At 37.9% G+C, this 72,089-nt stretch overlaps 1 protein-coding gene across 2 annotated transcripts; it reads right to left on the bottom strand.

Annotated features, from left to right (window-relative positions):
* Positions 1-36,843: 36,843 nt before the first annotated feature.
* On the bottom strand, positions 36,844-65,473 carry LOC107819522 (nuclear pore complex protein NUP214). 2 transcript variants are annotated; one of them, XM_075243629.1, is made up of 19 exons: positions 65,003-65,473; positions 64,277-64,485; positions 63,624-63,792; positions 61,032-61,178; positions 59,155-59,279; positions 57,447-57,559; positions 52,573-52,712; positions 51,434-51,596; positions 51,073-51,316; positions 50,820-50,964; positions 50,410-50,738; positions 49,674-49,826; positions 45,171-45,228; positions 43,647-43,780; positions 43,435-43,559; positions 42,867-43,206; positions 39,633-39,834; positions 37,626-39,542; positions 36,844-37,207 (listed from the first exon to the last, which is right to left on the bottom strand). In XM_075243629.1, exons 1-19 carry the CDS (start codon positions 65,202-65,204, stop codon positions 37,089-37,091), a joined length of 5,034 nt encoding a protein of 1,677 aa, XP_075099730.1. In that variant the 5' UTR covers positions 65,205-65,473; the 3' UTR covers positions 36,844-37,088. The 2 variants fall into 2 exon arrangements, with proteins under 2 accessions (XP_075099730.1, XP_075099729.1); XM_075243628.1 differs by having other exon boundaries at positions 50,410-50,964.
* Between the last annotated feature and the right edge of the window lie 6,616 nt (positions 65,474-72,089).

The following is a 72,089-nucleotide window of genomic DNA, read 5'->3' as shown; positions in this document are numbered from 1 at the left end:
CTAGAGTTAATTTAAATTCCCTTTTAAAATGGAGTCGAGGTGTGCTAGGCCAAATAAAATTCCAAACGTGTAGTTGCTTTAGGCGTGTATTTTAATAATATTATATTCCTAAACTTGGGTGCGCATTTCATGTGACCTGAATCCAAATCCTAAAACGTTGAATAAGATGTGTTCCGGATTGCGGGTGCATTTCATGTGGCGCAATCCAAAGGCACGTTTTAAACGACGTTCAATCTTCTTTAAAAATCAATTAAAAGCGGTTAAAGGTTAAAATTTGCACATAGGTTCATAATTGTTTAAAATCAGATAATTAAGCCGATTATAACAGTTAAGCAACCGTGCTAGAACCACGAAACTCGGGAATGCCTAACACCTTCTCCCGGGTTAACAGAACTCCTTACTCGGATTTCTGGTTCACGGACTGTTAAACAGAGTCAGTATTTTTCTCGATTCGGGATTCAACCGGTGACTTGGGACACCATAAACCTCCCAAGTGGCGAATCTGAATCTTTATAATAAATCTCATTTCGATTGTCCTTTAATTGGAAAAACTCCCTTTATTTGTACACCCTCCCGGGGGTATAAGTGAAAAAAAGGAGGTGTGACAGCTCTGACGACTCTGCTGGAGATCGAACCTAGAATCTCTGGTTCAGGGTTCAAGAATTCGAGCTTAGAATAATTGTTATAGTTGGCTTTATCCATTATCTGAATTTGTTACATGATTTGGGCCTAATGTGCTAATCGATTGCTTTTACCGCTTTGATATTCCGTGAACTGTATATAAACAGTTGCGAAATCCTTCCTCTCTCTGAGTCTTCTAATCATGAAGAAGTGTGCACTTCGTGTGACTTCTTTTCTGTTAGAGTCATATTCCAAATTTAGAACAAGGTTCGGACAAGTTGCAAAGCCGGTGAATCTTCTATATTCCCGGTACGCTGCCCCCCCCTCGGCTCGAGCTGTCCGCTCGGGTAAGCCAGGTCTAGAACAATAAACCCCAGGATTTAAACCTAGCAAAACACAGCTTCATGTCGGATCCCTAGTAGGAACGTTTGTTTGCATCATGTGCATTTTGACTTTGGAGACTCAACGCAGGGGTTGGGTCTGTTTAGGACAGGTGCACCCGAAACAAAAAGACCATCCTGATGCATCTTACTTGCTACTTGTGCATTTATTTGCTTCGGACTTGCATGCTGACCGGCTTATGAATATTGGGAAAGGTTGAGGAAAGAGAAATGGCAGTATGAGGGTTAAAGAGAGTTAATCGCCTGTTCTGAAAAAACCCTATGTCCAAATAGTGTCGAAACTCTGCCGAATTTTTGAGAGGGAGGAAAGGGAAAAATGTTTTTTTTTGTTTTCAAAATAGATTGTTTTATTTACCAATGAAATGAAAAAGAAAAAAAGAGAGAAAAAGTTTTGTTTTCAAAAAATAGTTTTATTTGCCAATGAAATAAAAAAAGAGACTCTTGTTTTCAAAAATAGTTTGTTTTATTTGCCCGAACTACGCCAATTTGATTCTCACAGGGTGTGAGATACGTAGGCAACCCCCATCGGGTCCAACTTCCTTTTTGCAAAAATAGCCCAAAAGCCCAAAATTTTTACTTTGATTTGAAAATAATTAGGGTGATGTCATTCTTGTCAGAATAGCCGAATGTCCCTAAAAGGGTGCCGGAAGGCTGTTTTTGCAAGAACAACCACTTTTGTCATTTTCAAAGGTTTTGGCCGGTTAGCTGACACAGCCTTAAAATCTTCGTTTTTGAAGTGCTGAAAGGCCGTGTTGGCAAGGCCGAATGTTTTATGGAAATTTTGGAATTTGTCATTTCTCTTAAGTCAAAACGAGTCATGGTTTTCTTTTAAATTAAAATCACCTTAATAAATGTGCAGGATGAGCACAAATCAAAATGAACTTTTCTCAGTCCGTGAAGAGATCCCTTTGGAGCTACATATATGGTGGCATGATTTGGGGGACGACAGCAGAAAAATTGTGACAAAAGCAATGGGCGGTCTTATTGGGCTTTTGAAGGTCAAGCCCAGAAAAGACGTGATTGAGGCCTTAATATCGTTTTGGGACCCAACACATAATGTGTTCCACTTTGCGGATTTCGAGTTAACTCCTATGCTAGAAGAGATAGTAGGCTATGCCGGTTTCGAAGGGAATCTCAGAAGTCAATACCCGGTGTCACCAAGAACAGTGACCCCCCACAAATTTTTGGACTTGTTAAGCATCAGTCGGGATGTCCGAGACGGAAATTTGGCCAAAGGATTTTGTACCTTCTACTTTCTGTACCGACCATACGGGAATCCACGTGGCTTCGAAACACCAGATACTGGTCTTACTCATGCTGGGAATCAAGACAAGTGGGAAGCTCGGAGAGGATTGGCTTTCATAGTGGCGTTCCTGGGTATTTTGGTTTGCCCGAGAAAAGATGGTAACATAGAGATGGGATTAGTAGGGATAGCTGACTTTATGGTGAAGAAGGCAAATGGGACTATAGTGCCGTTGATCTTGGCAGAAATTTACCGAGCTCTTACTCGTTGTCGAGAAAGAGCAAAGTTCTTTGAAGGGTGCAATATGTTGTTACAAATATGGATGGAGGAACACCTTTGCCACCGTCCCAGATACTTGAATTGCGGTATGATTGGCCTCGAGTGCATCGAAAAACATGAAAAACGAGTAGAAGGTTATGAGTTTCCAGATGGTACGGAAGCATGGCATGCTCATTTGATATCTTTGACCGCAAATAAGATTGAATGGACATTCGGATGGCTCTCGGTCAACGAAGTAATCTATATGTTGGCTGAGGTGTGTTTTTTGCTGTTGATGGGTCTGCGGAGTATCCAACCTTATGATCCACACAGAGTATTGCGCCAGTTGGGCCGGTACCAGACCATCCCACACAATGAATATTTGAGTCAGCGAGTCATTGAGTTAGATCCAAAAGCTGCTTTCCCAGAAGAAAAAGTGCGTCGGGTTTGGCATTAGTGCAGATTCTTAGGGCCTAACACGCAAGTACGAGACCTATCCAGAGGAGAGGTGGAGCCCAGATATATTGCTTGGTATGGTAAAAGATCCCGAGTTCAACATGAGCCTGATAGGCCCGCAAAGAGACCCCATGTCCAGCAATTCACCGACGGAGCTCAGGTACAATAGGATTGGCTGACCAAAGAAAACGAGTACAGGGCTACCATAAGCAAGTTGGAAAAGCAAGTCAGAGAACTTTGATTCGAGAATAGCTTGCAAGTGGCGGCGGATGAAGGGGAAAAGAAAAGGCTACCCAAAGAAAATGAAGCCCTTCGAGCTCAAATTCAGAAATTGAAAGTAGCAGCAGAAGATCCAGTCCGAAGTGACAGAGATGAAAAGCTCATAGCTAACCTGAGGCAGAAAGTGAGTGACTACAGTTTCGATTTGAACAAAGCAGAAAGTGAACTAGCCAAGGCTCAAAAACAATTGGCTAAGAATGCAGACGAACGGGTACGCCTGGTTAAGCAATTGAGAGAAAGGTACGACGATGAGGTCGTAGGGTTGAAGAAAAGGGTCATCGCCACGGAAAACAAAATGATCAAACAGGCCAAAGACTTCAAAGTTGAAAGGAAACATTGTTATACTGCATTGGCGCAATTAGAAATAGATTTGCAACAACTTCAGGAGCAAAATCATGCGGCTGAGCAAACTTTAGAAGCCATGGCCCAGCAGATTGGGAGTTTGTTACAAGAAAAGGGCGCCATAAGAGAGAGAATTAGAAACATCGCTAACTACATCATTATGAAGTGCCACATCTGTCAGGATATGACTCGCACTACATTCTTTGCAGCGGTGATGACCTTTGTTAAACAAATAATGAACGACTTGGACCGGCTTCAAAGGGATCTTGTACATAGGCCCGTGGCGAGACCAAATGATGTCCCGCGGGCACCAGGATCTTTGTTGTACTCGTGAGTTTTCGTTTGAGTCTGTATTTTTGTTTCTGTCAGAGTCTATAAGTCATGTTGAGTTTGTATTTTCTTTCTGTTTTGAGTCTGTATTTCTTCAGAGTATAACAGTCTATTTTTGGAGTCTGTGTTTCATCTTTGCATCGAAATCTGTTAGTCTTTTGGAATTTGTTAGTTTTGAGTTTGTAATGGAGGCATTTGTTGTTTTATTTTATGAAAACTGAAAATCCCAACAAAAAATGTTTTATTTCGCACTTATCTACAAGAACTATGCTTGGTCTGATTCATGCGGGGTCATGATACATAGGCAATCTCCATAGGATTCGACCGTAACCAAATAAAAGAGAGTAAAGAGAAGAAAGAGCGGAAAAACAAAACAGAGAGAAAATAAGAAATAAGAGAGAGTAAAGACAAAGAGAAAACAGAGGCAGGAATGAAAGGAAAGGAAAAGAAAAGAAAAGAAAAGGGGATGTTTGCAATTAAAAGAAGGAGAAGGTCGGGATGACGCATGCAACCAATCAAATACACAATAGAGACGGTTAACTGTTTAGGTGCATTCATGCCCAATGTACGGTTACCAATCTGTTAAATCCTAATCGCTAAAAAGGTTGTTTGTTTGATATATCCAGTCCAGGCAGGTGGTTAGTTGACTGGCATTCTGGCAACTCACTCCTACAACACCCGATCAAAAGACAGGCTGAATATGGTCGACCAGGAATCGGAAACAAGTATTGTCGACCCATCGAAAGAGGTGGAAGAAATGGACGTTAATGCAATGAGGGAATAAATGTATAAGCTGAAACAACAGATGGCTGAAATGTACCAGGCTTGGGCGAAAGGGCATCCACCACCGGTTTATCCCTCCAATCCTGCTTATATCCCACCATCAGCCCAACCTCCGGAGCCTTCCACTGTGAACTCATCTCCAGCCTTCCCCTCTACCAACAATGCCATGGCACCACTTCCCATACTTCTCAAGCTCCACCACTCAAACAAGTCTCGTACCCTCCCCCACCAATTACACCTATTTTTGTGGCACCTCCACCTGTTACAGATCTTCTAGTGAACCCTTGTTTCAAACTCATGACAACCAGTACTATCCCCCTGAACCCACCTTCAAAGTTCTAGAACCATATCCTTACACTCCCCATCTTGATATCTCGGCAGAGATCGAGAAACCCCCCAAAAATCCCGAGCATGAAGAGATGATCAGAAAGGTCAAAAGCTTAGAGCAATCGTTCCGAGATATGAAGGGGCTGGGAGGCCAAGTGAGTGTGGCCTATAAAGATTTGTTTCTGTTCCCAGATGTTCAGTTGCCAGCAGGGTTCAAAATGCCCAAGTTTGATCTGTACGATGGGCATGGTGACCCGGTAGCACACTTAAGAGGATTCTGTAGCAAGATGAGAGGAGCAGGTGGAAGAGACGAATTGCTGATGGTATATTTCAGCCAAAGTTTGAGTGGGTCAGCGCTAGAATGGTACACCAGACAAGATCATAGCAGGTGGTACTCATGGGACGATTTGGCTCAAGCCTTCGCCTGTCATTTTCGGTATAATCTCGAAATCATCCCAGATCGTCTGTCATTGACGAAGATTGAGAAGAAGCCCGATGAGAGTTTCTGAGAATATGGGTTCCGTTGGAGAGAGCAAGCAGCGAGGGTTGACCCCCCGATAAAAGAAAGCGAGATGGTTGATTATTTTTTGCAGGCTTTGGAGCCCACTTATTTTGGTCATTTGGTGTCAACAGTGGGCAAGTCCTTTAATGAAGTTGTGAAAATGGGAGGCATGGTTGAGGAGGGACTCAAGTCCAATAAGATCATGAGTTACTCAGCAATCAAAGCAACCACCCAGGCCATTCAAAATGGTACTGGGGGTGTACTCAGAAAGAAGAAGAAAGAGGATGTTGCAACGATCGAGTCGGCAGCTTGGGGTGGATCTAGGAACCTTCCACAGTTCTACAACTAGCCTCGACTCTATCCCCAAACCTACCCCCACACTTCATATAGCCCACCACAACACTACTACCCACCGCCAGATCCCCATTTTTCTGTCTATCACGCACAAAACTATACCCAACCTCCCGCTCTCGCGCAATGGCGTGCGCCAGCTCCACAGAGTCCCTACCAAGCTCCACAAAATACCCGTCCACCCCCAAAAGCCTACAAAACCCCTCCTGGAACAGGTTTTCAACCCAATCAAGCCTTTAAGAATGAAATGTTGCAGAAGCAGAAGACTTTCACTCTATTGGGAGAATCATATACCAGCCTATTCCACAAATTGAGACAGTTGGGCATGTTGAATCCGATCGAGGCTAAAATACTGAATCCCCTTCCCAGAAATCTTGATCGCTCGGTGAATTGTGAGTATTATTTAGGAGCCCTAGGCTATGACACAGAGAAATGCTGGAAACTAAAAACAGTTGTACAAGAGCTCATTGATACTCATCGGATCGAGGTTCAAGCCCCAGAAACACCAAACATCAACCAGAATCTGCTACCAGCTCACCATGAGACCCATATGATTGAATTGATACACAAGGGAGGGGAGGCTAAGAAACCCTCGTAGATGGTGATGATGATCCGCTCCAGTGAAACCAGTTCAAAGGAAAGGGTAACCAATGGGAAATCAGTGGTCCAGTGGAAAGAGGTAGACAACAAGCCAGCTGTGGTAGCCGAGAAATGGTCGTCAAGTATTGTTGCAGTGAAACTAGAGAAAGCTAAAGTGGTGGTACCAGGGGTTACAGGTAAACCTGTCGTGGTCGTGAAGGGTGCTCGCATAGAGCCTGTTATTATAAAACCAGTAACTCAGCTTCCAGTGATCAGCGGCAAAGGGGTCCTGTGAAATTATGAACGAGTGACAGTAACTTACCAGGGGAAAGAGGTTAGAGAAGAAGTGTGTGAGACTCATGGTTTGACTCGATCGGGGAGATGCTTTTCCCCCGAAGAGTTGAGAAAAGCTAAGACCTCAAAAGATAATCCAGTGTTGGCGAAGAAAGTAGTAACTGAGGAAGAAGCAGAAGAATTCCTGAGAAAGATGAAAGCGCAAGACTATTTCATTGTGGAACAGTTAAGGAAGACACCAGCTCAGATCTCGCTCTTGTCATTATTGATCTATTCAGACGAACACCGTCGTGCTTTGATGAAGATCTTGAACGAGGCTCACGTTCCTGACAAAATCTCAGTAAACCACTTGGAAAAGATAGCTAACAAGATATTTGAGGTAAACCGAGTCACCTTTTCCGATGATGAGTTGCCCGTGGAGGGTACCGAGCATAATAGAGCCCTCTATCTGACGGTGAAATGCGAAGACTCCGTGGTTACTCGGGTACTGGTTGACAATGGGTCTAGCACGAACATCTGTCCTCTCACCACATTGAACAATATGTAAGTGGAGGATGAAAGAATTCATAAGAACAGTATTTGCGTTCGGGTATTCGACGGTGGAGGGAAGTATTCAGTCGGGTACATAGTGCTTGAGCTCACAATAGGGCCAGTTGAATTTACTATGGAATTCCAGTTGCTCTATGTGGCTGTTTTGTACAATCTGTTGTTGGGACGACCCTGGATCCATGCTGCCAAAGAGTCTCGTCTACTCTACATCAAATGGTCAAGTTTAAATGGGATCGACAGGAAATTGTTGTACATGGCGAGGATAATTTGTGTGTGCCCAATGGTGCCATTGTTCCGTTCATAGAGGTTGACGATGGGAAGGGACCCTGGGTTTATCAGGTCTTCGACACAGTATCAGTAGAGAAAGTTCCGGAAGGAAAGAGCATTCCAACTCCAAAGATGGTTGCAGCATCAGTCATGGTAGCCGTTGAAATGTTGAAAAATGGTTTTGTACCGGGCAAGGGTTTGGGTGCATCCTTGCAAGGTATTGTGCAACCGGTTTCTCTTCCAAGAAATCTGGATACTTTTGGTCTGGGGTTCAAACCTACAGTTGTAGATGTGAGACGAGCCCGCAAAATGAAACAGAAAGTATGGACACTGCCAAAGCCAATCCCGCGTCTGTCTAGGTCATTCGTCAGGCTGGGTACCAGAAAGCAACTGTTGTCAAAGGTCCCTAGACCACTGATTGGTACCGATGAAGACTTGGAGAAGGGGTTTGAAAGGCTATTCGCCGAGGTTAACATGGTTCAGCATGGGGAAGGGTCCAGCAGGGCAGATGTGCAATTCGTGGGACCACGTGCAAAAGTCAACAACTAGGAAGCTACTCCTCTTCCTATCCGGAGGAAGTCTTGGTAGTGGGTTTTGATTTTCTTTTGTTGTCTGGATTATTCCAGGGTCTGTAATTCAGATATTATGTTCCGTCCAGTTGGATATGTTAAAACCCTGTTATCTTTAATTCAATAAAATGCAATTGTTCCTTTTCCTTCATTTCTTCTAATTTTATTTTTGTTTTCTTCTTTTGTACAGTTCTTTTTATGCTGATATCAATGACATGACATGCATGAGGAATCTTTGGCCCAGTTTTAAAAGTCAATCTAACTCTGAAATAATAATACAAGAAATTGAGTGTGATGACGAGTTGGAATTTGATGATGATGAGGCCTATGAAGAAATTAGTAAGGAACTAAGTCATTTTGAGGAAAAGTCCAAACCAAATTTGAACGATACAGAAGCAGTTAATCTAGGGGACCAAGAAAATGTCCGTGAAACTAAGATAAGTGTACATCTGGAACCTCAACTTAGGAAGGAGATAATTAAAGCACTGTTCGAATACAAAGATGTTTTTGCATGGGCCTATGACGATATGCCAGGTCTAAACACTAATTTAGTGGTTCACAAGTTGCCCACTGACCCAGCATTCCCTCCTGTCAAATAGAAGTTGAGAAAGTTCAAAACGGATATGAGTGTAAAGATCAAGGAAGAGGACACCAAGCAGTTCGATGCCAAAGTCATTCGGGTCACCCGGTATCCCACTTGGTTAGCCAATGTTGTGCCTGTACCGAAGAAGGATGGCAAGACCAGGGTGTGTGTCGACTATCGGGATCTCAACAAGGCAAGTCCAAAAGACAATTTCCCAATGCCAAACATCCATATCTTGATCGATAATTGTGCCAAACATGAGATTGGTTCTTTTGTGGATTGTTACGCGGGTTATCATCAGATCTTAATGGATGAGGAAGATGCTGAAAAGACGGCATTCATCACGCCGTAGGGAACGTACTGCTATCGGGTCATGCCATTTGGCTTGAAGAATGCTGGGGCAACCTACTTGAGGGAAATGACAACAATATTCCATGATATGATACACCAAGAAAATTGAGATGTACGTGGATGATGTGATCGTGAAGTCTAAAAAGCAGTCTGACCACGTCAGGGATCTGAAAAAGTTCTTCCGAAGGATTCGCAGTACAATCTCAAGCTTAATCCTGCAAAGTGTGCTTTTGGGTTGCCTTCTGGAAAGTTGTTGGGGTTCGTAGTCAGCTGCCGGGGTATTGAATTGGACTCATCAAAAATCAAGGCCATCCAGGAATTGCCACCTCCGAAGAACAAGACCGAGGTGATGAGTTTGTTGGGGAGATTGAATTATATCAGCAGGTTCATCGCTCAGCTCACGACAACTTATGAGCCTATCTTCAAGCTGTTAAAGAAAGACGTTGCGGTCAAGTGGATAGATGAATGTCAGGAGGCGTTTGATAAGATAAAGGGATATTTGTCAAATCCACCTGTGTTGGTCCCGTCAGAACCAGGGCGACCTTTGATTCTATATTTGACGGTATTGGACAGTTCATTTGGCTGTGTATTGGGTCAACATGATATCACTGGCAGGAAGGAGCAGGTCATATATTATCTCAGCAAGAAATTCACACCGTACGAGGTCAAGTACACTCAGCTTGAGAGGACATGTTGCGCCCTAACCTGGGTGGCGCAGAAGTTGAAACATTATTTGTCATCTTACACTACCTATCTCATATCTCGCTTGGATCCATTGAAGTATATCTTTCAGAAGCCTATGCCCACTGGGAGGCTTGCAAAGTGGCAGATCCTGCTTACAGAGTTTGACATTGTCTACGTGACTCGAACTACAATGAAAGCACAGGCCTTGACAGACCATTTGGCCGAAAACCCAGTTGATGAAGATTATGAACCCTTGAAAACTTATTTCCATGATGAAGAGGTGATGCACATTGATGAGTTGGAACAAGTCGAGAAGCCTGGATGGAAACTTTTCTTTGATGGAGCCGCAAATATGAAGGGCGTGGGGATAGGAGCAGTACTTATTTCCGAAACAGGGCAGCACTACCCTGTTACGGCTCAGCTTCGTTTTTACTATACCAATAACATGGCTGAGTACGATGCATGTATTCTAGGTTTGAGGTTAGTTGTGGATATGGGTGTCCAGGAAGTCTTGGTCTTGGGTGACTTGGACCTCCTGGTGCACCAAATTCAGGGAGAATGGGAAACACGGGATTTGAAACTCATACCGTACAGACAATGTTTGCATGATCTTTGCCAACGGTTTCAGTTGATAAAATTCAAGCATATACCAAGGATCTATAATGAAGTTGCTGATGCTTTAGCTACTCTGGCGTCAATGCTACATCATCCAGATAAGGCTTATGTGGACCCTTTGCAGATTCAAGTCCGTGATCAGCACGCTTATTGTAATATGGTGGAAGAAGAACTGGATGGTGAGCCATGGTTCCATGATATCAAAGAATACATTAGGATGGGGGTATATCCGGTACAGGCCACTGATGATCAGAAAAGAATAATTCGACGATTGGTAAGTGGATTTTTCTTTAGTGGAGGGGAATAATACAAAAGAACTCCAGATCTTGGATTGCTAAGATGTATAGATGCCAGACAAGCCACAATCATCATGACTGAGGTACACTCTGGAGTTTGTGGACCACATATGAGTGGGTACGTTCTGGCAAAGAAGATTCTCCGAGCAGGTTATTACTGGCTCACTATGGAGTGGGATTGCATCAGTTTTGTGCGTAAATGTCATCAGTGCCAAGTGCATGGAGATTTGATTCATTCTCCACCATCTGAATTACATACAATGTATGCATCATGGCCTTTTGTTGCTTGGGGCATGGATGTCATTGGGACAATCGAACCAGTAGCATCAAACGGACACAGGTTTATTCTGGTAGCCATCGATTATTTCACCAAGTGGGTTGAAGCGAAAACTTTCAAATCTGTGACCAAGAAAACAGTGGTCGATTTTGTGCATTCAAATATCATCTGTCGGTTTGGGATTCCGAAGGTAATCATCACGGACAATGGCGCTAACCTCAACAGTCATCTAATGACAGAGAGATGTCAGCAGTTTAAGATTATACATCGCAATTCCACCCCATATCGCCCTAAGGCGAATGGAGCAGTCGAGGCAGCCAACAAGAATATAAAGAAGATACTTCGAAAAATAGTGGAAGGTTCTAGGCAGTGGCATGAAAAGCTGCCGTTTGCGTTGCTGGGTTATTGCACTACTGTCCGCACTTCAGTAGGGGTTACTCCTTATTTGTTGGTGTATGGCACGGAGGCAGTAATATCCGCAGAAATTGAAATCCCATCCCTTCGGATTGTTGCTGAGGCAGAAATTGATGACGTTGAATGGGTCAAAACCCGCTTGGAGCAGTTAAGTCTGATTGATGAAAAGAGATTGGCGGCAGTATGTCATGGCCAATTGTACCAACAGAGAATGGCAAGAGCATATAACAAGAAGGTACATCCACGAAAGTTCGAAGTAGGTCAACTAGTATTGAGACGTATCTTGCCTCATCAAGCTGAAGCAAAAGGAAAGTTCGCCCCAAACTGGCAGGGGCCATTTGTTGTAACTAGAGTGTTGTCCAATGGCGCGTTATATTTGACACATGTAGAAGGGAAATGTGTAGAAATGGCTATCAATGTACTTGTTTGTATTTGGCACATTTTGAAGATTGAAATGACGAAGGCATTTTGTTCTGCTATCTAAACACTTTATCCCTTGTCACCCCTTTTGAGCCTTATTTATTTTCTTTCATACCCCTCGTTCGGGATCAACGGCACAATTCAGAAACACAAGTGCGGAGGATAAGTAAGTGAAAAGAAAAAGAAAGAATGAACAAGAAAGTAAAAGGAGAAGAAAAATGAAAAGAGAGAAGAAAGATAAAGAAAAGAAAAGAAAAGAGAAAAGCAAACAGAAAAAAAAAAGAAAAAAAAAAGAGAAAAGAAGAATAACAGAAGAAAAAGAGAGAAAGAAAAGAAAGAGAGAAAAGAAAAATCGCAACAACAAAGTAATTTCTATGACATGAACTACGTTCGACCTGATTCCTTTTAAGGATACGTAGGCAGCCTCACGGTTCGGTCTCATCAAAACAAAAGTCCAAATACCCCAAGCAAGGAACTGGGGAAGAAGTTGTGGATGTTGTGAGAAACCTGATTCCGAAAGTTGTAAGTCTAACCCATTTGAATTGTTTTGAGCCTTTTATACCCTTTCTTTTTAGCCCTGTCCAAAAGCCCACATTACGGTCCAAAGAAAAACCTTCTAATCAATCTTTGAGAAATGCCAAGTCGAGCAGGCAAAGGTAATTCATGTCAGGGGGAACACTCTAGTTCAAGCAGAAAAAATAAAAATGAGAGAGTCTTATTGGTGAAAACCTTCACAGGCACCATAAGGCGACGGGAGTCGAGAAAAATCAAAATGAGAAAGTCTTATCGGTGAAAACCCTCACGGGCACCATAAGGTAAAAGTGAGTCGAGAGATGAATGAATGAAAGAGGGATGCTGGTGAAAACCTTTCAAGGCACCGCAGGGTGAACAAGGCTGAGGTTTGGGTAAAGTAATCAAGTCATAGAAATTCTAGGGTAACAAAGTACGGCAACTGAAAGTTGATTGGTTGGACAGATTGGGCCGACTAATCCGAAATGCATGTCATGATCATTGGTACCAGTTGTTCCACCCAGATAAGTTTCTTTTTTTTTCTCCTTTGGTAGCAGTCATCTGGTTTTGGATTCTTTTTATCCTTAACCCGCAAAGTTATTGCATTTCATTTTCTTTTGGGTATTTATCTAAAGATGTTTCAATGTCAGTCTTGTTCAAATCGAGTGAAAAGGATTTCAAAGCTCACTACCAACTTCCAAAATTGCAAAGCACGGAGTGGTCAAATCATACTAAGGATAACACGACGAAAGAGGGGAATACAAGGAATCACCGGAAGCTTCATCGGTGAAATGGTTTGGTAATGTCATGGGAGACGCAAAAGTTCAGATAAAGGGTATAGAGGTAAGACAATAGTGGGGGTATAGAACACTCAGCTCATCAAAAGTCATGGGGTTTGAAAGTCAGTCAGAAAGTCAAAGCGGTTCAGGGCCAGTTCGGAGAAGCCAGTTAGAACAAACAATGCAGCAGAAATATCTTCAGCAAGAATGCCATCAGCTAACCACCACTTTAAACTGACAAAATTTTCTTTGATTGAAACAGGGGCAGAAAATTCGTTGGATTCAAAGAAACTCTCCGTGGAGAAAGGCAGTCACCAAATAGGTTTGTTTTGATTTTCAGGACCCTCCTGGAAAATGGGACCTAGTTTAAAATTCAGAAATAGCATAATCTAGTATAAATATGTCCCAAAGGAATATAAGTTGTCTTAGAAGTTTGCATGTTCGATATAGGATTCAATTAGGAGTTTTCAGGACCCTCCTGAATAATGGGACTTAGCTTAAGATTTCGATTAGATACCAACATTTAGCGTAAACTCTGTTGTAAGGTAGTATAATTCAGACATGAAAGCTGTCACCTTTAAGATAAAATTTGACCTTTGAGTTTCAGGACCCTCCTGGATAATGGGAAGTAGTTTAAAGATCCTCTTAGATAGCAAGATTTAGCAGAAGTCACACCTGTAGAAGATATAACTTAGATTTTAAATTGTCGTTTAGTTAAGAGTTGTCAGGACCCCCTGAATAATGGGACCTATCTTTCAAATCCTTAGTAATACTTGGTAATATGATTTAGTTTTACAATCACATCTGTCCCCAACCACTAAACTGGGGCAGAAAAAATTCTTTGTTTTGTCTATGTAGAAGTCAGGAGCCCGCCTGGAGAGCAGGGAATACATTTCAAGTTCAGCAATCAGGAGCCCGCCTGGAGAGCAGGGAATACATTTCAAGTCAGAAGTCAGGAGCCCACCTGGAGAGCAGGGAATACTTTCAAGCGCAGCAGTCAGGAGCCCGCCTGGAGAACAAGGGAGTATCATTTAAGTTTAGCTTTCAAATTCTTTGTTTTGTCTATGTTGAAGTCAGGAGCCCGCCTGGAGAGCAGGGAATACATTTCATGTTGAAGTCAGGAGCCCGCCTGGAGAGCAGGGAATACTTTCAAATGCAGCAGTCAGGAGCCCTCCTGGAGAATAAGGGAGTATCGTTTAAGTTTAGCTTTCAAATTCTTTGTTTTGTCTATGTTGAAGTCAGGAGCCCACCTGGAGAGCAGGGAATACATTTCAAGTTAAAGTGAGGAGCTCGCCTGGAAAGCAGGGAATACTTTCAAGCGCAGCAGTCAGGAGCCCGCCTGGAGAACAAGGAAGTATCATCTAAGTTTAGCTTTCAAATTCTTTGCTTTGTCTATCTTGAAGTCAGGAGCCTGCCTGGAGAGCAGGGAGCACTTTCAAATTAAAGTCAGGAGCCCGCCTGAAGAGCAGAGAATACTTTCAAATGCAGCAGTCAGGAACCCGCCTGGAGAACAAGGGAGTACCATTTAAGTTTAGCTTTCAGATTCTTTGCTTTGTTTATGTTGAAGTCAGGAGCCCGCCTAAAGAGCAGGGAATACATTTCAAGTCAGCAGTCAGGAGCTCTCTTGAAGAGCAGGGAATACATTTCAAGTCAGCAGTCAGGAGCCCGCCTGGATAGCATGGGAATACATTCACATTTTGAAGTCAAGAGCCCGCCTGGAGAGCAGGGAATACATATCAAGTGCAGCGGTCAGGCGCCCACCTGAAGAAGGGGAAAAACATCTCAGTTTACAATTCAAGGTGGCAACAAACGGACGTCTCCGAAAGAATGGAGAACAACAAGGCAACAAAAAGCACAAGATCAAGTTTGAAGATATAGATAGGACTTTTGTAACCCATAAACCATAGTCTAGTCTAGCTTCTTGTTTTATTCTGGCATGGTGTAATAAGGAGGTTCAGCAAGCAGCAACAACAACAACAGTGAAATCACAGCTTCGTGGTAGTCCCAGCTACCAAAATTTCCCGAACTACACTGACCTGATCCCTTTTTAGCCAAGGATATGTAGGCAACCTCGGAAGCAGGGTGCGGTCAAATCTTTCCAAAAATGCTTCCCACGGAGTATTCAAGCAGGCAAAAATCGCTCGTATCTGCTCACTTATCTTTGCACGAAAACTCTTCGTATTTCCGGGCAAAGAGGGGCAGCTGTGAGCACGTGATTTTTTCCCTATATGTATTACTCCAACAAATTCAAAACAAAATAATTTCTGTCAGTGTTTGGCAATTTTGTCGGATTTTGTGGCATTTTCTATTAATTGTTTGTATTTTGTTTGCGCATTTTAATTGATGAGAAAATACAAAAAATATGTTGCATTTGCATTTAGGATTTAATTTTATATTTTAGGATTAATAGACAAATCAATTATCTTATAAAAAATGGGAAACATCACAAAAATAGTTTATTTTGCACTTTTAATTTTAATTTTGAATCTTGGTGGTTTTTTCTTTAATTTGGTTTTTAATTATTTGTAGTAGCAATTATTAGGGTTAATTAATTTAATATGGTTTGACAATTTGGCTTAGGATTTAATTTAGGTTTTAGTTTTAATTTTGGAAAGAAGAAAAAGATTTATTTATTTTTTAAAAAAATGAATTGGAAAAAGGAAGGAAGTAAAGAAAGTTTAAATTTGGGCTCAAATCCGATCCAACCGTCCCAGCCCAAATGAAGCCACCCAATACCCGGCCCATCCCACGCCTGACCCGGTCTGGATTCTCCCTCAAACGAAACGACGTCGTTTCGATCAGTGTCGATCTGAGTCGTTGATCTCCACTTGATCGAACGACTCGGAACTAAAGCTTGGGAGTTATTTATGTGTCCAAATCTGTCCCCCCCCCAAAACCCTTCTTCTCAACACCCCACCAGAACACCCAAGCTTAACTCTAACGGAGCCGCCCCAATTTCCACCACCGTCCACCGGCGGCGCCACCTCCAAACGCCACCAAAATAACACCCCATGACCCCCTCCCCACTCCCCTCTTTCTAAATTTCGGACCGATTTCCTTTGAATCTGCCCAGAACTTCTCGAATCTTGGTCTGAAGAGAAGAACCCTAAAATCCCAAAGTCCAAATCAATGGGTGTGCTGAAGGTTTCACACTGCAACAGACTTTATTCGTGTATTTTCACATGAAAATACACGATTAAGGGCTATTCCGGTCAGGAATTTGAAAAGCCCTGCAAAGTTTGTTGAATCGGCTTCTGGCTGGTGATTAGGTATCTTCTTTGTCCATTTTGTTTAGTTGTTTATCCTTCCTTTTTTTGTTTCTGCTTCATCTCCTCTTTTGGGTTTTTGTTTAGTTGTTCCGAAGTTTTGTCATGCATGCATGATTAGCTCAGGGTCCTTTCTTAATTAGTCTAGCAGTTCAGTTAATTCCCTTTATTTTGTGTCAGTTAGTAGTAATTTAGTTTAGTGTCTTAGTTTTAAAAATTGTTCCAGTACTTGGATGGGTCTGTCTCTCAGAAGCTCATAGAGTTTAGGGTTGTTAATGTACGAATTGGGCTTTGGTCTGTTGTTGACCCGTCTCGCAAATGTAGCCCATTTAATTTGGTTTATATCCTTGGGTCAATTTGACTCGTTTGGATTTCTGAAGTAAATATCAGAGGTCTGAGGGGTAATTTAGGGTAATTGGTTGAGGAAATCTTTGTATAACAGAATAGGAAGCTTCCTAAGAAGCTGGGTTGGGGGCTGTTTTGATAATCTGGTAACTACATTAGGGATAGTTAAGCAAAAAGGAAATCAGGCTAGGGGCTTTTAAGCTGAAATGAAAATTGGAGGAGGGTAGAAGTGCAAATTTAATCTCTCTATTGTTGCCCTACTCCCTTGCCTATAAAGGCTCATTTTCTTGCCATTCAAGGAGGAAAAAAAAGAGATAAAAATACATAAAATCAAAAAAAACGCTGGAAAAACAAAAATTATTGTTCCATTGAAAGTTTTCTGTAATTCTTGAGGCTCTCACTCCTGAAACGATCTCTGAACAATCAAGGGCTAAAATGGTTTGAGCTTGGTTGGTTTTCAAAAGTTTGGTTCAAATTTTGGCTATTTTTTTATTGTTGGGCATCAGTTGATATTTCTGTTGATTCAAAGTTTGGTTAGAAGCTGGTTTCATTGGTCATTTCTGAGCTTACTACTGTTGTTGTTTCTGTATACTCCCAGCTCATTTTTCTTGTTGATTTTTGCTGTTGTGACCAGGTATTACTCAGCCTTTTGGCATGTGAAATGGAAGAACACGAGTTTATTTGATTAAGTTGCAATCTATGTTTATCAAATGTTGTTTCCTATATTTCTGAAAATTATTAGACTTTACAATTAGCTTAATTTCTTTGTTACGTTTGATATTTTCTGTTTCAGTTTTGATTTGTAATAATGGTTGAATTATGATCTTTAGCCAATTAGCCTATATGAGTTTAAGTCTGGAATGGACCTGTTAGAGTACTGCAGCAAAAGGGTTCATACCTTTTTTGGCTTTGTTGAAATCAGTGTTTGCTTGGTTTTGATTTCTGCCTAAGTCTGCTAAATGTCAAGCATAATTGGAATGGCAAGCAATTTTCAATTGGAATACATATCAGTGGTTGTAGCGTGCTAATTAAAGTCATGTATTACTTCATCTCATCGAAGTGTAATTGATTCATTTCCAGGCCAATAGTCAATATGTGGTCAGTTAGTGTTTGGCTTCTACTGGGTTTTCTTCTTTAATAAAAGTCCGTAAGCATGAACTTTTCCTTTCAAAGTCAGGTTCAAATCCATGTTAATAGGTTTATTTTCTTGAAATCATGCCAATCTGGGGCTAAAATCTGACTGATCTTTACATTTGGTTTTCTTTTAGAAAATTTTAAGTCATGTAGTCTTGTTTAACGTGTTGATATGAAGTCAGAATTTAGCATGAGTTCATATCTCTGAATTTCTGTTATTAAATGATGAATAATTGGCGCGAAGGTTTTGCTATCATGTTGGGAATCTTATTTTCAGTGTAGAATGTATGTGGTATTCAAATGTGATGTGTATGTGCTTAAGGTAGTCAACATTTGGTTCAGATTCAAGGATTTTATGAAGGATACAGTGTTGCCATCAATTTATCAGATTTGGGCTCATATTGGGCCCAGAACTTTAAAACATTTGGAAACTAGGACCTGGCAGGCCCTGTCGCATGAATACTGTCTTGCTGTGGCCGCTAATGGGCCCAATCAGCTTTAATAACTGGCCTAATCACTACAATTTGGTTGGGTCTGGTTACTCACAATGGATTCGAGCAGTTTCCTATGCTCTTTAATTAATTAGTCATGCCCTCTAGAGTTATTTTAAATTCCCTTTTAAAATGGAGTCGAGGTGTGCTACGCCAAATAAAATTCCAAACGCGTAGTTGCTTTAGGCGTGTATTTTAATAATATTATATTCCTAAACTTGGGTGCGCAATTCAAGTGACCCGAATCCAAATCCTAAAACGTTGAATAAGATGTTTCCGGATTGTGGGTGCATTTCATGTAGCGCAATCCAAAGGCACGTTTTAAACGACGTTCAATCTTCTTTAAAAATTAATTAAAAGTGGTTAAAGGTTAAAATTTTCACATATGTTCATAATTTTTTAAAATCAGATAATTAAGTTGATTATAAAAGTTGAGCGACCGTGCTAGAACCACGGAACTCGAGAATGCCTAACACCTTCTCCCGGGTTAACAGAATTCCTTACTCGGATTTCTAGTTCGTGGACTGTTAAACAGAGTCAGTATTTTCCTCGATTCGGGATTCAACCGGTGACTTGGGACACCATAAACCTCCCAAGTGGAGACTCTGAATCTTTATAATAAATCCCGTTTCGATTGTCCTTTAATTGGAAAAACTCCCTTTATTTATACACCCTCCCGGGGGTGTAAGTGAAAAAAGGAGGTGTGACAAGACTTTATGATCCGGAATAGTTTCTTATGAGTTTTATTTGTGCTTTCAGTTATTTTGGTTAGATTCGAACCGTCCGGAGGTCTTTTTACCCAAGAAGTTTATTTTAGAGTATCATTTTGTCTTCTTTGAGGTAAGTATCTTGCCTAACCTTGTGTGGGGGATTTTTCCTTAAGATTTGAGTCTTCTATGCTAATTGTAGCCCGGTTACACGAGGTGAAGAGTGCGTGCTCGGACTTATTTGTGGAGAATTGGACTTTTAGGGTTCTTAGGTCCTTATATTTACTAAATTGGAAGTTATTCTGATATAATTGAGTTTCCTATTTGCTAGTCTCACCTCTACATGCTTAATACGATGTTGTTAGCTCATCTTTACCTCTTACTTGTTATTTGGCCCTTATTTGCCTTAATCGAAGTGATTGACTTCCTTATTATCTTGTTACTTCTTAATTGTGAGTTCCTCTATGACTTTGTGCATATATGCTACATGTCCAATTATTGTGGTTGCCTGCGTAGTTATCACGTGCCTTACATGTCCTATTAATTTGTAAAGGTTGTTGTATTTCTTGAACTTTACGTGGTCTCATTATTGTCGTGAACTCATACTTTTGGTTGTGGAAATTCTTGTAAATTGAATTATTGAATTGTTGTTGTTGATCATTTAAATTATTGTACGGGAGATCGGGTTGCATGCCGTAACAGGTGAAATAAGGGAGGTGATAGAATAAGGGGGATATTTATATTGTGATATTGTTATTGTACGGTGGGATCGGATTACACGCCGCAATAGGTGAAATAAGGGTGGATTGTTATGTGAAAATAATGATGAATTATGATATTGATATTACACAGTGGGATCGGGTTGCGCGCCGCAACATGTTATGTTTTCTTGTTATGGTATTGATGTTTATTGTACGGTAGGATCGGGTTGCACGCCGCAATAGGTAAAATAATGATGGATTGATATAGTGAAATAAAGGTGAATTATGATATTTCTGTATTTTGTGTCCCCTGTTTTATTGTATTGGCTTCAGTTCCTACGTACGAGATTCTGAAAATTTGTATTTTCCGGTTTTCACTGTCTTTCGAGGATTTAGTCATTATCATTGACATTATTGTCTTGCCGTCATTTCCCGAGGTCTCTCCTAGTACTATTATTCCTGTAAATTGATTTTCAAGGTGAATTTACTACGTTGAGGCATTACTTCTCGTACTGTTGAGTTGTTAGTAATATAGTGATTTAAAATAAAGGAATTAATATCATGCTACCTTGTATGACTTTAAAATTAGAACTCACCATATATTTTAGTATTTACAATTTCTAAAATCGTTGTATTTTATTTCAAATAATTTTCCCAACTTAAATCTCCTTAACCTGTTGGAGGTTGTCATTCTATTTAAAAAGGAATTGTTATTAAGATTTTAATTTAATGAATCCTATATTAAAGGCAATAGCCTATTCGATGTTGTATTTATTTGAAAATGTTATTTTCTTCACTCAAAAAATTTCTAAAAATAAATTCATCCTTCTCGTTGGCTTCCTATTTGGTCTAGAAACCGTAAATTTCACTTTATGATATATAAATGGAACTTCTTGAATATCTTAATTAGCATTTGATACGGATACTCTGTACTGAGTAGCACGTTAATCTTGTCGTGCAAAGTGAGATGGAAATATATGGGCACAAGGTGCCATGTGTGAAAGGTTTGGAAGTTGTGTATTAGAAACGATGCGATTGGTTGAGTTAACATCGCTTTCCTTACTTGAGCATATTTTTACTTGTCTGTATCCCAACTATGTGGTGTATAATTACTTGGTTATTTTTTTGTTACCATCCGTATTATTCCCTTATCGTCTCTACTATTTATAATTTGATTTCTTCCTGCTATTGACATTACTTTGTTATCTTTATCTTGTTAGTTTTATGTCATATCCTGTTCAGTTTGTTAGACCAGAAGGTGTCTTGACTGTTCCTCGTCACTACTCTACCGAGGTTAGTCTTGATACTTACTGGGCACCGCTATGGTGTGCTCATACTACACTTTTGTAAATTTTTGTACAGATCCAGGTATTCGATCGTTAGTAGTTGTGCGGATCATTGCTGTGGAGACTCAAGGTAAACTTGCTGCTGTGTTCGCAGGCCTCTGAGTCACCTTCTATTGTACTTATTTCCATTGTTTCTTTTTGTTCTGGAATAGTAATGTATTCATTTTGTATAACTACTCCTAAAAAGGCTTATGACTTGTACTACCGATTTTGGAATTTGTAAATGGTACCGAGTTTTCTATTTCAAAATTGTTCGATGTTAGCAATTATTACCGTTATTTCTGTTAATGGTAGGCTTACCTAGCTTTAGAAACTAGATGTCATCACGACTCCTTCGGAAGGATTTCATATCGTGACAATATCCCACGCTTGACTGGCGTATTCTGAGTTTGAACTCAACCTTAGATTGGCATGGCAGAGTTCCCGTAGAAGTTCATATGAGTTTTATCTTACAAAAGAAATTTATTTTCAAATGTGTTTGATAAAATTAAAGCTCGATAGTATGCTACGGCAAGGTAACACTTTAGTGATAGCTCACAAGTGTATGTGTAAATAAAAGCTTAAAACGCATAAATGATATTCCCTCCATTCCACTTTATTTGACACTAATTCTTTCGTTTAAAAAAATTGATTCACTTTTATATTTTCTTAAATAAAAGTTTCTATAGGCGCATAAATTTATCGAATATTTAATATTACAGTTTCAAAAGTCTTACACCTATTATGATATATTTAAGTTAAAAAGTTATAAAAGTCTTTATTTTTCTTAAATTTTGTTTCGAGTTAATTTATGTCAAATATAATGGACGAAGGAAGTAATATTTTGAGAAAACTATCTTGTATAGCTCCTCAAAATTTTAATAGCACATATTTTTTTCCATGGACCCGAAATATCCCTCCGGCCCAAAAACATTACATCTAATAGCCCATAAATAATCCATAATACACTGACCCACCCATGCCTTTTAACTCACATTTTTTCTATTGCACTCGGTTCTCTCGAAACACCGGTTTCTTTTCAAACACAGCTTCTCCATTTTTACTCTTGCTCTCAATGTAAATCAAAATTTTAGTAGTTTTTCAGAATTTTTGTTCGTAGTCGAGTCTATAATGGAGGAAAAGAAGTCTTTAAAGAAAAATAGGAAGTTGAGGGCATCTCCACATTTTATGAAATTAACTGGTAAAATATAACCCTAGTTTCATTAGGAATGATGATGACGATTTTGAAGATATACCAGAATTTGGGTGTGATTTGGGGCATGCAACCTCTATATCTGTTGAAGCAATGCAAAATACCCCTATTGAAGGAATGAAAAGTACCCTTGTTGATAGAAGGACTTGTTCATATAGCGGGACTCCTAGCGATAGAGTAATGAGGTCACAAACTGCTCAGCGTGTAGTTGTTAAAAAAGGCACAAGTTTAAAAAGAAAGATTAAAATGGTGGGAAAGGATATTGTGAAGAATAAGGTAGAGGTTTTAAAAGGAAGGCTAAAAGGGATAAAGATGATCAAAAAAGAGAAAAGTTCATATTGATCAAAAATGTTCTAGCTCATCTGATTTGAAGGTATTTTCTAATGATATAACTCTGACTTGTATGCGTTTAGTTTATTTTAGTATATAAACCATTATCCAATATAGCAGTTATGTTCCAGATTTGTATATAAAATGTAGCATTTTTTTTCTTCATATTGTATATAATTTATATCAAGTCAATAAGTAATGTGCAATTTGTATATAAAGTGTATCATCTATCCACATAGTGTATAAATAATGTTTAAAGTGCTTATTTGTGATTGTTATGAAGCTTATATATATTTATATTTTTATGTTGTCTGCAGCTTTGGGATTTCTATGTTCCTTTGGGTGATCATTATAGTACTCGTATCAGTTTGCATACAAACTGTAGTATAGTGAAACATTTGAAAGATAGTTTGGATGATCAGCAGATTGAGATGTTTAGAAGAACATGTTTTGGTTATTACAGAACCAACTTATTCATTTATTGCTTAGGGAAGTGGTGTCACCTAAAGATGATGAGTTATGGATTAAAGTGAATAGCACCAAGTTGCGCTTTGGACTTGCAGAGTTTTGTATTATCACAGGTTTAAAGTGTAATGATGATCCCAAAAGGGATTATGAATCTATCCAGTTGAGTCCGTTGATGGAATTGTACTTTTCAAGCATGTTAAAAGTGTCTAAGAAATTGTTAACTGATTGTTTCTTAAAAAAGATGTGGAAATCTGATAAGGACGCATTAAAATTGCAGTATTGTATTTCATTCACAGTTTCCTATTTTTTATAACGAATGATGATTTCATAACAAAGAATTATTTTCTATTGGTTGAATCTGGTGATTTTGAGACTTTCCCTTGGGGAAAAGTGGTTTTCAATGCTATGTTGGAGTCAATGAAAGATAAGGTCCGTAGTAGGAGAGAGAGATACCGATATGGTGGTTTGCCTTTGACATTCCAGTGTTGGTTTTATGAATGTTGCCCCTATACTCGCAAAAACCTCGTTTATCGGATTGGAGATATTGTGCCACACATACTAAACTGGACTGTAAAGAAGAAGGTGACCTTCAAGAGGTTGAGGAAAGAATTTTTTCTTTTAAGTCAGGAGCAGGTAAAAAATTATTTTATTTAGTTTACAATATTTTGTAGTAATACATATGAATCTACTTCTGATACATAAATTATACATTTCTGATACATATTTTATACCTTTAATATACATAATATCAATTAACTGTATGATGTGTAGTTTCTACAAGTAATATATTGGTTGTCTTTTGTTATTATAAAATTTCATGATTGCTAAGTTTTTTTTTTGTGATTTGTAGTTGGTATTTGGTAATATTTCCCCAACAAATGTTGAACAAACAAGGCTTGAATTGTATGATTTTGTCCCGGTGCATGAATATAAAAATAAGATGTATATCGAATTTGGAGTTGTGGCTAAAGTTAATCCAAGAGATGATGTTGATGATTTTAACACTCGACCTAAAAAATTCTAAGAAGCACGCCAAAAATAAGCTAGAATCACAACCTATCAATAATGAGATTCCGGATCCACAGCCTAGTAACTTGAGTTCAAGCGAGAATGAGCTGAAACTTCTGAGAAGTGAAATCAATACGGTACAGTTCTATTTTGGCTTTGAGCAGTTTTGACAACTTACTTGATATTTGGTTTCACTTTTTCTTTTATAGGTAAACGATAAGGTTTCGTCTTTGGAGCAGTTAATGATTTCCTTATTTGAAAAGGTTTTTAAAGCTCTAGGTGAACGCGATGCTTCAAAGGTATTCTCATGACTATGCTTATTTGTTATTTTTATCTGTTACTAGAATTTTTACAACTTTTCGTATATTTTTCCTGACATGATAATAGAAAAGATGACGATCATCATGATAGTCATGGCCATCATGATACTGGTGTATTCATAATGATTATTTTAGCGGTAAGGAAGTTGCAGAGAATAATTTTGGTAGTGAGGAAGTTATGCAGAAAAATATTGGCAGTGAGGAAGTTGTAAAGAAAAATGTTGGCACTAAGGTAAGTTTTGATCAAACTGTTGATGTTATGGAGGGTGTGGTGAATGATTCTATAGAAGCTGATAAAAGTAGTGAAGGAGTTGGTGATAACGAAGCCTAGATTGAGGATGTTGAGCCTGAAATCACTGCAATCACTCAGAAATTTTGTGACAAAAATGATGTAGATGGTGATAGTGTAGTTAATATTGCAGATAGCTAAGAAAAATACTGCTAATATGGGGGGTTTGGTGGAGGATTATGTACAAGTTTTTGGTAAAAATAGTTGTGAGAAAGTTGGTGAGGACAATAGTTGGACTAGTGATATTGATGCTCAAATAACTACAATCACCCAAAAGTATTTCAATCAAAATATTGCGCATGGTGATTGTTTAGGAGTGGAGAAAAATATTGCTACTATGTAGGAAGATCTTATAGTTGTTGTTGATCATGAAACACCTGAAATGATCCTTAGAGAAAGGAAACCAACAGGGGTCATGAAGTAACCATTCAGGAATACATTTGACTCTGGTGACACCATCCAAGTTGCTCAAAATAAGCCAACTAAGCCAAAGAAACCCATCTTGACAAATAAGCCAATAAGTCCATCTTCACTATAAAGTATCTTTTTTAGGGAAATGTTGACAATCCTGTTGATTTCAGAATATTGTGTAAGTGGAACACTTTTATCAATAGAGGCTTAATGACTAATGCACCGTAAGTTTTATGTTTTAGTTTTTTTTCCTTGTTTATTTTCGTGTTTCGTATTATAAACCATATCTTTTTATCGTGATTCATCAGGGACGGTATTTATACATATATTAACAATAAGGTAAACAAAATCTTTGAATTTGGAGTTGATGATATTAGGAAAAAAATGGTTCTTCATATTTGCATATCCCGGCCTACTCCTATGTGATTCAGTAAGTCAACACTATAATGGTTCTTCATATTTTCAGCATATTGGTGTTAATTTGTTAGCATAAATGCCATTTCTTTTCTTTTATCCATGTTGTAATTACATATATGCGGGGATAAGAAGTTATTCCGGCTGGCTAAGGTGAGAGAGAGGAGGGCTCGGGATCTGGACCAAGAGAGGTGCATAAAAGATGATGACGACAAGGTTTTGATGGGGGATGACCAGATTAATAGGAGGTGGCAGACCTACTTTCATAAACTTCTAAATGAAGAAGGAGATCAGGATATTGTACTAGGTGAATTGAGGAATGCCGACAGTCCTCATGACTTTAGTTATTCTTGGGACATTGAGGTCGAGGAGATCATGGAGGCGATGCGTAAGACGAGAAGGGGCAGCGCTACCGGGCCAGACGAAATTCCGGTTGAACTTTGGAGGTGTGTGGGTAGAACAAGCTTGGAATGGCTTACTAGGTTGTTTAATGTTATAGTCAAACGAATAGGATGCCTGAAGAGAGGAGGTGGAGTTCAATGGTTCAGTTGTATAAGAAAAAAAGCGATATCTAGAGCTGTAACAACTATAGGGGTATCATATTACTGAGTCATACCATAAAAGTTTGGGAGAGAGTGGTAGAAATGAGAGTGCACGGGACGGTGTCTATTTTAGACAACCAGTTCGGCTTTATGCCGGGGCGTTCTACCACAAAAGCTATCCACCTTATTAGGAGGATGGTGGAACAGTACAGGGATAGGAAAAAGGATCTCCACATAGTGTTTATTGATCCGGAGAACGCCTACGGCAGGGTTCCTAGGGAAGTCCTGTGGAGCTGCTTGGAGGCTAAAGGCGTTTCGGCTGCCTACATTAGGGTGATTAAAGACATATATGCTGGAGCTAAGACTCGGGTTAGGACAGTAGGAGGCGACTCCGAGCATTTTTCGATTGTTATGGGGTTGCACCAAGGTTTTGCGCTCAGCTCATTCTTGTTTGCCCTGGTGATGGACGCACTGGCTCATCATATTCAAGGGGAGGTGCCATTGTGTATGCTATTTGCTGACGACATAGTTTTGATTGATGAGAGCCGAGGCGGCGTCAACGAGAGGCTAGAGGTTTGGAGACATGCCCTTGAGTCAAAGGGTTTTAAGTTGAGCAGGATGAAGACGGAATACCTCGAGTGCAAATTTGGGGTCGAGCCGACGAAAGCGGGAGTGGACGTGAGGCTTGATCTCAAGTCATTCCCAAGAGGGGTAGTTTCAAGTACCTTGGGTCAGTTATTCAGGGGATCGGGGATATCGACGAAGATGTCACACACCGTATAGGGGTGGGGTGGATGAAGTGGAGGTTAGCATCGGGAGTCATGTGTGACAAGAAAGTGCCACCGTTACTAAAAGGTTTTATAGAGCAGCGGTTAGGCCTGCCATGTTGTACGGGACGGAGTGTTGGCCAGTTAAGAACTCACACATCCAGAAGATGAATGTAGCAGAGATGAGGATGTTGAGATGGATGTGCGGGCATACTAGGATGGATAGGATTAGGAATGGAGATATTCGATAGAAGGTAGGTGTGGCCCTCATGGAAGACAAGATGCGGGAAGCAAGATTTAGATAATTCGGACACATTCAGAGGAGGAGCACTGATACACCGGTGAAGAGGTGTGAGCGACTGGCTGTGATGGGAACGAGGAGAGGTAGAGGACGACCTAAGAAGTATTGGGGAGAGGTGATCAGACAGGACATGGTGCGACTTAGGATTACGGAGGACATAGCCCTTGATAGGGAATTGTGGAGGTCGAGCATTAAGGTTGTAGGTTAGGGGGAAGTTGTGAATATTTCTACGGTGCACTCGAGTGAGACTAGCCAGTTAGGATTTAGTTCTAGGATTCTAGTGGTTATCTACTGATGTAGGGCTTTATTTGATAGTTATTATTGTACTTTGAATTTATTTCGTATTTTTTATATTGCTGTTATTTTATTATGATTCTATTGATGGTACTAATATATCATCTCTTGTTGCCTTCTTGAGCCGAGAGTCTCCTAGAAACAGCCTCTCTGCCCCTCGGGGTAGGGGTAAGGTATGCGTACATATTACCCTCCCCAGACCCCACTTGTGGGATTACACTGGGCCGTTGTTATTGTTGTTGTAATTACATATAGATTATATCTGTAATAAAATAAGAAATGAGACTCGGTAATTCTTGGATAGTAGGCAGAAGAAAGGACTAGAACAATAATGGAAATAGAAAACTTAGTATCAACTTGGAAGAGTATCTTTTATGTGTATTTGCAGTTATCTTCTGTAAAATATATAATCGGTTTATACATAAAATATATATTTTAGTTTTGTCATAATGTAATTTTCTGACTGTGTATGTTTATTCTTCATATTTCAGCATATTGATGTTATTTTTACTATTTGAGAAAGAAAGTGAAGTACGATGTTGATGTTCCAGTGAGATTCACAACTACCGACTGTTGGTTTAACTATTTGATTTCGAAATTTGTACAAGGAGTTTTTGAAGAAAAACAGAGACATAAATTTGATTATTGAAACAGATCCAATTGATGAGTATATACTTGGGTATTTTTTAAGATATAATGTTTCTTGATGTACTGTTGATAAAGTCATTTTCCCTATAAATCTATCTGATAAGTGGCACTGGATATTGGCGAGACTGTCGTTCAAAGATCTACACATTTATGTATACAGCTCCATGAGTGGCTCACGGCAGAATAGTGCAATTTGGAGATCAATTGAGTCATACTCAGTGTTGCTCCCATATTTCCTTCATCGTATTGGTTTTTGGGACACAAAGGCGAATCCTATGGGAATCCCCGCCATTGATCCTTTTGAGATTCATGTCATTGATGGGTTTCCAACGCAAGATAACACATAAATTATTATTGAATATTTTTTATTCTTATTCATTTTTGTACATAAATTCCCATTTGGATATTATACTAACTTATTCAACGTTTATGTGCGACCTTGTATGTAGTAATTGTGGTGTTTATGTTGCTGCATTTGCTGAGTACATCATTCAAGGCAGTTGTAATCCTAAAGCTATTGATATTGATGGGATACGAAACCGATATGGTATACTACTATGGGATTATGGAGTGAAGAAATAAAGAGTACATGCAGTTAGTGATGACGAGTCTACTGGTAGATTGAAGGACCTGACAAAAAAAGGTAACCAGAAAAAGGGCAAGTCGCATGTCACTGTTGATGACAAGGCTTGAAGGATAACAAGAAAAAGGGCAAGACGCATGTCGTTTGTGATGACGAAACTTTGAAGGATATCAAAAAAAAAGCAAGTCGCATGGCGTTGGTAATGACGAGACTTTGAAGGATTTAAAGAAAAGGGCAAGATGAAGTAGTTTGGGATAGTTTAGCGAAAAATTCGCATGTAGTTTTAAGATGAAGTAGTTGGGTCCTGATATTGTCTTATGATTGAATATAGTTGCATACTTATATCACATTTTATTCTTTTTGTTTGGGATATTTTTGAACAATATGTTTAAAATTCTAATATTGAATATTACTTTTAATTACGACTTGTTTGTTTTCAGTTAATAGTGAAATTTTGAAGATTTTGTGTAGTTTTGACTTTTTATAGTCTTAGTTTTGTAATTTATACAGTTTTAATATGTTTTGACAGGTTTTGCAAATTTAGCTGGTGTTGCTAAGCTGTTATAGGAAGTTTTGTGAATGAAATTTTGGGAGCAGGTAAATTGTATATAAACTGTATAGCGACAGTCTATTTTATATAATTTTTTATAGTAACAGTCCTTTTGTATATGTTTTGTATAATTACATCTATTTTGTATATTTTTGTATAGTAAAAGTCTTTTTTTGTATATATTTTGTATTGTGATATCTATTCTATATATTTTTTCCATAGTCACATTCTATTGTATGTAAATTTTATATACAATAGTGATGGTCGATTTTTTTGTATAAATATACAAATTATATTTTGTTTATATTTTATATAGTGAAAGTCTTTTTTTTATATTTTTTGTATAGTGACATCTATTTTGTATAAATTTTATATAGCGATAGTTTATTTTGTATTTTTTTTGGTATTGTGACAGTTTATTATATATAAATTGTATGGTGACAGTCTATTTTGTATATTTTTTGTATAATAACAGTCTTTTTTGTATATATTTTGTATATTTTCATCTATTTTGTATAGTGACATCCATAATAGTATTTGGAATAAACTTTTACCAATACTTTCATTACGACGAAAGTAGTATCTTTATTCATACATCAACGAGAATATGATTGCAAATCTCATTATTTTTTTAATATTCTAATTGTAACATTCTCAAGGAAAAAAGTTACAAAATACTAAATCATTGTAGCAACATCTATTAGTCATCTCGAGCATTCCTGCATGTTGTTTTGTTGTGTCCTTATTTTCCACACAGTCCACAAGTAACTATTTCAGTATACAGATATCATAAAGTCCATTGCACCGCGACTTTGTCGGTCTTCCTGATTTTCCCTTCACTATCGATGGTAGGACCACATTATCTAACATCTCTATTTGAAGGTCCCATGTAGATTCATTTGGAAGTGGATTAACGGGACTTCATATGTCTTCTTGAAGTATTCCTTGGTGTAAAAGGCAGAACAATATTTGGATGCTTCTATGTATGTGTTTTCCAATATTGCCATAGCATGTGGACAAGGAATCTCATCCACTTGAAATCGTTTGCACGAGCATTCCCTTTTTTTGCATGCAGACTATGTTCTGCCTTTGTTCAACATCCATTACTACATATACATAATCGATTGAAGGCCTCACCTAAATTTAAATAGATATTATTAGTAAAACAAGGATATGACAAGTATTAATGCATTTTGTCAAAGTATGTTACTCGAGTGTATGAAGTAAGGCATGATAAAAGAATATTTACCGTCTTCTTCTGCGATAAACTGCTATTTTCCTTCAGTACTTCGTTATATTTTTTTTCCTAGGCCAGTAAATGTACTCATTGCAGTCATTCTATTTGTATTATTCTATTCTATAACCAAATTAATCATGTAATCTAGCAAACTCATGATTGATAGCTCTCTTGCCTCTCTATTTCTTGCATTGAGTGACTCGGCAATAGTTGAAGTCATCACCATGGATCTATTAACAGTGAAATGTGTTATGGACCAATTTTCATAACCAACTTAAAACAGGTAATCCCTTACCCTCTTATCAATGTTGTTCATATCTTGCGTGAGGATATTAATATCTTTAATTTTGTATGCTCTCGCCATTGCAAAAAATACTTTCCTCAGCCGGTCATGGTTCTTCAACTGCTTCATTTTATTATTCCAAAGATGGAAGATGCATACATAGTGAGATACCTCTGGATACACAATCAAAGCACCCCTCAATATTTTTGCATGACTATCGGATACGATGCACATCTTTTCCCTTTCCCCAAAAGTCTGTCTAAACATTTCAAAAAATCATTCCCAGGAAGCATCATTTTCAAAATCGACAATAGTGTATGCTAGTAGAAAAATTTTACCCGATTAAGCAAATAAGAAAACATCCATATGTTATTTTTATTATACACGGATAAGAACTATCTACATCATATATAATTATTATATGAGACTGCGACATATTCACCTACCGCGTCTTGTGCGCTAGCTGTTAATATTGTTCCCCTGTGTGATGATTTAAGAAATGTCCAGTCAACCACTAGAATAGGGTAGCATTATTTTCATCCTATGATTGATGTATTTAGTGCAACAAAAACATACATGAAGCACCCGTCCTCTGGTTTATGTGACGTTGTGACAGAACTAGGATTTGTCATATTTACAAGTGACCCAACAATTTACTATAAAATCGTGTAGTATCCCTCTTAGCAGTCCTTTTCTTTTGTTCTATAAGCTTTTACGTAACTCATTAATCTCATATTGTTGTTTCATGTCACTCATGATGTCTGTCAGAGTGTATATTATTTTTGGATTGACATATTTGTTGCAATTTTTTTTTATAATGGCTGACGAAGTAGCATGACGTTGTGAAAACAATCTACTTATCTCTGGGAAAGTGTGAACATCATTGAATCGTCTAACTTTGAAGACATTTAATTTGTGTAGACTTGAAGATCTAAGACTCAATTTGTAACTTTCATCCATGCATGTAAGGCAATACCTATTTAAAATATTGTGTTATTATAATGCACTTCTTTAGATTTTTACACATGTGTCTCAAATAAACAAGCAGTATATATATACAATCTCATTATACAATGATTATACATTCTTTATACAAGCAGTATACACAAAATTACAGAGAAGTGCAATCTCATACGTAGAAATCATACCTTGTTGTAGATAATCTATTCACTATAAATTGATATTTTTCTCGTATTGCGTAGTGCTTATTACACTAATAAATGTATATTTGTCCCAATACAACTGACCTTCTGCAATTTCTTCATGTTGTGGATTGTCTATTATATAATTTCTCTTCATTATCTCAATTTTGTCTTCTTTTTCATGATTATCCATCATCTCAACAATATTAGTTCTGTGTGTTTCTTCTACGTTCTGATATTGTAAACCAGCTGAAGTTGTTGCGAGTAAGTTACCACCCAAGTATGAACTTGAATATGAGCATTCAGCACTTGAATACACAGTTTTCAACGTTATGCATAATGGATATTCAGTGATATCCAGGTTTTTCTTTTTCAACTCCATATACAAGCACACACTCATATCATTGTATATCGGAATTGTTATATAGCCATTCTTCAATGTATATTTTATCTCCATTTCACTTGTAATTGAATATCTACCCAATTGCTTGTATATCTCATCAACAAAATACTCATAGCTACAATCCGAATTGATCAGCACGCAACTAACAAGGAAATTAACAAATTTACTTTCAGTTACCCACTCACCACTGTGTTGAAGTAAAATCGAAATCAAAATTGGAACAGTAGTTCCAACATTTACAATCTCCATAGACATTAGTCGAGTTTGTCGATTTTGTATCAATTTCACAATTTAAGAACGAAATCTCAACTCTATTAAGCTGATTGTAGGCCGCAATTATGCAAAAACTTTGAATTTCAGCGTGAATTTTTTGGAGCTCTGCTCTGGTTTAATCTTCAGAAATCCTAGAATTTTTTTGACAATGTGAATAAATGGACGACTTTAATACTATTTGGGGTTGAAGATTCCATACCGAACGCGTGAATTTAGGATACAAAATCGATTAGGGGTGATTTTCTTTTCGTTTGCGTTGAGCGTATGGTTTCAGCTTTTTCAGTTACTAGCCTTTATTATTGTTTTTAGGCTATGACTTGTATGGGGTGTTTACCGTGAAAATGGTAATAACAATTAAATTTGTTGATGGGACTCTAAAAATACGTGATCTATTTTTATGCTAGTTTGTTAAGCAGTTGATGCTATGTATGTAAGACTTAGAAACGAACTAAGAGTTAAGGATAGGGCGATAATCAAACCGTTGGGCCAATTATCGGGGCCTCGAGCTTGTGGATTCGGGGCCTCGAGGTCGATTCCTGAGCTCGACTACGAGCTATCGAAGGCAAGCGAAATGTGACTAACAGCTATGATAAAATTAACGGAGGCTCTTATGACCAATGATAAGCAATAAATGATGAACAATAATGAAGATAATAAATGAGAGCAATAATGTCAAGAGAATATGTTAGAGAGCGAAAGAGAATGTTCTTTTATATTTCGTGTGGAGCAATTGGAGCAACAACCGAGCCCTATAAAATGATAAGGATCCCTTTATATAAGAGGGGAATCCCAACATAGTACAAAATATATTAATGATAAAGAAAAGAAGATGGGACAGTGCCTAGAAGACATCTTGACTAAGGGCTAGGGTAGTCCTGTCAGTCCTAGCCACGTGCCTTGGGAACTCCCCATTTTTACCGTGGCCGACGATCTCAACGTTGTCCCAAGGTCGAGCCTCGACGAACCCCGAGGGAGGAGACTCGACCATAACCTTGTAGCCTCGAGACTTCGAGATGGTTTTCTGAGGTGCCTCGATGTCGAGAAATTGGGCTCCTCGATTTCACCGTATACATGGGATTATTTTGTGGCTATCAGGTGATATAAGTTTGGTCCTAGTGGCTACAAATGAACTTTGGTCTAGTACTTTCCTTTGTAGTGGACTTCCAATAAGTGAAACTTCCTGCGGCCCATAAGTCCTAATTTTCTCACTTTTTTAAAAAAGAAAAATAATTAATGTGGAAAATTCTAGTATCTCAATTGATAGGATACGTAAACTTTTACCTTGTTGGTAATGGTTTGATTATGCACTTTGCAATTCTTTCCCTAATTTTCTTTTTCCCTACCCCTATATATAATTTTAAAAAAAGTTTAAAAAATAATTAATATCATCATTGTGGTGAGAGGTTTGGCATAAACGTTAACCTGTATAATAATAACCAATAGGCAAAAACATGTAGGATTGGGACAACAACTCTGTCCAATCAACCTTTACTACAACCATCAGTATTGGGTTTCAAACTTTCATTTGGTGGCTTGAGCCACTTGGCTAGAATAAAATTAAGAGCAGGTTTGATATTCTCAATCACATAACATAGATGTTTGCAATTCGAAAGGGTAGAAAGTGAAGGGAATTGAATGGAAACAATTGTGATCAACAATTGTGGTCAAAAGAGTCAAATGTTTCCAACTTACTTGTAACTAATAAAATTTGATATCAATTGTTAGGCAGCACCTTCTTGGGATGTTTTGGAAGTGCGATATAAGGCAAAGCAATTGATATCCGTGTGATTGCTTTTAAAAATCATGTCTACATGCTAGACTAGACTGTTAATGTCGTGTGGGAAAGCCGATGTCCATATCACAATTTACAATGCCAGAATTGAAAAGAGTATTAAATGAAAGCTTGTTTATATTAACAGAGAACAATAAATACAAGTCAACTTGGCTTTAGGGAGAAGGAAACACCAAGATAGAGATTTTGATTGCTTGCAGAAAACTTCACCGACTATATTATCATTATATTATCTTTAAATTGTATCCTTGCTCAATTGGGTAGAAAAAATGATTAACCAATTAGTTAAATCATTTTTAATTAACGAATAATTTACTAAGACGAGACAAGGATCATTAGTTTAGCAAAGCTACAAGTAGTAGCAGTAGTAGAAGCGTTAATGTTGTTTCAATAACAATAATTATCGAAATACCAACAAAGATATAATTAGGGAAATTACCAGTTATGTCCATTTATAGGTAGCTCATTACAAAAAGCCAAATTAGCCAATTAGCTATTTGTAGAAAAAAATCAAATTTTTTCTTTGTTTTGAGTGGGTGTTATTAGAATAGATGAGGCACAACTTAAGGAGCTTGAATCTCAGTTTTGGGATGATTTGGTGAAGTTTTGAGGTGGTATGAATTAAAAATTTGAAGTAAAACTCGAATATAAAAAAATAATATGTGTATCACACTGTGTATCATTTATGTATCACATATGTATCATATTTGTATGTATTGTGTATCACATGTATATCCATGTATACTTGTGTGTGAGATACATGCGTGATACATGTTTGATACATGTATCGCAAAAGATTTTTTTGAACTCAATTTAATTACGAATTTTGATACAAAACCAGTCCAAATCACCTCCAATTTTCTTCAAATTTTGTATATTGACTTATCTATATATTTTCAATGAATTTCAATTATACCCATTGAATAAGTTCCTTTTTTGTTTAGTTTTTTGGAATATTGTATACATTTTTTTGTATTTCATCATCTTATTTGCTATCTCATCCATAAAATTTCCTTTCCGTCTTGTATCTAGTGTTGCTAATCACGCTTAAAAATATGGAAGGTGATTTTTGCATGTGATTCTTTGAGAGAAAGAACCCTATTTTTTGATTTTTCAATTTTTGTTAGCTAGTTTTGGTAAGTCTATGATTAATGGCTAGAGGTTAGTAAGTTGAGATTTATTTGGGACATTTGTGTAAGTTTCCCAGATAATTATAATAGAAACAATAGAAGAAAATATAATGGCTATAAATTAGAATGACATACATGGCTTAGTTTAACTAATAAAAACATAAGTGCAAACAATAAGCACGATGGATGACGATGAACAACAAGAAAAAAAGATGTTTTCACCAATCTGTCAGTAGAAAATAATATCATTTGAAACAAAGATTTGTAGCTTACAGAATTATAAGACCAAAACGACTGTCCTCATCACCGTCACTCAATTTAATTGCAACGAACCCTATACATAAATCGACTAGTACTATGATAATTATTCATTTGGCTAATACTATTACTCACTAATACCTAATTCAAGCTGAGATCGGTTGTATGAATCCTCTCCAATTGTGTCACTCCATTTGAGCTTATCTCAAGCAATATTATAGTTAATTAGTTTTTTTTTTTTGGACTATTCTATTCTAATTTTTATTTCCAGTTTTTACCCGATTTACCTGACTTGAAAAAGATGTAAGGAACTTTTTCTGAATCTTTGAAGGACATTCAAAAAAATAAATTTAAAAACAATTAAATATGGGTGCAAAGTCCTCAAAAACAAAAAAAAAAAAAAAAAACTCTAAATGTATCTTCTTATTTGTCATCCTATCAATTAAAGTATAATTTCACCTCTATTATCAAAATATTTAAAACAAATATCCACTAGCAATGAGTTTGCGGTAACAATGTAAAGAAAAATCAACTAAAACAAGTAAATAACAGGCTACACTCATGAAATTTAACGTTGTCCAAGTGAAAACAATAAAAGTACCTGAGTATTTTAAAGAGTTTTTGGAGTTGGTCGTGATTTTCAACAGAGCATAAAGGTAAAAGTGTTACTTTACAACTAAACATGTTTGCCCTCTGCTTCTGACATTTCCTCTGTTTGGTTCATGGGATAAAGGAACCTAAAAAAAAATCTCTAAGTAGAATGTGGTATTATTTAATTTCATATTAGTTTTGGTATAGTAATACCATGATAAATTATAACATAATTTCAGAGTTATATTTATACCACATTCAATGTGCGATAACAATCCCGAAATTAGTTATATCGAAATACAACAATCAAATGACATGGGAGCTTGACACATCAGGCTCAGCGCAATTTTGTGACAACTAGGACGCTAGCTCCGCTCAAGCCAACAATTTACTCTTTTATGTCCAGAGAATTTTTTTTTTTCCTGTTCTTTTTCTTTTTGGTATGACGAGGGAAACAGAAGGAATAATGCAATGAAAAAGAGGAGTAAAATGAGTTTCCAGAGTCTCAATCCAGAAAAAAAAAAAAAAAAAAAAGAAAGTAGACATGGGGTAAAGCTGCAGGACAAGTGCAGTTGCTCCAACTCACCAAGAGCAAAAGAAACATGAAATAATACACAACAAAGATGCAAATAGTCTGTCCCATCACTCAGCTTCATCCACAACTGATGTAACAGGAGATAATTTGTCATAAAGAGTGAACTGAAACAATCTACTTAGTACAACTTCTACAACACTCATTTATCCTCCTTGTTTCTCTGATTAATTTTCTTTACAAGATTTGTGTCAGTGGAACTACTTTCTCATCTGCGTGAAGAGTGCAGAAGGTGGTCTTGCAGTAGCTGAACTCCCACCAAATGCAGGGAAGCCACCGCCACCACTTTGTTGGCTGCTAAAAGCTCCAAAACCACCGCCTTCAAAATTTAGCACAGTTGAAAAAATTAGACATATAAGCGAGGGTATCTTACCATGTCAAGTAATCTATATCAGTAGTATTATGTAAAATTTCAAATCATTTGAGTCACACAAAGTAACAAATTAAGCATACTAGTGTGTATCACAGATAGAAGACAGAACTATATTCCTCACTCGCTTTCCAAAAGACAATTTTTTTCTTTTTTATATATGGTTTCCCTCGCTGGACATTTCAAACAATGAGAAATCCATAAGACAAAATAGTTTAAAATTCCAGTAAGGGAAACCATATATAAATTGTCACAAGTTTCTTCATAACAAAGAATGGACTCACTTTTCTTTGCTATTTAAAAGTTTCACATTCTACTTAATCCCAATCAAATAGGAACGATTTGGTCGAATAGCAGAGAAACATACCTGAAAAGCCTGAACCAACAGCAGTTGGAGCAGCAAATCCACCACCAGCTGTGGCAGCACCTGCAAATCCACCAGCAGATGTGGCAGCGGCAGCAAATCCACCACCGGGAGCGGCAGCAAATCCACCACCGGGAGCGGCAGCGGCAGCAACACCGAATCCACCACCACCAGAAGCCAGACTGGCAAACCCACCACCAGTAGAAGAAACTCCAGAAAACCCGCCTCCAAAACCACCAGCAGAGTTATTGCTTACAAACCCCCTCCCGAAAGAGCTTGCAGATGCCGCACCAGTTCCGGGTAAGCCAGCACCAATCTGCCTTGATTGTCCAAAAGTACCAAGAACTGATCCTAAAGCTTGCTGCCCTTGTCCAACCTGAGCCGGCTGGCCAAACCCACCCATCGCAGGAGCTTGACTCGTGGAACTGAGGCTGAAGCTACCAGGAAAAGCACCAAAATTTGCAGATGCTGACGGTTGGGGAGGCTGTATCGGTTGGAAACTAAACGATGCTGGTCGAAAGAGCTCCCCGCCTGAAGCTGTACTTGTAAATAAGGAGTTTACCGGAGATGAAGCTTTACTGGGTGATACTGCACCAAATGGATTAGGTTTTGCAGTAACTGGAGTAGCAGCAGTCCCAATACCAAACCCAGCCAGGTTTCCCAGTGGATTCTCAGTCATCTGACTACTCTCAGGAGCTTCTTCTTCCATCTCATCCTCATGGGTGACAACATCTGAACTACCACTTTTCGCATTAATTGCACTACCAGTACTTGATGTCACTATTGGTGGTGAAATGGCAGAAGCAGAAAATGGCTGTTCCGGTGTAGTATTCAAGCCCACATCTAAGACTTCGTTTGATGTCCCACCAGAACTGATCTGATTTGCAGAATTTAAACTGGTTGATTGTTCGTTAGTGGATTTTGACTGGACCGAAGGTCCAGTTTGTAAATTAGATACGCTGACAGATACCAGAGGCTGTGAAGCTGAATCTTGTGGTGTATCCATCTTCGTACTTAGATTTGCAAGTGAAGCTGGTCTGTCGGAATTCCCATCAGCCTTCTTATCAAGTATGGCAACCGAAGGCAGAGACAGGACTGATGGAGACTCAGACTTTGTACCATCCGAGGGAGGGGTAATGGGTAAGGAATCCAACTTTTGAGTGCTCGGAAGAGATGAAGACTGCGTCATAGAAGCAGCTGATGATTGAGATTGAGAGACCTTTTGACTAGAACCCATATTGGCTTTAGAAATGGATTGAAATGATGTAGATGATATTGGTGAAAACATTGGCTCTTGTGAAGAAGACACAGATGCTGATGGCATGATTTTTACTTGTGAAGAGGAACTCCATGTTGATGCTTGGGAAGAAAATGGACTCTCAGTAACCTGGCTCTTATTCACAACTTCAGAGTGTATGACCTTCGCAGATAGAGTGAAGGGAGAATCAGCAGCAGCTGCAGTGGACAAGGAATAGTCAGGACTACTGCTGGATTCGAACTGCGTGCTTTCACTAGTCACCGCTGAATTCTTCCAATCTCTGATTGTAGGTTTGGTGATTCCAGGTTTACCACTCGCATTAGAAGTCTCAATTGAAAACTTGATTGGGGTAAATGTCTGTGCAGGAGGATTTGATGAGTTTGGCTGCTGCATTCTGTTCTCAGATTGCTGAATGGCCTTCAGTCCACCTGTTTGCACAGTATCTCTAAGAGGTATCGAGCTGCTACCTGATCTTGCCTTAGCAAGATTGTGAGTATCTACTGAACTATATTGGCTAGTGACTGTGGTTGACTGTGATTCACGCTGCAGTAAAGATGCTGGAGAACTCATTGGCGGCATTTCAGCTGCATGTCTTGGAAGTCCATCAGCCCATTGGAAAAAAGGATTTTCAGTGGACTGCTTTGCTGGCATATCATGAAGACCTACATATTTTACAGCAAAATATACTTAATTACATAACATCCATTTAATGAAGCACAAACTCATCCTATTATTTGGTTTAGGGTGGAAACCTTTGCTTTTATGTTGCTGTGAGGAGGTGGAAGAGGCATTAAAGATATTAGATTGAGCAGTCGCTGATCTTTCTCGCATCTGAGAATGGTGATGTTTCTTATCCAGGGACAAAGATGACCTATTTGCTATATCCTTCTGGCGATCTTCTTGCAGGACAATCCTTTTCACAGTTGTTTTTGGAGGTTCGAAGCTAGCCCAATTCTGCCAAAGGTCACAAATGATGCGTACAAGTTAAGCGTAGAACAAATGAATGATAAAGCCAGCACTTGGTGATTATATAGGAATAAAAATGCCAATTACCAAGTATATTTCTTCAGATACCAATTTAAAGAATGTAGCAGGAGAAACTTTAGCTTTAAAGGAATAATGAAGCTTCAGATCTATGAAAAACTGCACAACAAAATTAATTTTCTAATTGGAACAACAATTAGAATAGATGCTAAAGTTTACCCTCTGGCCTCTTAATTACAAGTTCCCAACTACATATCCAACCTAACCTGTGTAGTTTACTCACATCACTCCATGGATTAACAGTCAGGAAAGACATAATAGCTACTTTACTTTGTGCGTACATACTACCCTCTCCAGACCCCACAAGTGGGATTACACTGGGCCGTTGTTGTTGTTGTTGTTACTTTGTGCTTTACTAGGTAATCAAGTATTCAGAACGCTTGACAGCTTGTCTTTCATTTGCTCTGCAAAATAATTTAAATACATATACCTTCCATTGTACAAGCTAATTGCTGAAAGATGCCACTGACAATACCTACTGCGAACCAATTCCTCTTAGGTCGCCATTCCAAGCATCAAGCCAACCTGCATTGTGGTTACCCACTCCCAACAACCTAGTGAAGCTCCCTGCAATTCCCTACAGTTTGTCTAGTATTCACAAAGCCCAACATGTTGTCTTTCTTTTTGTTTTAAAGTCATGTATTGACTGAATGGAAATTTCCATCACACGTGCTACTAACTGAAATGAAAATACTTATTTTTAAGCCAACACCTCTTTGGTCTACATCCCGAGGTTAGCGCCACAGAAGTTACAACACGGTTGAACTATACGGTAATTTTAAAGGTAGTGCGATTATTTTTTTTAGGAACCGTACTTTTTTTCAAAAGGTAATGCAACGATGTCTTCTTAAATTCTGAAAGAGAAAAATATTTTTTGGTTTTTTTACTAAAGCACACAAAAGGGAAAGACATTTAGTTCGTATTAATATCACTTTGTTTTCAAGAGAATCAAAGTAGGCATAGAGCAATTTCTTTTGAACGTGATTTCTACTCTGTTTGTAATAACAAGTATGTGCTTGCTATTTGTGCCAACAGATCAGCAGATATTTTTACTAAGGGGTTTTTAATCCAAGATTTGAAGGTCTTGTAAGCAACTTAGGCATGTCAAATATCTACATGCCAACTTGAGGGGAACTATTGATTTGTATTATCTGATTAACGATCATATGAGATAAAATTAAATCAGATATATTGAATTGTATTATCTGATTATCGATCCTATGGGATAAAATCAGATCAGATAAGTTAGGAAAGTTTTAAAATCTTAGGGATTAGATTTAGATTAGAGTTATTCATTAATTCTAGACTGTCTAGAATCAAGGAAATATTTTCCAATATTTATTGATGTGTTTTTCTGACAAGAGGGGTTGCTCTGATGGTAAGCAACCTCCACTTCCAACCAAGAGGTTGTGAGTTCGAGTCTCCCCAAGAGCAAGGTGGGAAGTTCTTGGAGAGAAGGATGCCGGAGGTCTATTTGGAAACAGCCTCTCTACCCCAGGGTAGGGGTAAGGTCTGCGTACAAACTACCCTCCCCAGACCCCACTAAGTGGGATTATACTGGGTTGTTGTTGTTGTTGTATTGATGTGTTTTCCCCTATAAATTGTATAGTCTTTCAAAGAATAAACATACTATTCCGATACCAAAACTTACAAAGTACATAATCCTTGTTCCCGTTCTATGTTTATTCTAAAAGGCCCTTAATAGGTGATAGAAAGATTGACCAACCCTGCATCCAAAAATTTGAGCTGTTTTATAAAGCACCTCCACTACTACCAACTGAAACAAATGTACATTACCCTCCCGCAAATTTAGAACCTTGAAATGTTAAGTAGTTAGATATTTTTTACATAGGACAAATATCATATATAATGTGTTCAACACCTATAAAACGGTGTTACTTTCCTAGTATGCAACTCTATTTTCCAAGTGCTTTGGATGCACCATGCCTCTTTCCCTATGATCATTTCAACCGCAATGCAACTCTCTTCTGTTTAAATTACTGGTGGCACCATTTTTCCCCCATCACTGCTTAAACAACAATGAGTCTTTTTCCAATGTCCACCTCTTTTCGGCTAGTATTCTCACCGTTCTTTCAACCACTATCCCATCCATTGTCCCAACCACTTCTCCAGAAACTTCTATTCGACATTCAGAAAATGAAAACTTTTTTGACAAGATTCTGGCCCTCAAGCCTCAATATTAAAAATTAAAAGATGCATAGAACATAAACAAAGCTTAAGTAAGAGTTGGATAACAGTAAAATGTAATACTTACCGAAAAACAGTAATGTAATAGTAGATCAGTAACTACAAGTACCAACTTTTTTATGGTGACTTTCTGATAACTGTTCAGGTGATACTGTAAGGTGATTTTTCGATGACTGTTCACTATTCCAGATACTATTTGCTTGAATCATACAGCCTCTCCAGTAGTCGGAAATAGTACTTAAATCATTTGGATGACTCCTGATTCTTCTATCCCAACTATAGCCTTCCTTCTTAACCCTAATTCTTCATAGGGGTGGGCGTCCGTCGGTTCGATTTTTCAAAATTTGGTCTTGTTTTATAGTTTTTACCGGATCCTCGAAACCAAGAAGCGAACCAAAGAACCAAAACTATAGAAAGATTAACCATGAAAAAACTGAAATTTTTCAGTTTTTGGCAGTGGATGTAGCTTTTTCTGATCCAGAGCTGCCTCATGAAAACTGAATCATCTGTTATCTTATACTACAGAACATATGTTGAATGTCACTCCTTCACGTGCACAATAAGTGAAGTAATCAGGAATAACAGTAGTTGGATCAGCAACATATAACAGCAGCCATTATTCATATTGAAATGAAGTTTTACACAACAAAGCACAGGCCCATGTAAACGTGTTCAAGGTGTGAAACTGAAAATAAAAATGTTATCCGCATCTCAAGAGAAGATTGGAATATTACCCGATCAAGTGAGTCACGACGTCTCCTTGCTGTCTCTGGTTCAGAGCTCTTCACAGGGCTCGTTTGCTTTCTCCTGGATCGCTCTTTAACAGCAAGAATTGCTGATAACTCTTTGTTAAAAGGAGTATCTACAGCCTTTTCCCTAACTGGAGAGTTGTAAGAGGCACCATCATAGGATAGACCAATTGTCTCAAACAATTCCTTCCTAACATTCTGACCTTTTGCAGGAGAATCTATGCTCAAATCAGTCATCAGTTTCGAGAGACTTTCAGAGAGCTGCTCTGCTACTGCTAGTTGTGTAGTCATTGTATTACGTAAACTGTGCAAGGACTGGACATGCCTGGAATGCGAATAGATCCAAAGTTCACCCTAAATGTGATCATTAAGACAAGAAAAAGAAGGTTCCAATACAGAGGGAAAGCAGGTTGGAGAAATAAATTCACTCTTGTAGGGAGGAAAGAAAGTTGGATGCAACAAGTGCAATAATTTGAAGTGATAGCAGAAAGTAGACAATCATACCAAAGATAAACTAATAGTGTAGCCAAAAAATAACGAGCCAAACCAATACCTGGGTTGTCCAGGCCTGCTCTGGTAACCTCTTTTACTTGTTTTTATCCCGCTAGTGTCACCAAATTTATTCAACTCAAGTGTGTTAAAATGTCTTTCCAATTCAATCAGCTGGCTGGTTAAGCTCTACAAAAAGGAAAAAATCAGAAGTGATAAGGAAAACTTTAGGACAGGAAGGAACATAAGCATTAGCATTGAACATTCTGTTGGCACCTTATTAACTTCCTTTATATGTTGCCTCTTTAACTCCAGTTCAGAACTTAGTTTCTGGCGATTCCAGAGATCCCAGTACCGCTCATCAGTAGCTTGCTTAAATATTCCTTCCATGTATACTTTCCTTGCCAAAACTGAGAATAAAGAGAGCATACACCATAAAATTATGAGATCAATGCTATCAACAATAAGGTTATTAAAATGAACAGGCAATACTCTCAATGTCTTTAATCACAAGCTATTTCTTTCAAATAAATGCAGTGATTGTGGTACGGTTATATGGTTTTAAGCTACAACATCCCAAAAGAGAGGTAATTGAAGACGGAGAAATCGAAGAGAGACAAAGCAGGGTGCTCAGAAGATAATGTCCTCTGAACATATCCCATGTGCTTCCAGATGTACATTCTGAAGCTGATGCGGCAAAGCACATGAATTTCATAAGATAATGCCCTCTGAACATATCCCATGGCTGATTTGACATTGGCAAATACCGGCATGAGAAATCAGAGAAATGGGAAAAAGAATTGTGCTAAGAATTAAGTCAGTTTCCTTTTTAGGAAATTGGTAATCATAAGGACCCATTACTTGTAAATGTAGGAAATGTTTCAAATCTGAATTTTATTTTATAACCACGGGTTATCTGCTACCTCCCACCAGCACAGATATTGGATAACTCTATCCACCAAGAGTTGGACAAATGAGAAGAAATCACTTTGTATTTTTTCCTCCATTGAGATTTCAACTTGAGACCCCATGGTTCCACGCCAATTCATTGACTACTAGGCCACACCCTTGGTGCGTCTCAAATTCAAATTATTGTGTAAATAGGAAGAGCAATTACTTTCTTTCTGATTACTTGTAAACACAATTAAAATCCCAACATGCTTGAGGGAATAATTAAGCAATTCTATTCCCAAATTCCCTTCTATTTTCCACGTTCCTCACATGGCATCAGAGCCTGGATGTTAGTCCTTTTCCTTAATCCATTCCATCCTCACCAAATTCTTTCTTCTTTTCAACCAAAAAAAAAAGGAAAGAAAAATGGCTGAAAAGCAGGCGGTTGAAAATCAAACCATTGGAGCTAGAAGCTTACTTTCACCGGATGCAAAGGACCAAAATACTTATTCTTTACTTTGACTGAGATAATTATGAGGACTATCTTTGGTACCAGATTATAAAACAACATTAAATCATCCGCAACTACAGCTTGCACATCCTAACATGGTAAATTGTTTGCCTAGTTATAGTCTTCCTAAACTTCTGAGGTGTACACTGAACTGTGAAGATGACAATTCACAACTTTTTAGAAGCGTAGCACTTCATATCCAGATCTTGGGAATGATTGAACTCCCAATAGGAGTAAAAAGAAACTTTTACCCATTTGTCTTGTTAAACCTTTGCTTCATCGCTTTTTTGTCGCAATTATGATGTCTATATGAAATAAATGATTACCAATAAACTTACTTAGGAGATCAAGGGAATAATAAAGCAGCCTACTTAGTGGACAAGATCGGTTATATATACCTTGTACTGTCTTATCAAGGAGAAGCTGTATCTCGCCAAGTTGCTCATCCATTACCCCCTGCAATTAGATGAAGAAATATTTCTAAAACTCATCCAGCAGTAATTCTGGGAGGAAGTGGAAAAACAAGAGAAGAGATTGGGAGAATTGACCTATACTCCCTCTGTCCCATTTCAAGTGTTGTTTTGGACCAAAAAATGTTTCAAAATATTTGTCAGTTTAGAAAATCAAGGAAAAATTAAATTTCCTCTCCAATTTTATTGTTTCCATTAAAGAGGTCAAAAGCGATAAATAGTACTCACTTTCCAATAGTAGCATTTTACGGTCAAAGAACATTTATCACTTCTGATTACTACTAGTACTACCTCTATTCAGATTTTCTTTGTATTCTTGGAAGCCTTCGCCGGTAACCAAAGCGTATCATTCCCGCAGCCACTTTGATACTTTGTTTATAGCTTTTTTAAGTTATTTCTTTTCAATATCCAAGTTCTTTCATCTCGCATAAATAATAGTAGTCCTAGTAAAAATTAGTACAGAAGATACTCCAGGAGTGCAAGTTGTATGAGTATATTTCTTTTAAAAAATGGACAGAGAGTTGAAAAACCAATGGATAGTTGAGAACTCAATAGAAACGGTTAAAGACTTAATAGAAATTGGTTGAAACCCAACGAAAGATGTTGAAGCTGAAAAATCAATTGAAGGAGTCGAAGATTCAATTAAAATAGTTGATGACTCAATGGAGATAGTTGCAGAATCAAATAAAAAAGTTGTACATGATTTGACTTGAATGTACATGGCAGATTGTTGGTTTGATTTGAACAAGTTTCCTAAAGAAGGAGAAAAGCTTTTGACAACAAAGAACTTCTTCTTTAGCCCTTTCAAACGGGATAAAAAGGGTGAAGTGTATGACACTTAGGGGTCGTTTGGTCCGAACACGAGTTATGCAAGGATTGGTAATGTAGGGGTTAGTTATGCAGGAATTAATTATGTAGGGATTGGTCATGTAGGGATTAGTAATGTAGAAATTAGTTATACATGGATTAGTTATGCAGGGATTACAAAAACGATAATATACCCAGTGTACTCCCACATGTGGGGTTTGGCAGCGTTATTAAAAGCAAATAGCGCAAAAAAGCGCTAAAGTCCATTGGAGCTTTAAGCGCAAAACGCAAATAAAGCGTGAGCTTCAATGAAGAAAAGCGCAACCGAAGAACAAATTATAAAAACATGTGTAGTCCAAGACTAAAAATTATAAGCATGAACACCAAATATTTGGATAAAGAAATTGAAAGAAAATTAAGATAAAGTGAAATATCAATAGCTTAATTTCGCCTCTCCTGGATAACGCTTATTGGCAAAGAAAAGTATGCATTAGAGCCTTGAACACGACAGTAAAGCGCCAACTAAAACATAGCATTGCTAATACAATGTTTGGTTCATATGTTCTTTTTTATGTGGAAAAAAGGAAAAACCAACCAAACATTATAACTTATGCTAGATTCTACGTGGGGATTATTTCCCCCCATTTTGTAACCAAACAATGTATAAAGTTATGCTAGTTTCAATACATGGATAACTCCTCTCATAAATGCTTCTAACAAGCAACACCCCCCCCCCCTCCCCGGTTGTCTTTCTTGCTCTTTCCCTCCTTGAACCGAACATAGTATTGCAATCTTGAATTGCTTGGTCCAAATCGAACTTGAGATTTTTTAAAAAGATCTTCTACTTCTATTCCCATTGGTTCCAACCAACCAAAGGATCTTGGTATAGGAATCCCTACTTCCAAATGAGAGCCCTTTCTACATACTGACTCGGTGATACTTTTCAATGGTTGCAATTTTGTTTTACCATTGGAAAAGGACCTTAATCTTTTTTACTTTATCAAAAAAAGGACCATAAACCTCAACTTTCTAAATTTGGTTCCCTCCTCTAAGGAAGCCAACCAAACGTCGAAGAAGAGCGGATTATCTAAGATTTTAGAGAAGAAGAACAATCTCAAATCAGTACCATGACTCCGTTCTCTAAAGAATATTTAAGACTGCATGGTTTTCAAAACTTTGGTGACATTACTGAAGATCTATATAACAAAAAGTAGGATGCCAGTTGATGCCCATAATTTTTTCCAAGATGTGCTTGGCATTAAAAAAATGGTTTCTAAATGGGTATCAGTTCACCATTTAGTGATTGAAGGGATTCGCAAACCATTAACAGAAAGCACTTGAATTTTGTAGGAAGAAATGTACCATGAAGAAAAGTACCATGGGAAGAAATGACAAATCATATTTAGCTATCCAAAATATGTGCTGGTCTTCTTCATTGTAGTTTAGAATAGCAATTTTCTTAGACAAGTAAACTGAACAAAACAATTCACTTCTTCACACTAGGCTCTTGTTCACCTTGTTTATTTATTTATCTTTTATATGGAACCAATGACTTCTATTCCGACTCTCTCTCAAACTTCAGTTTCTCCACATCCAATAACAGCATCTTCCAGCCTGTCATTCAGAGTCCTCGCGGCCCATGTTAGTTGGCTTCGTAGAAGAATGGCTCATCCCTTTTCCTATAATTTCAATACTCTGCTATTTGCACAAAGAAATTGCTGCTTCATCACACATGTCAGTGACTCCACCCAACACCCACAAGAGTTATACGCTTCTCTACCTATTTGCATACACGTTTCTTGAGACTAATTTCTTTCAATATGTTACATGTTTCTTGAGACAATTATTAAAAATTGGATTATAGCAGTTCCTCTGCAACATGTTCTCCATCACCTACTTGTACTTGAAAGCTCTTCTTCCTTGTAAGACCTACGTGTTATTGTCCCCTTTCCCCTATCCATCTCAAAATTATACTTAAATTTCTTTTTCGTGGTTAAAGTTTTTAGGTCTATCAATTCAACCTTTTACCCAAACTGGATAGCTTCTTTAACAATGATCTTCCGGAGCATATCCTTGCTGGAGAAGACCTTTTGCTAACATGAATCTTTAATACTCCAATATTTCTCCAATCCTAAACCTCAATTGTTTCAGCAGTCATTTCAGACCCTTGATCTTTCAATACCAGCTAACACCTGTTCCAAGAATTTTGTGAAAAAATCCACAAATGCATCCACCCTCACTACGACCATCTTTCAAGAACTGCACTGCTTTCTTTATGACCCCCTCCCCGTTGATTAAACTTTAAAAAATTACTCTATGATTTAAAGCAGTTCCTAACTGATTCCTCTCTTTGCAGAAACTTCTCTCACATAGTCCCAATCCATCAATAATACACGGAAAAAATCCATCTGCTTGTTGCACCTTCTTTAGTTCAAACGATTTCCTCCCAATAATTGCTGTAATCCTTCTCGCAAATAGAAAGGTGCCATAGTACTGAACTCATCTGATGGAAGTTAGAAGAGATTTAGAGAGAAAAATTGTATTTCTATAGTTAGAGGAGATTTAAAGAGAAAATTGTATTTGTACGATGTTTGGTTGCCTATGTTTTTCCAGTTCACTTTTGCTGCAGCTTTTTTTTGTCTTGGTTACTGTGCAATTCCTTTTTTATGACCGAGAAATCCGTTGGGGCCAATCTTTAAGACCAACCGCAGCCTCCGAAACTCAGGGATAATGGGCCCGCCAATCTGCGGTTCTACACTTAAATACCAAGCTTAGTTCGCATTGCGCAGGGCACAAACCTGTGACCTAAGTCACAAGCCCTCAACCTTTGCCACTTGAACTAAGCCCTGGGGCAGCAGCAATTTTCACTTACATCATATTGTGTAATGTCCTATTTTTTGTTTGGAGAAATACATCATATCTTAGTAATCTCTTATTTAATTTGGAAGGTTTTCATATGAATGGTAGGACACAATCATAAACAACTACGCCTCATTCCCCGACAGGCAATGTGAGCAAGCTCACACATGTGAAATTAGGACACAATCATAACTAGGCAAAATAAATGGTCTTACAAGAAGCATCATCACAACCAAATAGCTTTAGTTTTGTTTACATAAAATGAAATTTGACCATAAGAAAGCCTTCTTCCTTCATCTCATCTACTATTGAAGCTCAGCAAGTTTGGGACCTTCACATCTAATGTAACGACAATGAACTACTGTATGCAACTATGAAAAGATTATCAACGCCAATAACGTAATGCTCCAGCTGTCAAATTAGAAGACAGAAATTACAAGGGAGCAAAACCCTCAACCACGCAAGCCACAGTAGCAGTGCCTTCTACTGATCTTAAGCCAGCGTTCCAGGTTCAAGCCAGTTTAGGACTTTCACGATTATATTATATCAGATGGAGTGCTTGATTTTTGACTTATGAAACTACTAGCAAGATTAGTAAAAATCTATATGTTCAGTAAATAAACCCACAAGTCAGCACTCATGAAAAAATATCAAAAGAGAATTAAAGGAAAACCAGCAAACCAGGGACAAAAGGAGAAAGTTGCATAAGAAACATGCCATCATAGCAGATATCAAATGAGATAGAGAATGGACATAAAAGCTTACTCTCCATATCCTGCATTTCTCAGAAACACTCTCTATGCCTTCCTCCAATGCCAAAACGGAACTCCTGTGAGCATTAATGGAAGCATCTCTAAACCCACCCTCACCTTCTATACCTTCTAGAAGGCTATCCAATTTCCTGGCCATCTCCTCAACCTTGAAGGAAATAGAGAATATGACATGATTATGCATGTTCCAATACCTTGTAGAAAAGTGGCAGATAAACTACTGTATGAATATAATACCATTTCAAATATACTCATCAAAAATGTAAAAAGAAAAAAAGAATTTGAAAAATGCATGCCACCACGTGCATCTGAGAAACTACACAGGATATAATATTTAACTCGCGTGATAGAAAAAATAATCTGCAAGCAGTAAAATAATCATAGGAGGAGCATATGCTAGAATATATGAAGGTTATTTTCAATTGAGAATATATTAATTGCTCCAAATTATGAATACCTATTAGTTTAACTATATTAAAGAAATTAACTTACTGCTAAAAATTGAGAGACTAACAATTTCTATTACTCCAAAAGGACTGAACAAAAACCGGGTCAACGTGGAGACTTGCCAGAATAGATAAAAGAATGATTTTAACTTTCCAAAGAAAAATGACAAGTAAATGAAAAAGAAACTGAAGAAAAAGAGAACATACTGATATGCTATTGCTGATACAGGATACATACACACACAAGCACACTCTATCTTACAGTTCATCCAAGATAAAACTTACATCGCGGAATTGCTTTGATGGAATTCCCTCACAAGTCTCCCTGGTCAAGTGAGGCTTCAAAGGCTCCGATACAAAACCTTTCTGTGACGGCAACCTTGAGCCGGGAAAAGCAGGTAATGACTCAATATTCCCTGCACCCGCAAAGGCTTGCTGCTTGAAAGAATCAATTGATACTGAAGTTCCAGCTGTCTCATTTGAGCCAGAAGAATTTCTATCAGAAAAAGCAAAAGTTTTTCTTTGAACACCACTGAATGGTGTGGATGAGGGTCTTTCATCAGGTTTTGAAGAAATGCGGAGTTCGCTTGAGAGGGATGAAGCAGTAGAGGAACCTGTTGACATTATCTTTCCAGGTAACTCCATGATACTACCAGTTCCCGTACTATGCCCAATTGAAGGAATGGCAAAATTACCTAAGGAATTTCCTGAGAAAGAAATTGCACCAGGTTTAACTTCAGCTACTTTTTGAGTTTCTTGCGTCCTAAAATTACTCACACGTCCAGCATCCACATGTACAGATGTTTTGGATGTGGACTGTTCCAAATTTGCACCTTGGTTCTGCAAAAAGTTAAGACTGTTAGGACTCGACCAAGATTGATTAGCATAGAAGATATCTTTGCTTCTCGCTGCTTATAGCTGTCCAGTTAATGAGACAGGTATCATTACCTGATTTCTGGTTTTAATAGCTTCTTCTGAGCCAAAATTCACCGCTGCAGATGATAGAGCATTTGTTGCAACAATTTTATGACCTCTATCTATTTCATGAGGTTGCGGCCCTGAATCTACTTGGTTTATTTGCTTCCGAGCGCTGGAAGATTCAACTAGCATGTCTTGTGACGATGCCACTATAAAAGCATCATTCTTCTCTTCAGAATCAGTAGACTGGGTTGGCACTGAAGCAGCAGTAGCACTACAAAAACATTTAAATTACTTCATAGATCCTTCAAAAAAAGATTGTCACCGGCATAGATACGAGTGGAAACCATTAAAAATAACCACATATAGATTCAAATGGCTGTGGAATTACCTGGCAAAATGGAAAATTGACACCCTTCCATCATTGGTAAGACAAAGCAGAAGGCAACACGGTGAAACTTCTTTTTCTTCTTCACCAAGCAATATTTTAACTTCCCCATTTTGGGAAACTTTGTCAATGGCAAGTCCCAAGATCAAGATATCATCACCACTGTCTGAAACCAAGCCGAAAATTGTCTTCCTTCAGTAAAACTTGTATAAAGAAAGAATCAAAACCTCTGTCCAACTAAGTGTTAAACGTTTAGATTTATCTTGTCATACAGGATGTAATTTCTAAACTGAATACACAAAGTCAGAAGGCGCAAACATGACAATTGTAGAGTGCATTGTTTCGTCTCGATCCTCTTCATAATCCACATTTTATCCATTTCCTTGTTTAGATTAGACACATTCAATTCAATTCAATGGAAGCAGCCTCATCTAAATGAACAAAAATAGTCATCACTCATCACACTGAAGTTAATCATCAACTTCCACAAAAGACTTCAATAAGAAAACACTCCCCAACAGCAGCCAGTAAACTCTCTTCAACAATAAAAGATGATTGATTTCTTGTCTTGGTCTTCTAATTTTTCCACATATCGGGAAAATTTTAGGGCTGTTGAATTAAATATAGTAGTAACACACAAAAGTGCACTCACAGGATAGCCAATCACATAAGCTTTAAGGTTTGACATCATCTAATGTGTCAAAAAAAGGTTTGCATCATTCTGACAAGGTTAAACTTTGATCCATTATTTCAACGCCAGTTCTCCATCACTTAGAAGATCTAAAACTGGAAAAACAAACAAGAAAAAAAGAGAAAAATACTATACATCCAATGAGAACAATAAATAAAATATTTCTCAATATGAAATGTTCTAAACCCAAAAAGAAAAAAGAGCAAAGCATAATGTATTTTCATCTTAATATTGCTTCCAGTTGTAATGGACATTCACTAGCATCATACCAGCAAAATTCATTCCTCCAAATAAATAATCATCTGCAGGACTAGCATTTCATGTTATGTAAAACGAGAATGTGTGAAAGATGAAAGTGGAAATTAAGACAGACAGGGCAAAATGATTGTGTCAAGCAAAAGAAAGTAAGATTAAACAAGTTAAGGTGGAATGGGAAGAAAGCTTAAAGCACCTTGAGCCTCAATCTTTGGAGACCAATTATCATTCAAAATTTCTATAGTTGCAGCTTCATTCTTCTCATCACCAACTGACCATCCAAACAACAAGATGTGCTGATCCAGATTCTTCCGATTAGCAACAAATGCCAGCTGACTACATTAAATGGCAAAGAAGACTTGATCAAGACACCCTTTTTCCAAATAAAGTATTCATAGAAGCAATGAAACCATTTCAAGGAAATTCATCAGACATTAATAAGGCCGATAAGAATTAATTAATAATAGTAAATCATATCCAAATAGGAAGCATTCTAACAGTGACTTCTTAATTAGAATTGGATATATGAGTTAACGTTTAATGGATTGGGTATAGGACTTATTAGAATTGGCATATGTACAATGGACTAGTGTCTAACGTGTAGCACTATAAGGTATAGGAATTTCAGATCTTTGAATATCCAAAAATCTACAACAACAACAACAACGACTCAGTATAATCCCACAAGTGGGGTCTGGGGAGGGTAATATGTACGCAGACCTTACCCCTACCCCGAAGGGTAGAGAGGTTGTTTCCAGGAGACCCTCGGCTCAAAAAAGCAACAGCAGCCGATATATTAGTACCATAAAAATGCATAATAAAATAACAGCAATATATAAGAGATATGAAATACAGAATACGAAATACGAAATAGATGGCTGGTATAGTAAAACTAGAAGGTAAAGCCTTGCATCAATAGACGACCAATGACATTCTTAGTCTAACTCCTAACTGGCTAGTCTCACTCTATTGTGCTGTAGAAATATTCCCAACTCTCCCCTAACCTACAACCTTAATGCTCGACCTCCATAATTCCCTGTCAAGGGCCATGTCCTCAGTAATCCTAAGTCGCGCCATGTCCTGTCTGATCACCTCTCCCCAATACTTCTTAGGTCGTCCTCTACCTCTCCGCGTGCCCACTACAGCCAGTCGCTCACACCTCCTCACCGGTGCATCAGTGCTCCTCCTCTGAATGTGCCCGAACCATCTGAGTCTTACTTCTCGCATCTTGTCCTTCATGGGGGCCACACCCACCTTCTCTCGAATATCTTCATTCCTAATCTTATCCATCCTTGTATGCCCGCACATCCACCTCAACATCCTCATCTCTGCTACTTTCATCTTCTGGATGTGTGAGTTCTTTACCGGCCAACATTCAGTTCCATATAACATGGCAGGCCTAACCACTGCCCTATAAAACTTACCTTTTAGTAACGGTGGCACTTTCTTGTCACACAAGACTCCCGACGCTAACCTCCACTTCATCCACCCCACCCCTATACGGTGTGTGACATCCTCGTCAATCTCCCCGATCCCCTGAATAACCGATCCAAGGTACTTGAAACTACCTCTCTTGGGAATGACTTGAGAGTCAAGCCTCACTTCAACTCCCGCTTCCGTCGGCTCAACTCCAAATTTGCACTCGAGGTATTCTGTCTTCGTCCTGCTCAACTTGAAACCTTTAGACTCAAGAGCATGTCTCCAAATCTCTAGCCTCTCGTTGACGCCGCCTCTTGTCTCGTCAATTAGAATAATGTCATCAGCAAATAGCATGCACCATGGCACCTCCCCTTGAATATGATGAGTCAGTGCATCCATCACCAGGGCAAATAGGAATGGGCTGAGCGCAGACCCTTGGTGCCAACCCCGTAATAACTGGAAAATGTTCAGAGTCGCCTCCTACTGTCCTAACCCGAGTCTTAGCTCCATCATACATGTCTTTAATCACCCTAATATAGTCAATCGGGACCCCTTTATCCTCTAAGCAGCTCCATAAGACCTCCCTAGGAACCTTATCGTACGCTTTCTCCAAATCAATAAACACCATGTGAAGATCCTTCTTCCTATCCCTGTACTGTTCCACCATCCTCCTAATAAGGTGGATAGCTTCTGTGGTAGATCGTCCCGGCATGAACCCGAACTGGTTGTCTGAAATAGACACCGTCCTTCGCACTCTCATTTCTACCACTCTCTCCCAAACTTTCATGGTATGACTTAGTAATTTGATGCCTCTATAGTTGTTACAGCTCTGGACATCACCTTTGTTCTTATACAACGGGACCATTGTACTCCACCTCCACTCTTCAGGCATCCTATTAGTCTTGAATATAACATTAAACAATGCAGTAAGCCATTCCAAGCCTGCTCTACCCACACACCTCCACAGTTCAACCGGAATTTCGTCTGGCCCGGTAGCTCTGCCCCTTCTCATCTTACGCATTGCCTCCATGACTTCGTCGATCTCAATGTCCCTACAATTACTTAATTCATGGTGACTGTCGGCATTCCTCGTTTCCCCAAGTATAATATCCTGATCCCCTTCTTCACTTAGAAGTTTATGAAAGTAGGTCTGCCACCTCCTCTTAATCTGGTCATCTCCCATTAAAACTTTGCCGTCATCATCTTTTATGCACCTCACTTGGTCCAGATCCCGAGTTGTCCTCTCTCTCGCCTTAGCGAGTCGGAATAACTTCTTCTCCCAACCTTTGTTCCTTAGTTCCTCATACAGACGAGCAAAAGCTGTCGTCTTAGCCTCCGTCACTGCCATCTTCGCCTCCTTCCTAGCTACCTTATACCTTTGACTGTTATCCAAAAATCTAAAGTACCAAATTCCAACATCCAATCCGAAATCCAAAAATTTAAAAACTTGAATCCGAAATCCAATCAGTAGCCCAAAAATCCAAAACAAAGAAAATCGGATTTCAGTTCGAATTTCAAGTTTGCCAAACTATGCCCATCGCTAGACAAAATATGCTAAAGTGCTTTCCACAAACCAATTGACTTGCCAAAACTTGAATCTTTTACAATTTTAAGTCTGATATGCCCTTGAAAATCACTTCAAATGTTGTTAGTGTATTTACAGAATGCAATACCATGAGATAAGAGATTTGAATTATGCAGTACCATTGACCGGCACCACTCGCCGATAGCAAAAGCGATTTGAGTCTCTATGAAGAAATAGCTTTGATATCATGTGAAAAAAGAAAAAAAATTACTTAATTAAGCAACAATATACAAGAGGTGCTCTTGCTATGTACAATATGAATGGTAATCAATTTCCAAGCTAATAAGATACGCAATTTTTATGACTAGAATTACTTAATTGTACTTCATAGAATATCCTATAGGATTTTTTTTATGAAAATATGATAAATCTAGACGTATGAATCGGGACACACATTCTCTTCATACTGTAACAGATGCAAAATGTTGCCAGGTTGAAGACAACACTCTCTAATCCAAACCTTTGGAACATATGTCCACTTCCAAAAATCAAAGATCTTCAAACCAAGGCACTTTCAAACGATGGGACAAAAGTTATGTTCGTCCAGAAATTGTCAGAGTTTAAACACACCAAAAAAAGAAATAGGATTGTCAACTCTAACTTCCTCCCTCCCCACCCCCACCCCCACCCCAAAAAAAAGTATTCCTCCCACGAACTATTATGCCTCACTTCAACTCCTCTCTTTTTGTATTAATTCTAGTCTTGCTAGCAATTTGTAAGTTCACATGCATTTGGGACAATTTAGAAAGTTTTTTCACAGATTGACTGCAAAAATAAGAACCGGCAGCATTAGAGATTCTTAGCCCCATCAGCCCAGTTGGGATTACCGACACAATATGTCCAATGATTCTGTCCATAAAAAGATGCGACTGGTTGAGTATCAGATTCACATAATGCTTCTGTTGAAGGCACGCAAATACTTAAAGTGTCGTTGATTGCAAATGAGCTCACTGATTCCACATTAAACATGAGGAACGTTGTATCAATAGGATATGTTATGTCAATTGGATATAAACATGAGGAACACTTGTGTCAAGGAAATCATTTCAATACTGTTTTTCACCTTTGTGATGAAAGCATTAAGCATGATGTTGCATGGTGTAGTGTAGGGAGAGTTTATTATTTCAAACAGAACTGCCAAAATATCGGTCAGGATTAAAGCATAGACTAGAAACCTAATGGTTGCAGCTTCACTAACACAAGTGGAAAAAATCACACTTCAAATGTAGGTCGCACATATGTTTGCATGAATGCAAATATAAATCCGGCATACATGACCAATTCCCTTCAACGTCAGTTATCAACTCTCAAGAGCCTTCCACGAGGAAGAAGGTTGCTACATCCCCAGAACCCAGGGTGGACCCTGGAGAGGATATTGGAGGTCTCTTGATGGCAATAGTAGATTATTTGCGTGTGGTATTTCTTCCTCGCAAAACAAAGATTATGGCCCCAATTCTTCAGTTTGAGCTCTTATCCAATTAGTTGGGTTTAGTGGTTGTTAAAACAGAATGGGAAGATCTTCATTTCCCTACGAGAGACTGAGAGAAGATGAGGCGACATAATAACGAAAGAAGACCCTTTTGGGATGGAAGGAAGCGAAAAGATATTATTGGCAGAACAAAATGGCCATCTTTCTTGGATGGGAATTAAGGTCCAAGTGGGGACATTAGAAGGGTGGATAAACTGAGCATAGTATGGAAAAGAAAGGAGACAGAATCATTCCTCGTGCAGTTTTGAGACAGCAAAATAGGAGAGCCTTTTGAGCGGACAGCAGATATATTAGTTCAAATGAAAATATTAGAGTTCCTTCTATATTTTGAAGCAGGACATCCCAGTCTGGATATATGGTTGTAGCAGTTTCATGGAGACACTTAACATTCTTGAGTAGTCTCATTTATGCAGAGTTTTTATAACCTTTTCTGAACAACACGGTGACATAAAAGAGTGCAAAAGATAGTACTGAATCAAATAATAGGACTTAACCCTCTATAAATTTGAAAGGACACAATGCAAATAAATCCGGATGCAGACAAGCTATCATAAAATAAAAAAGTAACAATACATACTGCTGATCCAAATAACTCAAGAAGAGATGACGTCCGCTGCATAAAGGAACTGCATCATAACGAAAGTCTAGAAACACATCCCTGAAGGACCTTACAACTGGCTTGGCGGAAGGCTGCAAAGGAAAAAGATAATGTATGCCCAAAAGAAAAAGAAACTTAGCAAGCATGTAATAAATTGCCTATGGTACTAGGATAAAAATATTTACTATTCAATGAAAGCCTAAAAGAAACAAATCTCAACATAAAAATACAACCCCTCTGCCCCAGAGAAATTGTTAACAGATCGAGATATGTGCTTTTGCCTGAAATATTTAATTAATCATTAACTCTCTCCGGGGATATTTTCTACCAACTACACTAGAACTTGAGGGTGGAGATCAAGAATATCAACATTGCATAGTCATGAAGGATTAGCTTCTCCATTAGTAAGGTTGTTGCCTAGTGTCTGGTCTTCGAACCTAAGAAGCTGCAGATCCATCCCCATTGCGTCAGCATATGAACTCCATTGCTCTACTAAACAACTAAAGATTCGTGTGTTCTCTTTTCTTATTTATCTTCTTTAAGCATGGGGTATTTGGAATTCCACTTAGCTTCCTATTTCTTTTCTAATTGCTTCATTTGTCAAATAATGTGATTGAGAACCTTCTGCTTTTAAACACCGCGTCAGTATGGGTGGCCAATACTACAAACACAAACTCATTATGAATGGTCATAATCTAGAGTTTTAGGTGAGCATGGTAAGTCATGATTGTACCTTTTCCGTACCAAAGAGAAAGTCTAACAATGGACATATTTGAGCTTGACATCATGCCAGTAAAAGGCTGCAACCACGCCAGGATTTTCTAGGACAAGTCATGTCTAGTATAGGAAAAGGCTATTTCATGTTCGAACACTAATGTTACATATAACCTTGAAACCTTGAATTTTTCCAAGAATTATTCTCCGAAAGCTTTTTTAATTCTCAGCATTCTCTCCATATTGCTCAAATTTATACAAAATGAAGTGTTGTGAATTGATAGAGAACAAGTACAAATTCAGAAAGCAATTTAATCACGGAATTACAACCCAAATTATTTATATAAAACTCATTCAGATAGCTAAATAATTCTTATACTGACAATACCGCAAAAACGCATAAGCGTTCATCACTGTATCAACCCAAGTAGATCTTATAACAGGCCTCAGAGGAAAAAGTTCATCTAGCCAATTACTAAAGAGATTTTGACAAATCTCTCACCTAGGACTTCTAAAATGTAGCACAAGTCATACGCGTACAAGAAGTACATTAAGATACGAACAATGAAATATAACAGTTATAGCATGTTTGACCAAGCTTCTTTTTGGCCAAAAGTGGCTTTTTCTAAAGTTAAGGTGTTTGACCAAGCTTTTAAAAGGAAAAAGATGCTTTTGAGTAGAAGCGGAAGCAATTTTTGAGAAGCAGAAAACAGTAGCTTCTCCCCAAAAGCACTTTTGAGAAAAATACACTTCAAAGCACTTCTTAAAAGCTTGGCCAAACATTAATTACTGCTCAAAAGTATATTTTAAATTAATTAGCCAAACACAAACTGCTTCTCATTAAAAGTACTATTTTAAAAAGCATTTTTGAGAAAAGCACCTTTCAGAATAAGCTTATTTTAGAAGCTTGGCCAATCAGGCTATTACTCCAATTAGATTCTCTGCAGTTCAAATTATCAAATTATCCACTTACGTTAGTTATTCCTCCATTCTCACTTGTGATGACTTGCACAGCATAATTTTCCTCCTCCTCATCATCATTTACTTGAAGACATCCTATGATAATACAATCAGGACGAATCCATCTGACAACATCCACTAATTCAAACAACAGTCAGCTAAAGTACAATAATCTACAGATAGGTTCAAGAGAAATACAAAAAGTTAAATAAACTATGTTGCATCAATAGAAATTCACCAGCAACCAAGAAAAATAAAAATACTCTTCTATGGAACATCAGATGCAATATTTTAACTAGATTTAAAACCAAAGTAGCGGAAGCATTTTCAGCCATTTTGAAAATCTAGTCAATTCAAACAGTGTTTTGAAAGGCGGTGGCTCTAGGCGATGTGTTTTACGAGGCATGGACGTGGCATAAACATCAATGCACAAGGCATAAAACCCGAAAATGTTTAATATTAAAAAATAAGAAAAAAATGAAAAATGTGAAACTACATTTAAAATAGTAAAAACTCAAAAAATGCAAGGAAGTATAGACAAATTAATATAAATATCTAACAATAATAACATAATTTTAAAGAATAAAACAGTAATAAACCATCATGAGAGAAACAAAAAAATATAATAACAGCACAAACATTACAAGAAAATATCATAATTTGTAAAATTTGCCATAACAAAAAAAATATCATTCAACTGACAAGTTCATCAGACATAAATAGGCATTAAACGGATAACTTTGCTGGAAATGTAGAGCTTGATTTGAGCTGGTTAAACACTAAAACACAATATGGAGGTGGCACTACATTTTGTTAGTTCCTCATCTGACATTACTAGACGTACGTACCTGCTGCTCCAATTATTTTTCAGTCTTAACGAACATTTCTCGAAAAATAATGTATATTTACGTAATTGTTTTTATGAAGGTTTTTTTCAATAAACATATGTGTTCAAGTATATGTATATATATATATATATATATATATATATATATATATATATATATATATATATATATATATATATATATATATGTGTGTGTGTGTGTGTGTGTGTGACACTCAGGATAATTGCACCTCCATTTCTTACAAAATTCAAAATCTGCGGTCTTACTAACTAAATCTAAAAATGGTGAAAGTAATGAACTTTACAGAACTTACAAATAAACCCCACTATTTATGTTGTTAGATCATTCACAAAGATTTTGTATATACAAGTTAGTATCTAGGTTTTGTAAAACTATTAGCGAATGTAAGACATATTATCTTTGAAGCATTAGAATGTATTACATGAGTATAGGTAAAGCTAGAGTAATAATACAAGCAACGTATTACAACACTAAAATAAAGTGTTCCATAATTTTAGTCACGGAAGTTTCAATTCAGAACTGCCCCATTTTTGGATCTATATTTATGGAGCTAACATGGACTGCATGGATATTTCTCTCTCAAAACAAGTTCAATCTTTGAACATATAAATAGATAGACTTCAACCAAATAAAGATTAGCTCTCCCTAGATCAGAAAGTTTCATGGCAGTACCAAATCTACAAAGCTAGAAAAAATTCAGAGAAATTAGTACCTAACATGTCTTACAAAAAACATTATATATTCAGCTCAAATATTTTCAGAAAAATAACTGGCATCGCACAGCCTAAACCACTAGAAAGGCGTTTTCGCTATCCAGTTACATCTTCTATATGCCGCAGATATTTCTCACCTAATTCTTTTTACATATAAGAAGCTAAAAAGCAACATATAATAGAAGCTTACTACTGAAATACCTGAGGCAAAAGCATATACCAGAACTGGATGCATCAAAGATTTTATTTGTACTTAACTCACTGAAATATCAGAAATAACATGCCAAAAGCACAAAAACATAATATACCTTTGATGATGCACTTTGCATTAGAATCATCAAGCAGCGACTTAAATGCTAGTGATATGCCAAACTTCTCCTCAAACTTTGATGATAGAATGCTAATCAAATTCTTCCTTGTGACAGCAATAAACTCACCATCCGGACTCCACCCAACTATACAACATAATGATGCTAAATAAGTGCAAGCTCAGTACATAGTATAATTCAACAGATGTAACTTGTAAATCAGATCATCAAGTAGTTGAAATTTTAGCATTACAGCTTATTCTAATATTGAGCACATTCCCCTGCCTCCCAAAAGGGAAAAAAGAAATAAGAACACCCATCAGTGACTTCATAATTCTTGCTCTACACTGCTCAATAATTACAGAGAAAGGTGAATGAAGCTACTGCTTCAAAAGAAAAAAGATAATAAAATAATTTACCAGGAAAAAAAGTAGTCTTTCTCTAGAGTTTCTGACAAAATTCAAACAGTCTTTCTCTGATACAAATTTAGTTAGTTAACCAGGTAAATAAAACCAGTGATATCGTGGCATGAAGTGCTAATCGGCTGAACCAACCAGAGTTTAGATAATGAAGAACAAGACTTATTTTTAGGTCAGAGAACTTATTCAACCTAATTGATAATAGTGATGTGTTATCTGATGGAAAGAAGACGAAATTTTGTTAGTAGAACAAAAGTTGACAGCAACATGTTCTTCGTACGAAAATCCTCATATTAGCACTTCATATGAAAAAAGGGGCAGCCCGGTGCACAAATCACCCCGCATTCATGCAGGGTCCAGGGAAGGTCGCACCCCAAGGGGTGTAATGTAGCAGCCCACCTTGACACAAACATCAATGGCTGATTCCAGGACTCGAATCCGTGACCTATAGGCCACACGGAGACAACTTTACCGTTGATCCAAGGTTCCCCTTCTAGCACTTCATATGAATGAGGTAAAATATGCAATCGTGGAGGAAATAGTAACAATTCTATACACACTACAAATTTCAGCATATGCAGATGGCTCATTAGAATAGCTTTTGTTATTGCAAGTTTCATTGGAATAGTGCGCACAAGAGATGTCAGTGATTACACCTACACAGAGCCAGGATGCAGGTTGGTCGTACACTGGTAAAAAGATATTGGAACTAACAGAGAATGATTTCAGCAAGGGTAAGCCCCCAACCTTCAACCAGATGAATAAGAATTACATAAAGATAACAACAGTAAGAAAATGGCCAGAAGTTGAAGCAAAGATTTTATGAAGTATAAAGCATTATAAATGAAAGTTTATTGGTGGAAAATATTAGCTGAAAGAGAGAAATAGTACTTAAGGAGATGCTATATCACATCTTAAATCCCTGAGTCACAGTTATCCAAAGATGGACTCAACTGGGAAGTTCCAGCAGGAACTAAGGTAACAAATAGGAACAGGTATTCCCCGTTCGAGTTTCATTCTAGCTGAAGCAGAAGAAATAAAAGTCTGAAATGATATTGAAAGTATTGAAACTTTGCTAGACCGGTGCTCACTGTTAATTGCATGTGACTGTAAGAAACTCGGACCCTGCCATGTATGGCTTAACTATCAGGTCTTCCTCTACATTTATGGGCGAATACATTCAAGACCATAAGAGAAATTTGTGGAGGCTTCCTGGAACTAGATGAATACACACACATACACATATACAGCCAAGAGCCAGTCATCTGAGCCAGCAGATTTAAATTCTGCTATGCTGGTGCGCAAAGCAAGCACGCAACGACTGCGTAAACCTTTGTCTGCCTATCATTGTCCTTCAAGAATCAATCTTTCCCCTTCCGGTCCCAAGGAATCACTCTTATAGTAGGAGGTTTACTATGTCCCCAACTTCTCTTTATTATAAAATGGAATTGAAAAAGTTTGATCAATTCCGAGGAAATTTTTGAATTACAAACTTGTATATATATATGAAAATCTTCTCGTCAGAGTTTTTTCACAAAGACTTGGTAAGATAACAAAAGAAAGAAGGACAAGTATAGTTGGAAAAACAAAGTACAGCTGGGAGTTGTATGTTGTGTTGAAAAAAAAATGAACTGCTCCCAATCTCCTAATTGGTTGGACTTGAGTCCAGAATGACCACAATGCATCAAGGAAACGAATAGAATAAGCATCTAACAAGAGCGAAACAATCAACCCATTGATATTTGATCTACTAAAGAGGGAGTTAGAACTAAGAAATAGACCCTGGAAGCTGGAAAGTATTGTATTTCATTGGCACCCTGAACATTTACTTTTGCATTTTGTTGTATCAAGTGAGATGTGGAACGTGCTTTTAACTTGAACTGGGAGACAAGCGTGCAATGCCTAAATTCATGACCTTTATTCGAGTTGAAAAGGTAGGAAGCCACAAAGACCCATTAGGATACAATTCCAGCTGGAATTTTAAAAGAGTATGATGTATCAATTATGAGAAATTTCTAAATAGGAAACTTGCTGGAATTGGATACTTTCGATTTACCAGAGGCCTTAACAGTTCCTGGACCTTACATGGTAAAAGCTAAGCAAAAGATACTACAGAACACAGATAGCAAGGACCTCAATGATCAAGAGGAAGAGGGATATAAAGGAAACATACCAGCATCAACATCGTCCATAACTTCTTTAATAGGCCTTTGACCAACCCCGCTATACAACTTCCCATCACTTGCGAGAATGACATAAACCTTTTCTGCCTTTTTAGCCCATTGCATATCCATGATGACACTTGAATCCTTGACAGAATGAGAAAAGGCTGGTGTTCGGTCCTATTAATAAGCAATACGAACAAGAATGAAGGACATCAATTTTTCAAAATTTCAACACTCATAAATTGATAGCAAGGCACAAAACTGGTTTTCTGCAGCAAAAACACAAAGTGCAATGCCTTTTTAACTGAAAACGAGAAAGTGTTCAAACTTCGCAGGGAAGAAGCAGTTCTTAGAATGCACTCAGGGGCACATGCAATATGTACTTCTCACCCATATACAATAGCTTTGGCTCGGACCATGTATATGTATTTAAAAATCTGCTAAATAAGTAGAATTATATTTCGAACCCAGTAAATTAACTGCGCCTGTGGTAGAATCTCGAACTCAAACCCATACTGTCAAATCCATATACCCAGTGGCATTTAGCTAGGGATGCCATATATGATTAGACAAGGCCAACATAATGAAGCTACAGAAAGTTTTGATGTTACAAATCCATGTATTCCTAGGAAAGTTGTAGAATCGGAAGAAATCAAAATACCTTGTAAAGAAGGGCGCTAACAGGGAAGAAATGGATTTTATTGCCAACACAAGCAGCAAGCAAGGAGTCATCTCCAGACAACGCAAGTACCGAAACTTTCCCAATATTAACATCCACAATGCTCAATTCCTGTATAGATGGACCACTACCTTTCTCCTTAATCTCCTCTGCTGATGTCATAACCTCCTTCGTTCTTGCAACACAAAACCCTAAATCAAACCGAAAAAATAATTCAACAAAAAGTGAAAATTAAGAAATAAAAGGCACCACTAGGTGATTTCTTCTCATCTCAATAAGAGATGTAGAGTACAATTTATGGGTCCATCCGAACCCAATAGTTTTGGCTCAAATACTGCATATGTAATAAAAAATTCACTACATAAGTACAAATAATTGATCTCGAACCCAGTAAATCAATGAGTTGCGGTATAATCCCATCTCGAACCCATAAAGTTATATCATAAATCTACCTCTGTTGTAGTACAATAAGATAACTCAAAACAACTAGGTGATATCTTCTCATCTCTTTAAATGCAGAGTTCAACTTATGGGTTCGTCGGAACCAAACTCTGTATATGTTTAAAAATTCATTAACAAGTATAAATAGTTGATTTCGAACTCATAAAGTTCAAATTCTAAATCCTCCTCCGTGTTCCATCTGTAAGTGCACTAGATAATTCAAAAAAATGTAGGTGATAACTCAAATAAAATGCACTAGAGACTGACCATCGGAGTGGGCAATGAAGAGAAGGCGAAAGCGTTCGGAGACGACTAAAGGTTGCAACGGCGGAGATTGGTTTTCGAGATCGAAGGATGAAGATTCGTCGGGTTTTAGAGGGACGGGTGTTCCGATTTTGGAGAAACGATAATTTTTGGAGCCAATTTGGTCTCCTTCAATCTCTTCCTCCAATTCAATGAAGGTAGACATTGGAGATTTGCCACGGTGAGTTCAGGAGAAGCTGGAACAATCTGTGTTGCTCACTTGCTCTGGTTGAGTGTGTTGAGAGACTGTTCTTGGGCGGGAAGGATCGAACGTTTGCCCTATATACAACTTCCTGTGCTTGAGTAGCGTAAAGATTAAGACTGAAAATGAGGTTTAGCAAACAGTAAATTAAACCGACATTAGTTCAAACAAGTCTGCGGGGCAAAGTCATTTTGGTAAACCAATCATCGTAAATATAGAAAACAAGGTTTATTGGTATTGATTTTTGACGATTTTTTATTTTGTTTTTCGTGATCTTTAACTAAACAAGTATATTTCGAAGGAAAATAAAAGAATAAAATGAAAACTACTTATATTAAGAGCATGTTTGGCCTAGCTTTTGGGAGATCAAAGGGTATTATTTTTCAAATATTCTTACCATAAGTTTCAAATTATCGCTCATCAATTTAACATTTTTTTTCTACCATCCCTTTCTTCTCCATTTTTATTATGCTTCTTCTATTTCTCTTTGAAATAGTCTCTCTACAATAAATAGATCTTTCTTTTTTTCTTCGTCCCATATTTCTCTATGAAATGACAAGGCACAAAAACTCTCTTCACGAAGTATATACCAATATTATATGATCTCTAGTTTGTAGTTTTATTTTTATTTCATTTTTGACATACATTTTTTCCCTTATTCTTGCATGAGTTTCTCTCTCCATGCTCCCTCTCATTCTTTCTCTCTCCATGCTACCTCACTCCTACAGCCAGCTCTAACGATCACTTATACGACCGGCAGTTGGCGACCCCCAGAGACGCCGACAACCAGTCGACCACCCACTTCCAACAGGTAAGTGCCCCCTCCCTTTCTCCCCCATCTCCCTTGCCTCCCACCCCTCACCCCACCCCTCTTTTCTCCCTTTTTCTCGCCGCTACCAAAACTAACAGAGGCGACATCTCCGCGCGACCGCTGCCCGCCGACACCCGAATATACCAAAAAGTTTCAAAACACCTTTTTTCTTTTCTTTTCTTCTTCTTTTACTTGTAAGCTGCCCTTTTTTTTTCTTCTCCCCCCCCCCCCCCCCATCTTCTTTTCCTCTCCCTTCGCTTCTGTTGGTGCGGCACTGCTGCCCGACGACGACTTTTCCGATGACCCCCCATTGTCCCCTTTCTTTCCTTCTTTTTATTACCTGCGTGTAATCCCCCTCCCCCTATTTTTCTCTCCCCCCCCCCCTTCTTTGTTTTCTCTCTATGTAGTAGCTGTGATAGTCCCTCTCCTTTCTTGGTGTCGTGGTGTTTTGTGTGTATTGCAGGTAAGAGTCGGTGGCTATTGGAGACGAGTGGAACGTGTGTACGATAACATTGGAGAACAGTCCGGGCGAGTGTCAGCAAGTGGCAGCAAGAATTTGGACGGGAACGTGCCAGGTGCCGCAATATCATCGTGTGCATAAAGACAATCTCCAGGTTCTATTCGCGGGAGTTGGTACTTCCCGTATTCCTGTTACCCTTATTTGTGTTAGCTAGATTTTTGTTGTTTTAGTTCGCATTAGTTTAATCTCCATAGGGGGTTTGTACCTACCACGTGTTCTCTTCTAGTTTGGTTTGCTGCCTCTTGTGTGTTAGTGATTTTCTTAGTCTGTTATAGGTATAATGGTTGTAGTCTTGTTTTTCTTAGAAGCCCAAATGCACCGGTTAGGAGGTGTCAGCGGCTAGCTCTAGAAAGCATGAGAAGAGGTAGGGGAGGCCTAAGAAGTATTGGGGAGAGGTGATCAAACAAGACATGGCGCGACTTCAGATTTTCGAGGACACAGCCCTTGATAGGAAGCTGTGGAGGTCGAGTATTAGGATTGTAGGATAGGGTCATAACTATGTGAGGCTAGTCTGATCGGATTTTTATCTTAGACTGCTAGTGATTATGTTGTGTTCTCACTACTCTTTCGTTTTATAGTGTCAGGCATATTTACTAGTTATTTGTTATATCCCGTACTTTTGTACATTGGATTTGTCGTAAGATAATTGCCATAAGTTCATGGACAGGATTATTTTTGAGGTTATAAGTATTATGCTATTTCAAACAAGTAATAAGTAAAGTCATAAATGTTAAAGGGTAAACAAATCGAAGAAAATGAATTTCGTCAAAGTTTGACATTTTAGGATAAAGTACGATCCAAGCTATACTACCCCGTATTTATGGACTATTGATATACCACATTCCATGGTACTAAGGCATATAAAGTATATTAGTATTTAAGTGAAATGAGATCTAAAAATTAATTGTGCGGATAATTGGTTAAATGTTGGTATAAAGTTGGAGAATATAGAATTAGTTATAAGTGGATAAGTGTAAAAATTGTGTTGTCCACGTAGGACCATGGCATCTAAAGAAAGATGTGACTAATATGTATTAAAGAGTGACATCTTTAGGACAAGTCATGATTTTCAAAGTGGTGGCAAATAGGGTGGACCCACTGTCCACTAACTACAACTATTACATTTACCTTTTGGCGGATAAACTTATGTCTTGAAAATATATGTATAGCTATCATCAGCAACATTTTAGCAAGTGTGGAGGAAATACATGTTTTGCTTCTTCTCAACATAGTTTAGAAAAAAGCCCCCTTGAGAAATATGAGCTACAACGTGTGGAGGTAAAGATATGTCCTTACATTGAAGCAAAATGCAAGAACAACATAGAGATTACGCCTACATCGATTTCCTCTGATGATGATAGCAAATTGGAGATTTCTTTGAAGCGCAGTAAGTTAGAAGAAGAGTGTAATCTTTCTCAAAGATAATATGCGGATTTTGGGCACCACTTCGATCTTATTGTTTCGTTTTGGCGCGTTGGTTAATCCGGACTTTCTTCGATGTGAAGTAATGAACAATAAGAGTATTTCTTAGAAAATAAGGTAATAATTTTCCTCTCCTTGGTATATTTAAATTTGTCTAGGTCATGGCAAAATTGTAAGATGAGAATTATGGAATTAATAACAGAAAATCGTATTTTAATGTTGTTGTATCGGCTCTTCGGTAATTTTCTAAGTTTTGTTGTGGCTGGAAGTTGTTGGAGTAACTTGAGTATGCAGTTGGTATGTCATTGATATGTGTTTTCAAGGAAAGAAATGATTGGAGAAGTTGAAAATCGTAGTCGAGCTTTCTGCTTGTTATATCATTGTTTGGGTTGTAAAACTTGTTATAGAAATTGCTAGTTGTGTTGTTGTATTACTTTGCCTATGGTAGGCTTGAGGTAATGATAAGAACGGGGAAAATACTGTCCATTTCATTGTAGGATAGGTTATCTTCCGTTATGCGATTAAGAGAGTTGTTCGTGTGGTTGACAATAGTATTATTCTTGTTATCATATAGCGGATACGAATTGAGCTCTTGAGCCAGTGGTTTAAGACCAGGTATGTTAAGGCTAACCATTCGTTCCTTTTGGCATGATCCATATGATACAACAAAATGATCAGACACGCAACTTTCACAAATGACTCTATTCATATAAGTACTAAGAGTGCATATGTTCTTTATTCATGTGTCCTATTATTATATTATCTGTTCATAGGTCTCAAAAAATACGTAAGTTGATAAAATTTATTTCATGATATTAACCGAAAGCATATTGATCTTATTACTTTCCGGGAGATCTTATAGACTTACTTTATTATGCATTGCATTCATTTATACATGTACATTGATCCATGACTAGACAATGTTATATACGCATACATGATATGTATACGGTGTAAGCACGTGATTTTTGACCCTCCCCGAGAATTTTCACATTTTTAGCATGAATATGTGAAATTGGGTCCAGTATGGCTATTTTAACTATTTTACTTTATTTCGTTGCAAAAAAAAAAAAAAAATCAAAAAATATATATATAAATTTTAGTTTATGTATCTCTCATAAATTTGAAAAATACAAAAATTGTACTTTATTTTGGTACTTTATATAAATTCGAAAATTACAAAAAATATAGTTCTATCAATGTTTGCAGTCATTATAATTTTGAAAAATACAAAAATATTACGTCATATTTTTGTCTTTATTAAAGAACGAAAATTACAAAAAATAGTTTTATTAATATTCTATAGTCATTTTTAACTTGGAAAAAATACAAAAATATTACCTCATATTTTATCTTAATATTTAAAACGAAAATTACAAAAAAAATAGTTTTATTAATATTTTGTAGCTATTTTAAAAATCTTGAAAAAATATTTAAAAATATATAGTTTTGTTTAAATACTAGTCTTATTTTTGGTAGTTATTTTGCTTACATAGGACTAGTTAAGCAACGTGTTCCTATTTCTCGGGTCCGGACAAAAGAATAATATTCGGGTTCAAACTACCCGGTTTTAGGCCTAATTTTCGGACCTAGCCCATAATAAACCGTGTCCAGGACACGTGGGGAACCCTACCACGCGTGGGGGACATATGCCTCGAACCCCACCACGCGTGGGGCTCATTTTCATGGGCATTATGTTACAAAACACGGGGACCAACGAAAAGGACGGGGGGAATTTGAAAAAGGAGGGATTTTAAGAATTTTGAAAAAAAAAAAGGAGAACATGTACTGTTTATCTTCTTCTTAAAAGAAGAAGCAGAAAAAAAACGGGGGGAAGAGAAAAAAAGAAAGAAGGAAAGGAGCCCCCTCCATCAACAAACGACCCTACTGACCACGCATTCCCCTCCGTCGACCAAGCATCTCCGCCATAACCACCAGCCCCATCACCACCGTCGTCAACCTCCGAACAACCCCCCACCATCAACACTCCATGAACGACCACCCAACTCCTCCAACCAGTCCACCCCCCGTCGTCTTCCCCACCGTGAAACCACCATAACCAAACAAAAACCAGTCGCAAACCACCCCCCCTAACGCCTGAACACCACCGGACAACCCCGACGGAGCTGCTCCACCATTTTTCAGCTTCGCTGCGTTTCCGAGCAGTTGGTTCTGCATGCTTTCGCGTCGCACCCCCTCGTCGTCAACGACCCACAGTCGTCGACCAAACAGTCCGTCAATGAAGTCGAGTTCCAGTCCAAAGTCCAAAAGTTGAGTCGAGGTCCGGTTCGTCGAGTTTATTCCGGGGTTCCGTTGTTGTTCCTCGTTCAGTGAAGTCCGGCTTGAACTCCGTCGGGGTCGTGTTTGTCGTCCTGAGTTTGCCGAGGTTCAAAGGTTAGTAAACCTCAAGTATTAGATAAGGAAATGTTACGTTAAATGTTCGAAGATGCAATATATAAATTGATATGATAATTTTCTGCTTATGTTTTCACCATATGCGTTTTGTTCATTTTTTGGTGTTATGTATTTTGTTTATTTGATATCATTTAATTAAGTAGGGTTAGTTATTCCACGACACAGTTTAACGTCAATTTGTTCGTCTTTTCCCTTGCTTAGTTCATTCGGACAAAACTAGTATTACTTGTTGTTATTACTTCCAAAACACTCATTTTGCTAGATTCCTTTTATTAAAATTGTAACGAGTTATGAGATTTCAGTTGTAAATAGGCTATAAGGTTTATTACTGTTAAAGGCATAAAAATGGCATCCCTTTAAAAATATAAAAAATAAAAATAAATAATAATAAAAAAATAATAAGTAAAATGAGACGAGCCTCGCCAAATAAAAGGGACAAATTGCGGGGCCCTCCAAGTATATATATTAAATACTTAAATTTCGGGACGGGTCGTTTAGCAAATTTCACGGCCCTCCCCAAAAATAATAATGCGCTAGTTGCCTTAGGCGCGCCTTTAATAATTTAATTTTCTTAAACTCGGGTGCGCATTTCATGCGACCCAAATCCAAATTCTAAAACATCAAATAAAATATGTTTCGGATTGTGGGTGCATTTCATGTGACACAGTCCAAAGATATGTTTTAAGCGATGTTCACATTTCTTAATAATAATAATAATTAATAAAGCGGTTAAAAGATAAAATTTGCACATGGTTCATAATTGTATTAAAAATCAGATAAATAAGCCGAATATAACAGTTGAGCGACCGTGCTAGAACCACGGAACTCGGGAATGCCTAACACCTTCTCCCGGGTTAACAGAATTCCTTATCCGGATTTCTGGTACGCAGACTGTAATATAGAGTCATTCTTTTCCTCGATTCGGGATTAAAATTGGTGACTTGGGACACCCTAAATCTCCCAAGTGGCGACTCTGAAATAATTAAACCAATCCCGTTTCGATTGTCCTTTAATTGGAAAAAACTCTCCCTGCGCCCCGCGGGCGCGGAAAAAGGAGGTGTGACAGCTCTGGCGACTCCGCTGGGGATTAAAAACCCAGAACCACTGGTTCAGGGTTAAGAATTCGAGCTTAGAGTAATTATTATTATTTGGCTTTATTTATTATCTGATTATTACATGTTTTGAGCCTAATGTGCTAAATGCTGCTTTTACCGCTTTGATATTATTTGAACTGTATATAAACTGTGCCTAAACCTTTCTCTTCTTACCTCCGGGGATGTGCTTACTGGTTGAGACTCCCTATTCTGTTAGTGTCATACCCTAAATAAAAGAGGCTCGGAAAGTTTCTAAGCCGGCTGGCCTTTTGGTTCCCGGAAAGGAGCTCCTTCCTCAGCTCGAGTTGTCCGCTCGGGTACACTGTCTAGAACACCGACCCAGGTTTTTGAACCTAGTATAACAAAGCATCATGCCGGATCCCTAGTAGGAACGTTTATTTGCATCATGTGCATTTGACTTAGGGGACTCAACACAGGGGTTGGGTCCGTCTAGGACAAACAACCTGAAAATAATAGACCGTCTTCGGCATCCTATGTGCTACATGTTGTATTTAGTCAAGGGCGTATGAGTCATTTGGTCATTTCCAGCATGATGTTATTTTAATCAAAGCATGGGGAACATTTGT

The sequence above is a fragment of the Nicotiana tabacum genome, chromosome 22 (genome assembly GCF_000715075.1).
Source record: "Nicotiana tabacum cultivar K326 chromosome 22, ASM71507v2, whole genome shotgun sequence".
NCBI classification, from domain to species: Eukaryota; Viridiplantae; Streptophyta; class Magnoliopsida; order Solanales; family Solanaceae; genus Nicotiana; species Nicotiana tabacum.
This window is presented reverse-complemented; position numbering and strand designations above follow the sequence as displayed.

Coding starts and splice junctions, on each gene's coding strand:
- LOC107819522 (XM_075243628.1), bottom strand. CDS start 65,204: ATGTCTACCTTCATTGAATTGGAGGAAGAGATTGAAGGAGACCAAATT. Junction 45,229..49,673: donor AGAAATGCAGGATATGGAGA/GTAAGCTTTTAT, acceptor ATCTAATTGCAG/GGGGTAATGGATGAGCAACT. Junction 39,543..39,632: donor ACAGCAACATAAAAGCAAAG/GTTTCCACCCTA, acceptor TAAAATATGTAG/GTCTTCATGATATGCCAGCA.